The sequence below is a fragment of the Medicago truncatula genome, chromosome 5 (assembly GCF_003473485.1).
Source record: "Medicago truncatula cultivar Jemalong A17 chromosome 5, MtrunA17r5.0-ANR, whole genome shotgun sequence".
NCBI classification, from domain to species: domain Eukaryota; kingdom Viridiplantae; phylum Streptophyta; class Magnoliopsida; order Fabales; family Fabaceae; genus Medicago; species Medicago truncatula.
Window position 1 is genome coordinate 43,888,958 of NC_053046.1, and position 66,887 is coordinate 43,955,844.

Here is a 66,887-nt window from a genome sequence, read left to right on the forward strand (position 1 = left end):
CATGTTATTAGCTGAAGTGTAAGGCACTACTTGTTACATCATTGGTTCCTTGCCTTTATTGTAAGGTTAACTCACTCTTCTAGGTTATGACTCAACCGTGTGGGTCATTATCTTGTACCCTTTCCTGATGGCTGATATAGAATTAAATTACTATACGGGGATTAGTAAATTATTCATGGGTTTAATACAGATCTTTTATAATAAGTAGTATTAATTAGAATTATAAAGAGAAAAAAAATAATTGAAAAGTAAAATGTCTCAGTTATTTTGTGACATTTTTATTTTTTTGTAAATGCTCGATTATTGTAAAACGGAAGGAGTATTACAGAATTCAATTTTGGGATGAAATAATCATTATTAATCATATTTACTTATATTTTTGTCGAATACAAGATTTTCTTCTCATAAAAATAGGAGGGTTAACAAGAATAAAAATAAAAATAAATAATAATTATAAGATACACATTGGATTACAAAACAAACCTAGCTTGCTCCCTCGGTTATAAATCGTTTAGTAGCTTTGGACCTAATTGCATAATATTTTCAATTTCAGGGACTTCGTTAAAATATTTAGTTAAAAGACCTAATTAAAAATTATTGAGGACTTCATTATAAGATCTGATTATATTATTTGTTAAATGTTTTCACACATAATCATTAAAAATTAACATGTACAGCTTGAGCTTAGAAGAATTAAGAAACATCCATTACTGCAAGCTTTGTTTTTCATAATCTTCAAAACAAAAGTTCTCATAACACATGTTACCACAAATTTGCAATCTTTTTTATAACTATGATATCGTAACAAACTTTGATCATGTCATTTCCCTTACGTCATTGGATATCGGTCCACTTAAATTAACCAACCAGGTCCCATGATGGATTCACATACAAATTTAATCAATGTGGTATTATAATATTTCTGTACAATATACAATTATACACACATAACCAATTTAACACGTATATCAGAATTTTATGGTTGGGTTGTTACTTTGAATAAGATTAATTGGTTGGCAATGTTTTTATTTTTGCTAATTGAATAACATAAACACTTATTTTAGCCGCGACTAACTTCTTGATTGTAAACTAATAATGTATGCATTTCAATTTTCATGAGTGTGACTTAGGCATTACATGCTAATTGGAGGGTAGTTAAGTGGTTTAAATATGATTAAGACCATCCGCAATGATGGGTGTTTCACCTATTAAGCATCGGGTTAAATAGACACATCCATTGTGGAGTGATATTTGTTGGTGCTTATAGAGAAGAGTGACTATATAAACACTTTCTCTCTCTTCATTTTATGTGTGCATTTCAATTAATATTTTTCAATGAAATAAATGAGTATTTTAGAAATGTAATAATATAGAGTTATTAGTGGGATCTATTAATAAATTTTGTTGTGGTGTTGGGTTGGAGGAATTGAGTGCTTATTAGGTATTGACATGTGTGACTCACTTAAGCACCCAGATAGAGGAGCTCCATTGTGGATGGTCTAAGACACAAAGTGAAGATTAGTTTCATAATAGTTCAAAGAGTAGCTACGAATGGTGAAAATACTTTGAGAAGCCATTAAAGGCCACATACTTTGTTGGGTCTTAATGGAAGTACAGGGATCATTGTATCGGATTTTGAGCAATCATACAGGTGGGATTAGACATCATATATTAACCTAAAAATATAAAATAGTATACCTATAGATTATCTCACTTATATGATGTTCAACTTTCATTATTTCATTTTTCTGTGGTGGTCAGAGTTTGAACCCCGAAATTTGCATATATTAATGCATTGTTCTTACCAATTGAGCTAAATTCACGATAACCTTTATTATTACATTTAATACAAAGACTTATTCACATTTGATGTACACAATATATTAATTATAATTGTTTACCAATAAAAATAAAAGAAACAATAAATTATTTATTAAAAGTACATCTTCAAAATTATTTACGAAAAGTATATAAATAACAAAGTGGATCGATATATAAATAATCTCTCTCTGGTCATATTTATAAGTAAAAAACAATTATTTAGATTTATTGAATGACTAATATATTCGGTCTTCTCTCAAAATATATATATATATATATATATATTCGGTCTATATAAAGGTCCAATAAAATTGTTTAAATAAAAAATAATTTTTAATCATATTTTACTTACCTTCCAATTGAACTACCGATTATTATAAGGTTTTTTTCCCTAATAACCCGAGGTTCAACACACACAAAAGAAAACGTTTCAAGGTATACGATTGTGCTTATGTATGTTGATGTCTTCAGCCACCAAATCGGCATAAGGTTGTTAAATCATCAATGTGATCCTTCTAGGAGTGGTGAGGTTTAAGATTGAAATCTTGAAGGATGAATTTCAACTAAGAGATGATGGTAAAAATGAGAAATGATATTTGTACAACCATTTTGTGACAACTTTTTGATAACTTTCTCTCTATTTATATTATGTTTTTATTCTCTCTTTCTTTTTCTCTCTATTATTTTTTATCAATGAAAAGAGAGAAAAAAAAATTATTATAAAAGTTGTATGAAATAGTTGTTCAAATATCATTACTCGGTAAAAATAGACTAATAAAGACGGTAAGAAAAAGTCGATTGATAAGAAGAAAGACATATAAAGGAAATTGAAGTCAGACTTAAATATGAAAATCAACATGCCACGTGTGATTATTTGTGATGCACATTTATAAGAGTAGTTCTTAACTAATGTATTGTTCTCCATATTTTTTGGGTGAATAATGATGTATTTTTTGGATGGATGTATTTGACCAAACATATAACTGATAGGGATACTTATGTCATTACAATAAACTAATATTGTCCCTTAGCATAACATCATCATAATCATAATATTCAACTATAGTATCATTTTACAATGGTTGTTGTGTAGTTTCTATAACAATATAAGGGCTATTTCTCATTCATTATTCTATATGCTACTGTCAGATTTTTTTTCTCATCATAATAGCTTTCTCTTCCTATACTATGCTCTCTTAGATTCTACTCCACTATTCTTTCCTTCCTCAAAAACATGTAAGAAATTTGTTTCTTGTCTCAAAAACTTAATATTCTCAAACTGAAAAGCCATGAATGGCTTTATATATACATATATATTTTCCTTGTAAATTTTGTTGCATTTTTTGTTCTTCTATATGTTTAAAAATGTTTGTCCAAATGGTTTCATAGTCTGTGATCTTCTTTGAATTCTAGTTTTTGCATTTCAGTTTGTCATGTAAATTTTGTTTTCTTTAATCTTTATGTATTCTTAAATAATTCATTGAATGAGATGATGAGAGATTTTATTTTGATTTGTTTTATTTTTAGTAATAGGGTGATGTACATTTTTGTGTGAACCTATCTTTTTATTTAAAATTTTGTTGGGATAATATAAATATTTTAGTACTATGTTAGAGGTAATTTGATTAACCATATTGTTGGCTTAAAATATCTATGTAATTTTATTATGCTGTTTCTACTTTTTTGGTTTGTGAATCTGTTCTTTCTAACACTCAAAGCTTTCTTCTTTTCAGCTTAGTAGATTTGGAAATTGAAATGAGTTAATAAAGTAAAATTGAAAATTTTCTAATATTTTGTAATCTGTTTTATTTTACTTTTTTTGGTAATTAATCTGTGTTTTATAAACATTATATTTTGTGGAATATTTGATTGAGGAATTTTCCATATACAGATGTAAATTCTTCATTTCTTTGAAATAATTAATTTTATATAAATGAAATCTAGACATCTGGTTCAATATCATGTACATTTTTGTGTCTTATCTTTTGAATTTTGTTTAATGGAGACTATTTATGTTTGGATTATTCCTTCTCCTTCATTTTTTGTTTAATTATGAAAAATTCTAGATATTTTTCTTTATTTTTCCATTTTTTGCTCAAGAAAAATCAGTGACAGATAGAAAGGGTCTTTTGTTCAGCTTCTTGGAAATTTTCACTAATTGAACAGAGAGAATTCAATGTTTGACTTGCCATGTTTTTCTTTTTGACTTGCTATGTGATTCCAATTTTGAAGGAAAAGTTGACTAATGGTCAACTGCACAGTGAATCTAAAAGAATGCTTAATTTCTTCAAGACCTGAAAATAAACTGTCCTTTTATTTATATGTATTTTATGATGTATGAGCATGAGAGTTGTTAATTTTAGCACTGATTCTTTGATTCTTCAATGCAGAATACAGATAATGTGAGACGCGGTACGACGCTTCATTATTGATTCTACAATGCAGGCATCAGAGCAGCATAGAAGTTCAAGTATGTACTATCAACCATTGCAGCAAATCGAAGCCTATTGCTTGCCACAATATCGAAATCTAAATCATCAGCTATACAACAATGATGGAGGCCAAGCAACTCAATTCTCGGCTCCAACTTCTTCTGACCTTTATTACTGCACTTTGGAGTCGTCCTCTGCAGCTGGAAGTTTCGCCGTTTACAACTCTCCTTCAACTGTTAGTTTCTCGCCTAACGATAGTCCAATGTCGCAGCAAGAATCTCAGTCTTATCCATCTGATAAGTATCATTCCCCTGACAATACCTATGGCTCGCCAATGAGTGGATCATGCATAACCGAAGATTTAAGTAGCTTCAAACACAAGCTTAGAGAGTTGGAAAGTGTAATGCTTGGTCCTGACTCTGATAATCTTGATAGTTACGACAGTGCTATCAGCAACGGAACCAATTTTGCTTCGCTTGAAATGGACAGTTGGAGACAAACTATGGTAGCAATTTCGAGCAAAAATCTAAAGCACATCCTTACTGCATGTGCCAAAGCAATAGCAGACAATGATTTGCTAATGGCGCAATGGTTGATGGACGAATTACGGCAGATGGTGTCGGTTTCTGGTGAACCGATTCAAAGATTGGGAGCATACATGTTGGAAGGACTCGTTGCACGGTTGTCTGCATCCGGGAGTTCAATCTACAAATCTTTAAGATGCAAAGAACCAGAAAGTGCCGAGCTTCTTTCTTACATGAACATACTTTACGAGGTTTGCCCTTACTTCAAATTTGGTTACATGTCTGCAAATGGAGCCATTGCAGAAGCCATGAAAAATGAAGCCAGAGTTCATATAATCGATTTCCAAATTGCTCAAGGAAGCCAATGGATTTCGTTGATTCAGGCTTTTGCAGCTAGGCCCGGGGGACCACCACACATCCGGATTACAGGTATTGATGATCCGACATCAGCTTATGCCCGTGGAGGTGGACTACATATAGTTGAAAAGAGGTTATCAAAGCTTGCTCGGCACTTCAAGGTGCCATTTGAGTTTCACGCTGCAGCTATCTCTGGTTGTGATGTTCAACTGCATAACCTTGCAGTTCGGCCAGGGGAAGCTCTGGCCGTAAATTTTGCATTCATGCTACATCACATGCCTGATGAGAGTGTCAGCACTCAGAATCATAGGGATAGGCTTTTAAGGTTGGTTAAGAGCCTATCCCCGAAAGTCGTGACACTTGTTGAGCAAGAATCTAACACAAACACTGCGGCATTCTTTCCACGTTTTCTCGAAACTATGGACTATTACACAGCAATGTTCGAGTCAATAGATGTGACTCTTCCGAGAGAGCATAAAGAGAGGATCAATGTTGAGCAGCATTGTTTGGCAAGAGATTTAGTTAACATCATAGCTTGTGAAGGGGTCGAGAGAGTGGAACGACACGAGCTGCTAGGGAAGTGGAGGTCAAGATTTGCAATGGCTGGTTTCACTCCTTACCCTCTGAGTTCTTTGGTGAATGGTACAATAAAGAAATTGCTTGAAAACTACAGTGATAGATATAGACTTCAAGAAAGAGATGGAGCTCTATATCTTGGTTGGATGAATAGAGATTTGGTTGCTTCTTGTGCTTGGAAATGAGAACTGAAAATTATGTAACTCCTGAATGTTTGAGGAATTTGGATTTGCTGCAGTTAATAATTCTACGCATTCACATAATCAGCTCGTCGGTGGCCGTTGGATCGAGATTGGATGATCCAAATTTCAAAATTAGTATTTCGTTTTTTAATAAAAATATGCCGTGAAATTTGGACCGTCCGGTCACTATCCAACAGTCACCAACGTGCTGACTGTGGATTGTTAACTGCAGCAAATCCAAGTTTGAGTGGGAATGAAGCAGAACATGTCCTTGTTCTTGTTCTGTTCCATTTTCTGTGTTTCAAAAAGTTTCTGTGGAAAATGTAGCTAGCAATAGCATTTTTCTTTATGAGTAATGTTAAATTTTCATATCATTATCTTTTTCTGAGAATAAGAGGAGAGTTGCATTTCAGTTGTGCTATACTTTCATCAAGCATTTCATTCTCTACGGCATATAAGACACATTATTTTCGAGGGTGGCTGTACCTGATACATGTATTTTCTCCATCTTGGACATGATCAATTTCATAGATACAAATCTTCAACTCCTTAGGAAAGAATATGATGTATAATTCTAGTAAAAGTAAAATATAATATTTATCCAAAAAAAAGGGAAGTAAAATATAATATTTTGGTGAAGATAAAAGGGATTCATTTGAAGGGGTTACATTAATATATTTATTTACAATGGACATAACATTGTTAGAGTGTGATATTCATACTTAAATCTTATATTGCTAACTGTTTATTTCCGTATGATAGTTTAATGAATTTATATGTATAAAAAAAAATTGAACTGTCACTGTTAATATTGTGAGGATATTAAACTCTCGACCTCTTTATCACTTCACGTTTTAACTCCCCGACTTCAACCACCAAACCAACCTTATATTCATCAAGCTGACTAGGTAGAACATGACTTGAAAAGGTGGACTTGATAATATGCATACAGGCGACATAAGTAGGAAGGATTGAATACATTAGAAGGGAAATTCTCGACTATCTTAAAATGTTTTGGGACTTTGATATAAAAAGTCTTCCTTTCTCTAGAAGCAAAACTCCTTAACAGACAAAATAACAGAGAAATATGTCTCATATTATATACACTCCCACGATGTCTCTCTGAAGTACCGATTGCACCATTAATGTAAACCAGTGTTTTCAGAACCAGGCCGGTCGGTTCAATGAACCAGAAACTGGTTCAACCATGGTCGGTTTAAAGTTTGTCAGAACCATATTGAACTGTAATTCTTTTTTTTTCTTTTCAAAAAGAATAAAAAGTAGTTTTTATATACTTATTCATTTATTTGCCATTTGGTTCAACTAATTGAACCTTGACCCGGAGGTCTCACTCTCATCAGATTTTTAAAACATTGGTGTGAATTTAATGGACCCCAGAATTTCTGTTAACCTCCAAGTACACACCAATGCATTTTTCAATGTACTAGAAGTCTAGAACAGTGTATGCCAGTATCAGCTTAGCAGCAATATAAACCACCTAAACTCAAGGTTCAATATACACAAAATAGCAGTTTCTTTTTCTTACATTAGTTTCTATATCATGTCTTTTTCATTATCATGTTGGGCATAGAAAATAACCTCACAGAATGAAGCAAAACAAGAATCAGAGATAACTTAAAAGCATCACCAGCCACAAAACAAAAATCACAGATGAATCACAATATTTTAGATACATGTGTACGAAAATTTGCATCCAATATAGTAAATAATTGTGATTTGCATATTTAGTCAACCTGTAACAGACAACTAAAAATGAGCTAGAAAAAGGGAAAAGAGAAGGTTAGAATAGGAATGGGAACAGCAATCTTGATACCATAATATATAAGTATAACCTACGTCACTTGCAACTACTTATAATCTTCGATAACTAGCTGCATCGTTAGAAAGCATTGCAATTCAACTTTGGGCAGGTTCTGCAACAGATGTTGTACTAGGAGTGTCATGTTCACTTAATCTGCATGGAACTTTCAAACTTGAATCACGTATCATGGCATCGCTGATAGAATCTTCTTTGGTACTAGGATCTTCATTTCGTTGCTCTTCCTCGTTTAATTCACTTTCAAGACTCTGGTTAGGAAGGATGGTCGCTCGAATTGGAGTCAATTTTACAGCTGTATTATCAAGGACACCTCTTCCCGTGGGAGGTGCATGATCATGTTGACCCTCATAGGTAGTTATGACAGTTGTTGTGTTTTGAGAGGACTTCTCAACATGCTTTTTTACGGGGCATCCGGGACTTGAGCATCGATAGTAATTTCTGGAAGATTGGAGAGAAAATGCAATCAATTAAATTAAATCATTTCACGAATTCGCGAGCACATAGAGAAAGAAAGATAAAATAATGCTTCTTGAAAGGCTCCACGATGTACCAGTTCATAACAAAAGCTAAGCATGTACCTTGGATTTGTGTTGCCTTTAACCATTTTCTGACCATATTTGCGCCAGCGATACCCATCATTCACAATTCCAGACTCACTTGTAGTTCGAACAATAACGCGAGATTCACCAGTTAACACATCAGCTCCAGTCGCATCGGTGTTACTATTGTCTTTCTTCCTGTTTGATATCATATTGTAAAGTAAATTAAATGTTAAATATTGCATATATCAACTCGAACATTCTAGAAAATGGTCAAATAACATACAGCCGCTTTGACTCATCAGTTCGCGAAACTTTTGAAGGTGGATGGAAACGCAAAGGCGTGACCTGTCGAGGCATAGATTCATACTCAACAGATGAATTTTCTGCATGCACCATACAGTAAAATATATGAAGGGTCTTTCCATGTAAGGAAGAAAACTAAAATACTAACAAAGTTTACTTCTCACCTTGACCTTCCACATCAGCAAAAGAGGATTGGGGTGGTCCCTTTTCAACAACAGGAAGAACACGATCAACCGGTGATACGGTGTCCGGTGGTACAGTGTTCGATTCAGGTTTGGGATGATTATGCTGACCGATGTAACTGCAATCTTCGTAGTTTCCATCATGTGATAGCTGAAATTGCTTCCTTGCAGGGCAGTCTGAATAAGTACATTTGTAATAACTCCTTTTAAATTCACTCCCCTTAACGTTTTTCTGGCCATACTTTCGCCATTTATAGCCATCTTTTGTGACCTTATCACGTATTATGGAGGGTCTGTCTTGACCAGATTGCATCGGAGGCAATTCATGTGAAGGAGTCTTGGGGCTCTGTGAATGTTGCTCGGGCGGTGAAGAGTATGACGATACCAAGTCACAAGCCATAGCATCAGAATCCGACACTTCATTTTTAGCTACATCATCAATCCCTTGTGACAATGCAATCTCCCTCTGTGGACTCACTTGCTGCTGTACTTTATCAGAAGAAACGTTGTGATCGGCACTTTCTTGTGACAAAACCATGTTAACTGCTTACTTATATATCAAAAGGAAACAGGTCTACTTTCATTGACTGCTTTGATGAATACATAGAATCGAAAGACTTGAACAAACCTGACAACGTTTAAAAAGCTTATTAGCAAAAACGCAATTGTCTGTGCCGTTATCAGAAATCATCAATACAAATGATATTATATGAACAGTATGATTGAAAAAGAATTTCATTTTATAAACTTCGGAAACTTGATCACTCATCAATAGCAGCAGGATCATTAAAAGTACTGCGACATGTATGAATTGAAGAGTGATAAAAAATTCTTACACTAAATGGCAGTGTATCTTATGTGTCAGTGTTACATTAGTCATGCTGTCATGGGCATATGGGAACTTCTCAATTAGAATAAGATTATGATAATTTACTTACCAAACTATGAAGCACGGATACCGATAATAATTTGAGAAAATAATATATTTCAACGTAAGCATATGTGTCGGCGACGTGTGTCCGACCTAATCCGAAGAGTGTCCATGCTTCATAGCTTACAAATAGTTCTTATAAGTTCATAGCTGTATATGAAAAAGATAAATAAGAGGGTTTCTGAAACGAAACAGAAAAGAAAAATTAAATGCAGAAGCTAATTTCAACTAAACCTGCTTATTAAAGATATTAATTGAACTTTAGTAACATAACATTGTTGGGATCACCAATTCTATATTAAGAGAACCACCATTTTAGTGAGTAAATAGACATTTTTATCTTTGAAATTGTAAGAATCGGTCGATTTGGTCCTTCAACTTTACAAAATAGCAAATTAGTCCCTGAAATTAAACATACATATTGACATAGGGCCCGTTTGGATTGGCTTATTTTTGAGCTTATGCAAATAAATAAGCTTTTAAGTATTATTCATAAGCTTGTCAAGGTAGTTTATAAAAAAAAACAGCTTATGAAGATACAATTTTCGTCAGTGAAAAGTGAAAACTTATGAATTAACATTAAAACTTATTTATTTTCATAAGCTCGTAAATAAGTCGATCCAGACATGCCCTTAAAGAGTCTTTAAAATTGTGGTACAAAGATTGAAAAGGAGCCTAAATTGATTGATATTTGTAATTTAAGGGACTATAATACTATTTTACAAATCTGTAAGAATAAATTGACTAATCTTTACAATTTAGATGACTAAAATGAATATCTACACCCATTTTAGTCTTGAAATTGTATGAGTCAAACAGTTTGATCATTAAATACACAAAATTCCAAAATGATAATTAAAATTGAAAATATTTGATCACATTAATCCTTATAGTTCAGTCAATTTTGTCCCAAAATCATAAAAAAACATTCAATTTCACAGATCATTCTAAAATTTCAAAAATTATTAAATTTCAAAGACCAAATTGCCTAATCCCAACAAATTCATAAACTAAATTAGGGATTAAAAAACTAAATTGACGAAATTAATCAAGTGGAAAGGAAGGGGAAAAGGGTTTCAATTTTTAGGTATCACACAGTGAAAAATTCTGAATTTACAACATATAAGAAGCTGAAAATCAAAACCCACAATTCATACCTCAATTTCCAATAAAAATGACAAACTTTACTATAATAAGAGTAAAATTGAAAGAAAAAAAAAAAAACTGAGAAATTGAGAAAAAGCATTACCACGAAGAAATTAAGGTTGAAATTGAAGAGGAGCATAGTTGAGTAAACAATTGAACTGATCAAAGGAACTGAAGTGAAACTGTGTTGTGTTGTGTTTTGTTTGTGAGTTTATGTTGTGTTTGGATGGAAGCAATAAGAAAGAGAAAAAGTATTTCTTAATTAATTTGACCCAAAAGAAAGAATAATAACACACCAAATAAATAAAAATAAAGAGGAACAAAAGTCCACTCTTTCTCTCTCCAAACAGACACCAAGAATATGCTATATTTTTTATTTTTTTTTATGTTAAATTAAATTGGAGTAAATGGGCTTGATAATTCGAAATTAGTCAAAAATAAATTAAAAATTGTTAAATCAAAGTTCTTTTGAGTAATTCATCTTTAATGAGTCCTCGTTTAGCTCAGTTTGACAATGCATAATATATGCAAGGTCTGGGATTCGAATCCCGGCCACCAAAAAAAAAAATCATCTTTAATAAAATTTATTAACTATTTAATTTCAATTGATTGGTTATTTTTATATTATTTTATGGATTATATCTTTTTTTATATAAAGCGTCATTGATCATTTCTTTGTGATAACTATTTCATTTCATTTCTTCTTAAAAAAAGAAAAAATAAAAACTATTTCATTTCATTTGATAATATTAAATGCATATTTATTTTTTTGAAAGAAATATTAAATGCTTATTTTTATTATTAACTTTTTTTTTTGTGGTAGCCGGGGTTTGAAACCCGGACCTTGCATATTTTTATGCATTGACCATAACAACTGAGCTTTAACTTTTTGACAAAGGTTATTTATTTTTTAGGAAAAATAAAATGCAATAAAATATATTTTTTGTTTTGAAATATTAATATTTTGAGAATTGAGAGTTTGTAAAATAATTATATGAAAGAAAAAAAAAATGTGATGCACGATATACTACAATTCGAAGTTATTTTTATTTTTTAACAGTATAGGGATTTTTTTAATAATGAAATATTTCTTCCGTCCTAAAATATACGCAAAAATTAATCAACAAAAGTTAATGTATTTAGTTGAAAATTTATACCAAACTAGTTAATGATGTGTGTGCGTGTATCTAGCATCAGTGTTGTGAGTTCGAAGCATAAAAAAATCCATTTATTCAATTTTAAAAAGTGAATTTTTAATCGTTAAATCACTATGCAATAAACTTCGTTTTTGAAGGCAAAATTTTTTTGTCAAAAAATAAATAAATAAACTCCATTGTATCTTCTTTTTCCTTTTTTTTTTTTTTTGTTTATGTTGTTTCTAGTTGGTTCTAGGTGTTGTTGTGATGTTTTTAGTTAGTTTTGGGTGTTTTTTTGACGAGAAATGATATATTTGTACAATCATTTTTTAACAACTTTTATGATAAATATTGTTTTAGATTTTATGTCAATATTTTTTTTTTGTAAATCTATAGTTGTCTAATAAGTTACCATAAAAATAATTGTTCATATCTACCCAAAAAATAAATAAATAAATAAATAATTGTTCAAATAACACAACTTTTTTGTGACTTTGTTGTTTCTTTTGTTCCTGGTTTGGAGTATTTCTTGCGTATGTGCTCTTTTCCAGCGACTTTTGATGTGGCTACTCCCTAACTTTTATGATCGGTTTGTATTATATCAGGTGAGAGGAGTAGTGATTTGGAAGATGAAATGAATAAATATAGCCTTTGGATTAAAATAAATAAATGGTACAAACTAAGGCTGTGTTTGGTAACACAAAAAAGCTAGCTTATAGCTTGTTGGATTAGCTTATAAGCTCGTTAGAAGAAAACGTGACGTGTTTGGTAACAAGCTTTTTTCATGAGCTTATAGCGTTTTTTGAAAAGCTATTTCAAGTAGCTTTTTAGCTTATAGCTGGTAGCTTTTTATATTTTCTTCCAACTTTAACCCTATTAATTTAATTATTTATTTTTTTAATTAAACAAGTACCCATGTTCATCTTTATAACCGCCCCATTTTTTCCCTTAAATAAAATGCCGTTTTTTTAAGGAGCACTTTATATATATATATATATATATAATATTTTTTTTATGGAAATGCTTTATATTTTGTTATAACTAACCTGTCGTACACCACACAAAAAATAACTAGCCTATTTTTTTTAAAAGGAAAAAATAACTAGTCTATTGTACGTTGTAAAATTTTATATATTCTACCTCACATTTTGTTTCCACATTTCTCTTATTTTTGGGACTTATTAAGCAGAGATCAAAATTGTTAGTGAATTTTTTTTTAGGATTAAAGGTCGAAGAATTTTTTTATGGAGACTAAGACCAAAAGTTTGAATATTTATAGGGACCAAAAACATATTTAACTATAATTAAAAATATTAAAAAATAAATACATTACAAAAAAATGTGTCTGTCTATATGTATATTAAAAAAAAAAACATGTCCTTTTATGTCATTTTATACTTATCAGCCACTTCAACAGCTAATTTTACCAAACACATTATTTTTAATAAGCAAGTTTTTCAGCTATAAGCTATAAGCTATCAGCTACCAGCTATCAGCTAGCTTATAGCTTCTTTTTACCAAACAGAGCCTAAGAGATCACTTAAAAAAATTCACGTGGCTATTTTGCTTTCTCTCTCAAAGGTGATTCTTCCTTGTACTTCCACATAACAAAATGGGATAATCAACAAAACATTACTAGTCTATGTCACTTGAAGAACACCTATTTTTTCAATTTTAGATTGAATTAAACGTAACTCAACAATTAGAAAGACATGGATTTTTTAAAGCTAAATTGCATTTTTAGTCATTTAACTATTTCGGTAGTATCGCTTTAGTTCTTTAATTAAAATTCGATTTATTTTGGTCCATTAACTTCTCTATGTTACACATTTTGGTCCTTTATGTTAGTTTTAATTCAAAAATATTTGATTTTTTTCATTTTCTTCTCCTCTTTTTCATCTTCATATCATCTCCTTCAACCTTCAATAACAAGAATCCCATAAAAATTCCAGAAGAAAATGTAGAAAATCTAACGTTTTTGAATTAAAACTAACGGAAATGACCAAAATTTATAACAAAGAGAAGTTAAGGGATCAAAATAAATCAAATTTTAATTAAGGGACCAAAGCGATACTACCTAAATAGTTAAGGGACCAAAAATACAATTTAGCCATTTTTTAATCAGTTGAAACTCAGGTATTATCCCATTATTTTTAAACTAATTCTAATTTTTAGCTTCTTTTTTCTGTAAGACCGAGAAAAAAGTAAAGAAAAAGGAAGATACGTCAATGGAGTTTGTTTACTTATTAAGGTTTTTTCTGTAAGTGGATATACATCTCATGTTTTTTTTTTTAAGATGTTTGATTTCTTTCATAAATCTTTTAATAATTATTTCAGTAAGTATTTTTGAGTTATTTTTGTTGTTTCTCAATCTGTATAATGGCACCTAACATTAGTAGGGAGAAGAAATGAAAGAGATATCACATTGTTGTCTCATCACGTCAAGAAAGGTAATTAAGGATGACCTTAAAAAATACTAGGCAAGCTTGTTGATATGGATAAGAAGATGAATGTCATTTCTTCTGCGTTATAGGAAAAATGGTTGCACCAAGATTGAAAGTATGAAATGAATAATCATGATATGGCGATGAAAAGAACAATGGAGTTTGTTGTAGGTTCTCTAGAGTTTATTTTCCCTAACTTTGATGTATCATTTTGAGGTTAAGGACGCTTTTGAGATGAAGGATGGTTCTGAGATGAATACCGATATTGAGGGTCAATGACGATGTTTTTTGCTTGTATTTGTATTTGGTTTGTGCATTTGGCCATCACCTAATACAATTCGGTATTTCCTATGTTTCATGTGTATTTCCTCTCTTATAAGAATCTCAGATGTTCTGATGTGTGGATCTCAGCTTCATCTTTTACTCCAAGCCTTGTCCACACTCTAGATTATGTACGTTAAGGAAGATATATGATTCTTCTTTGTTTCTGTTTAATGATACATCTTCGTCTGGATAATATAGGATTTGTATTTCTATATTGTAGTTATTCATGTAATCATCCGATGTTATTTACACTAAAAACATAAAAGGAGTTCATTGGCAAGATTGTGTTACCAATGTAATCGTATTTGTAATTTTATGTCGAGTTCAAGTTCGGGCTTATATTGTATATTGAATTTAAATGAATCGACCCACTGATGGATTGTCACATTGATGTGCCAACGCAAGACATCAAGCTTATGTAGTGAAGTGCCAATGCAATGAATCATGTTTATCTAATTGACACACAAACATATTGCCTCACCAAGGTGTCGATTTAAGGCGTCAATCCTATGTAGTTAAACCATTGACATGTTGCTACATCATGGTGCCGACATATGGCACTAGGATTTACGCATTCCTTTTAATGGATTGTATTGTTTGTGTGTCAACGTGTGACATTGAGACTATGTACTTGTCTTAAGATAGAGAACATAGTATGCTTGACAAAGAATTTATTGATAAAATGGAAAAAAGGATGTATCTCGTTAAAACCACCAAGGACCAAAACCCTTTTGGAGAAAAATGTCCGAGTTGAAAAAAGAGTGCACCATCCCATTACAAAAAATTAATTTAAGTAAAATTTGAGGTGCGTGGTATTCCACGACCTCCGATAAATGTTTTTGACTAGGTCTTCCTATCGATATACCATTTTGCCAAGTGCAGAGTTGAACTAATATGGTCCTTCCCCTGTAGCTACTCTTCCTTCCTTATCTCATCAATCCTTTGTAAGACTATATCTCCTTCCTTGAAACTCCTAGGTTTGATGTAGTGTTGAACCTATTCAATTCTTTGAGTCTTGCAGCATACTTTGATCTCCTATTTAAGTCTGATGTGGCCAAGTTTTGCATCAGACTTTTCACTGGGAGTATCATGCTCATTTAATCTACATGGAAGTACAGAACTTGAACCACAAATCATGGCATCACCGACAATATCTTCGTTTTATTGCTCTTCCTCATTTAATTCACTTTCAAAACCCTGATTAGGAAGGATAATCGCTCGAATTGGAGTCATATCATCACAAATAACGTTAGCTTAAGATATCTGTTATGGCTTGCCATTAATACACATTATTTGAGTATTGGTATCAGAGTCATGACGGACACCTCTACCAGTCGGTGGTTCATGATCATGTTGTCCCTTATAGGTAGTTGTTACATTAGTCGCATTTAGAGGGGACTTTTCAACATACTTTTTCACCGTGCATCCTGGATAGGCGCATCGAAAGTAATTTCTAGAAGATTGGAGAGAAAATGCAATCAATTAGATAAAATCATTTCATGAATTTGTGTATTTGCAAAAGCTTAAAGCACATAGATAAAAAGCAATAAAAAAAATGCATCTTGAAACGATCTACAATGTACGAGTTCAAAACAAAAGCTAGGATGTACCTTTGAATTGTTTTTCCATTAACCATTTTTCTTCCGTATTTGCGCCAGCGATATGCATCATTTACAACTTCATTTGCACTTGAAGTCTGAACAACAAGGTGAGGTTCACCAGTTAACACGCTAGCTCTAGTAGCATTAGTATTGTTGTCTGCATGCACAACAATGTACAATATATTAAGAGGTTTTTCATGTAATATTGAAACTAAAATACTGGCAAAGAGTGAGTACTTATCACCTTGAACTTCCACACCGGCCAAATAGGGTAGATGTGGTCCGTGTTCAACAATAGGAAGAACATGATCAATTGGTGGTACAATGCTTGATTGAGGATTAGGATGATTGTGCGGATTGGTGTAACTGAAATATTCGACGGTCCCATCATTTGACCAATGAAATTTCTTTTTTGCCTGACAATCTGAATGTGTGCATTTGTAATAGGCTCTTTTATGTTCATTCTTCTTAATGTTTTTCTCACCATATTTTTTCCACTTATATCCATCTTTTCTTACCATTTCACGTATGATTGAGCGAGTGTATTGATTAGATTGTATCAGAGGTAACTCACGTGAAGGAGTATTAGGGCTCTGCGAGTGTTGCATGAGTGGTGAAGAATGTGATAATACCAACTCACAAGCCATAGCTACATCATTAGTCTCTCGTGACAATATGATCTCCCTCTGATGATTCACTCGATGTTGTACTTCAGAAGGAGAATCATTGTGATCAACATTTTGTTGCGACAAAACCATGTTAACTTCTATCTTATCTTATATTTAAAAAGGAGACAAATCTACTTTACAGTGTGCGCTGAAACATCATCAATAAAAATGTTAATATGTGAACAATACTATTTGAGAGAGAAGCAAATTGATTTACGAACTTTAAAAACTTCAGCACTAGTATTGCATCAAAATCATTAAAGTGTATTGTGACATGTATATTGAGTGCTACAAAAAAATCTTAACAAAAATAACAACATATCTTATGTAAGATTCGATTTGGTGCATCAATTGCCTGATGCGGTTACTGATATAAACCATATGATCTCAATGTATAATTGAGATTGTTTAAAGCTAATTTTATTTTATTGTGTAATATGAATTGTTCGATCTCGGATTAACGACCGAGATCATTTTATTTGGTATCATCTTATTTAAGAGGGTTGCATTAGCTTTGGGCCTATTGAAACTTCTATGTTAAAAATAAGGTTATGATTATTCACTTACTACAAAGTTTTTGTAAGTTCATAGCTGTTTATCTACAAGATAGAAAAGAGATCTTTCAAACCAAATAAAAAACCTAATTTCTAGCTGATAGTAATTAACATTGCATAATGTATGTAGACATTGAACCCCCAACACCCAATATAATTACTCACAAACAAAAAATTAAAGAACTTAAAACTAAGTAAAAAAATCTTTTAATATTTTTCTATGTACAAAAGAGGACAAAGGCCCGTCTTTTAATATTATTTTATATGATGTATATCATATATGTTAACATAAAGATGTCATCAAAGAGAATGGACTAGACCACTAAAAAAAGGGAATGCACGAGATTATTTTGGGAAGGCATTAATTGTGTTGCAAAAATATAACATTTTGGGATCACAAAATTTATTAAGAGAACCACCATTTTAGTGACTAAATAACTATATGGATTAAATACATTTCATGCCTTCATAGAAAATTAGAGGGGCTAAATTACATATTAAGGGTATTCGTGGTGTGATTTGAATCGATTTTTAGGTAAAAAAAACATCATATTTAAACTAAAAAATCATGTATGGATGATACTTTAAACAAACATGATGGGATCCAATTAAATGTGATTTATTTGAATAATATTTTTGGACATCCAAATTAATAGGTTTCATAGACAATGTAAAATAAAATATATTGAAAATAAATATTATGAAATGAAAATATGATTCATTATGATTGAAACATATGAAGTAGTAAAAATATAAAATCAATTAAACTAATATATTAATACAATTTATTATACCTATAAAAAAATGATTAAAACTTGCTTATGCATTTGGTTTCATTTTGAAAAGGAGATCTGAAATCCACTTTAAACTTAACAGTTTTTACAAAACATCCAATTTTTTGAATTTGTGCAATTTTCATTTTTTCAGATCAGTTTGAATTAGAACACCTCTAATTCATACCTCAATTTCCAAAAACAAAACAAAACTCAAATTTCACTACTATAATAAGGGGAAAAAAAACCAAAGAGAAATTGAATGGTTAATAAAGAGAAAAGAAATTACCACAAAGAAATTGAGGTGTAAATCGAAGAATGTAATTGAATAATCAATCGAAACGAATGTGAGTGAAATGTATTATGTATGTGAGTTTGTGTTGTGTTTGGATGGAAGCAATAAGAAAGAGTGAAATTGATTTTTCTTATTTGACTCAAGAAAGAATAATATGCTTTTCTATGTGTGTTGTGTTGTGATCTCTTGTATTGTGATGTGTGTGCATTTATAGTATCTCATTTAATATTTTTTTTTATAATAATTTTATTTCATTGACTTTATTAAATAGTTGGTCATTTTATATTTGAAAAAATAAATGCAATATAATATACATTGCATTTGGTCAAAATAGAAATCAATATATATAGAGAGACATTTCATCTGGTCAAAACAGAAATCAATATATATATATAGTCTCTCTTGTTAATTGGGAAGTTTTTTTTTTCAACTATACCTTAACCTATGGGAGTTTGCGGTCCGGTTTGGATCGGTTTTGAGGCAAAATGTCAACCGATCTAAAATAAAATTCACATGCGGTTCGGTTTTGTTTGGATGATTATTTTTAAAAAAATCCGACCCAATCCCAATATATGAGGTTTAATTTGGGTCTATGTTTGGATATCCAAAGTGCAACATGTAATTTTTTTAATTAATATTGATATTACAAAAACGCAATAGAATAATAGGTTTTATGCAAAATATAACACAAATATATTAAAAAAAAAATAACATTACATAATAAAAATGATCAATTTTATATGAAATATACGATTAAATTAATGGAATATATAAGATTAAATACAAACAAACAATATATTAACGCAATATATAACACTAATAAAATAATAAGTATTAAAATATATTTTTGCGGTTTGGTTCAGTTTTGAAAAAGTAATCCGAAATCTAAATCGATCCTAGCTTTTTTTACAAAACAACATCCAAACGCATTCAAAAATATTCGGTTTTATGTGGTTTTTGTTTTTTTTGGATTAGTTTACGGTTTTATTTTGGATTAGTTTAGATTTGAGTAGCTCTGGCTCAACCTATGCAATATTCAATGTTGAATAGAAAAATGTAAATTCATGTTTAATATTTAAAAATGTTGACTTTATCATACATATGATACCGATAAAAAAATTATATTTGACAATTGAGAGCTTTTCAAATAATATAATATCATTCTTAATATTATAATACAATTTTGTCTTTTGAAAAATAAAGTTGTCAAAGGCGGTGTCGGATGTTTGACTTCTATTGTCGTCTTATCCATTTTTTTCCCTCTGTTTGACGATGAACAATTTGGTTCAAACACGTTTATGGTTGTTTCTCTTTTTTCGTCCACTTTATTTTGGCATTGTAAGTATCACGCATTAGGGTTTAATTATGTGGTGATACTAGGTCAAGTTCTTTGCCTTTCAGTTTTGCTTTTGAGTCAATTCATGTATATCTTTCAAAACATAGAATTATTTTTTACAGTGATGTTTGATACATTATAGAAATATCTTTTGCAAAAGCTTAGAATATTTTAACAAGAGATTAATTAAATATGATTCTTTTAAAAGTTTTTGGTGCTTAAAAACTCATATTTAATTTAACCATTGTTAAAAAAAACTAATTTTTTATGGAAGAGAGTTTTATAATATTCTAAGCATGCGTACAAAAGTTAATTAAAACATAAGAATGATACTCATGAATTAACATGAATCAAGAACAAAAAATGTTTGATAGAAAAATATTTGAGGGACCATATAGTTTAAAGAAATATTTTAGACAACTAAAAATAAAATTTGATATATTTATAGAGACTAATAATTTATTTGAACTTTATTCATAATTATTTAAAGATTATAACCATTTTTTTTATTAAATTCTTTTACAAAAAATAGTTTAAAGAAATATTTTAGACAACTAAAAATAAAATTTGATATATTTATAGGGAGTAAAAATTTATTTTAAATTTATTAATAATTTTTAATATATATTATTACCTTTTTTTTATTCTATTAAAATCTTTTACAGAAAAAACTAATCTTTGATAATTTTGTTGTGCAACCTTAGTAATAACTTATAATATGCTTTCATTTTTTTTGACAAATTATAAAATGCTCTCATGTTTTTAACTAATACGGTAAATATTTATAATTTTTTTGATAGATAAAAGAAATGGCGAATAACCATCAAAACTCACACATAATTGGAGGAACCGGAGTTTGAACTTTGATCAAGGCGTCCACTTAACAATTTTGATATTTTGCAAGTTGAGCCATGCCTTGTGGACTATTGGTAACAAAACTCATACCTGTGGTTACCCGTCCGAACCAAACCCAATTTGACGGGTTTTTCCCGTTTTGACTGGATTTGGGTATGGGTATGGGTTTGGGTTTTTTTTTTCCAATTTCAAAACACAGGTATGGACGGGTATATAAACATCCACCCTGAACCCATGCTCAAATCCGTCCTGAATGCAGAAAATTACTTATGTTGACATGCCATGATATTTTGTTTTGATAATTGTCGTGTTATAAAAACTATCATTGATATTTAAAGGAGAAACTAAATCAACCGGTCTAACAAATGTTAAAGTTATTGCTGGATAATGTATTACAACATTTATCTAGGGGTAGTAAAAAAACTTATATTTTTTATTAAAAAAGTTATTCAATGCGGGGATGAGGATGTGACGGGGATACCCAACCCGTCGGAGGCGGGGATGAGGTTTAATTTCTCATCCCCGTTGAATATGGGTAGGGTAACAAGTAAATATATGAGAATCATGTATGAAAATGAGAAATGTAAAACCCATCCCCACTCCACCCATTGCCATAATATAATAAATACTTAATATACTATGTTAAATAAGTCTCTTTTACAAAATCACAAGTAGTGTCAAATTATGTGTATTTTTAATTGCTTTTGAGATAGTTTATTTCACTTCATAAAAAAATATTTTAGTTTTCTTTAATGTACAATTGTTTCCAATACAAATATGTTTCCGACGACGGTTCACTTTTGTGTGTTTCTTTTGCTTTGTGTTTTTGTTGCTGTTTGATGCAAGATAGATTGAGTGATTTTAAACTTTACTTATTTTGTTGTGGTTGCATGTTTGAAAGAAAAGAAAAAAAAAAAAAATCATTTCAGCTCTTTTAAATTTTATTCGTTTAGATTGATTTATCACACGATTTATTTTATTTTGGATTATTCTTGGGTCATGTTCAATGTCCCCCGGTCTATATATCTCTTTCTATTTAGTTATTATATTTTCTATTTTGCCAAAAAAAAACTACTTTCGGCTTTTTTGGGATGACTTTTTCTTTTTAAAAAAATATCCTCAATTTTCAATACAAATAACACATGTAACAAATAGATAAGAATAAATTTAAATATTAAAAAAGTGTAACAAAAACGATATGAATATATATATATATATATATATATATATATATATATATATATATATATATATATATATATATATATATATATATGATTTTCTTTCCTTTTATAATTTAAAAAGGTGTAGCTCATACAATTTAATTGTGGAGAAATGGAGTGTCCGAGTTCGAACCCCAACTCCTGCATATAATATGCAATATCCCTACCAACTGAGCAGAGATTTTTTTTTGGTTAAGAAAACGCAATAAAAAGTTGTTAACCCGTGTTTTAGCTTGTTTATTTAAGAGAAACGCGTCGTGAGAATCAAAGTTCCAAACCAATCTCACATTCTCTCAAAAAAAATCAAATCAAAACCCTAACCCCAAAAACCAAATTCCCAATTTTCAATTTTCCCAATTCAGTTCAATCTCATCAATTCAATCAAGCCCTAACCCTAACAATGCTTCAATCACCAGGTCACTCTCCACTCCATCTCTCATCACCATCACCTTCACCTTCAATTTCTGAATTTTCAATCCAAAACCCTAAAAAATCTAATTCAAGTGTTCAACACCAGAAGAATCATCGCCACCCAACGGTTCTCGATGAAGATACATACGCTGAAGCTTTGGAGAAGATAATCGAGCGTGATTACTTTCCTGATATCTCAAAGCTTCGTGATCGACTTGATTGGCTTGAAGCGATAAAAACTGGTGATCCTGTTCAAATTCGTGATGCCCAGTTGAAGATTATCGAGCGTCGTCGTGTTGGCGGCGGAAAGGTAACACCTTTACATACTGTTGATTCTAGAATTTCGCGGACGCCGGGTTCGACTTTTGTTAGAAATTTTACCCCTTTAGATGAATTTGATGGTAAAACGCCTGTAGTGAATGGTTTAGGGGTTGGTGAGGGTGAGAAAGAGGATGTTGGTGGTGTGGATACGAATCTTGGGCTTGATCAGTTTTTGGGGAGGTATACAAGTGAGGATAATCAAAGTTTTTCGAAGATTTTGGAGAGAGTTAATAGGAAGAGGAAAGAGAGGTTTGGTTATTTGGAAGATAGTGTGAATTCGAATGCGAATGGGGATGCTGTTGAGGATGAAAAGAGGGATAGGATAACTGATGGGTATGGTACTTCTTATCAACCTCCTAGTACGTTGGAAGGATGGAATTATACGGCGAAGAATTTGTTGATGTATCATCCTGCTGATCGGGGTGAGGTTCCATTGACTGAGGAGGAAAGGGCTGTTAGAATTAAAGCTGCCACGAAGGAGATTGATCGGGTGAATACCAGGTTTCATGGTAAAATGATGGATTCTAGGCCGAAAGAGGATGGAACAGTTGAGATGCTTTATACTCCTGTTGCCGGTGCTACTCCGGTGCCTATGTCTTTTAGAGATGCGGATAAGTTGAAGAAGTATGATTTGGAGGATTTGAGGAAGACTCCGAATCCGTTTTATTTGGAATCTGGGAAGAAAGCTGATAATGGTTATAGCTATGTTAAGACGCCATCTCCTGCACCGGGAGCTGATGAGTCTCCGTTTATTACTTGGGGAGAAATTGAAGGGACTCCGCTGAGGTTGGATATGGAGGATACGCCGATTGATATTGGTGGTAGTGCTGATGGACCTCATTATAGGATTCCTTCTGCACCGGCTAGAGATGCCAAGGCACACTCGCTTTCTAGGGAGGCTGCGCGGAATTTGAGGGAGAGGTCGAAGAAGTTCTGTAAACCCCCTTTGGCATCACCAGCTAGAGGTGGAAGTGCTAGTCCAAGCATGCGGACGCTTTCTCCTGCAGCTCAGAAGTTCGTTCGGAATGCAATTGCAAAGTCATCGTCTTCTGTTGACGAGACACTCCGTGCAAGTTACCGTGGTTCTACTCCTGCTTTGGCTACTCCTACAAGAGTTAGAAGTGTGTCGAGGCTTGGTCGAGACGAGAGCACAGTTTCCAGGTCTCCATCTGTTAGAGACGGCTCCAATCCTCCCTGGTGAATTATTTTAACATATTTTGAAACATTGATAAGATGAATGTGCTGTAAGTTTTTTTTTTTTTTTTCTCATCTTGGATAGCATCTCAAAATCTCGTAAGACATGTAACTTTATGAAAAAAGAGAAATGTATAACAATAATTCAATCTGCATTATGAATTTTGTAACCTCGTCTCAGAATGTTAATCTTTTTACTTTTTCTTCCTTGCTGCCAGTATGCAAAATTCTTGTTGGCAAAAGATTGACAATCAATCCCCTGTATATTGAAGCATTGCTGAACATAGGATTGACTATGAAGTTACTATGTTTAATCTTTTGCTTGTTTCATAGGCCTTGTTGTTATTGCCAAATTCCTCCATGTTTCTTTTTTTGCCTAAAAATACTTGAGGCACTTTCTGGCTTCATAAATATTCTATGTAGAATATACTATGTAGGAAGTAAGTTATGTATCTAAATTCCAACATAGATGGTAGTCCAATGCTTATTTTATGGTAAGGCCTCTTATGTAATTTATGAGATGAGATGAGATGAGATGAAGTTAGGATGCACGACTTAGCAGGTTGTTGAGCCTGTATGCAATGTATCTTACTCAGTTCTTCCATTTGATGTGCCTGCCCTTAATAAAGTAAACGGTTAATATCATAAGGCAAGGTTGAAGCTGATAGATCATACTGCAGATTTTCTTCTGCATAATCTGCAGGATATGGTTTGTTGTAGATGTGCTTCCTTGTTTTGTTGTGGGTCGGGAGTGATCTTGTATTGTACAATCAATTTTTAATTTTGTTATAGGGGCTGTAAAAAACTAGGAAACTTTGTTTTAGCATGTGCAGGGATGATGTTGGACCTTAGGAAGCCTTGTGTATTTGTGGTTTAGACTGTTTTGGTGGTTGGTGATTTGCGTTGTAATGTCTCTACTGTTTCACTGTATATATTCTTTGCACACCTTGTGCCTAACGTAGATGTAATTTATATATTTTGTTTTTTGTTAAAAGAGCATAAGGCAAGGTTTCTTCCCATGGAGATGCCATTCGTTTTAAGGGGAGGATCTCCTAACTGAAGAGTATATATTTACAGTGTCCAACCTACCAAGCGCGTCTGCAAAAAAAAGTCATCAGAGCCATTGATTGTGAGAAGCCTCTGAGGTGTCAAGTCAGTTACTAGTTCATGGTTAATGTTGGTAAAAATATGAGTTCTATTGATAAACTCAGTCTGCTGGTGCATAGTCTTGGAAAAGCATTGAACATGCTCACAAGACTCTATAACAATGTTTTTCTATCAAGACAAGGTAACATCAGTTCCGGTGGCTAGACCTTTAGGATTAGTTTCAGTGTTGTGTTTTTGTAGAAAGAGGGAGTGTTAGTGTTAATACAGTAAGTTTTGCTGCAGTGTCGGTGTTTATACAGTCAGTTTCGTTCTGAATGTGGCACTGGTTCCAGACTTGTAGCCACTGCAGTGCTAGCCATAAACCGGAGGCCTGTGCTTCTATTGTAGTCAGACTTCTTGTGTGCCAAGCTATACACACTCAAATCGATTGTCCTTGTTCATCTCTCAGGCATACTCTGTAGCCAAACTGGTTTTCTTCTGGAAAAAGAGCCGCATTCTGGTGGTTTTTACCATTTAACATTGCCTAATGTGCTGCTGTCATCAGAGGTTGTATTTTGAGTTTGGTGCACCACTCTCCAGTCTTGGAGTGTATCTATAGCCCTTCTTGCCACCACAAAACCGTTCCTGCTGCAGTTTTCCCACAAAATGTCATTCCTTTTCCACCAAATGCTGTATATTGTCATGCCTATTATCACATCCTCATTTGATAAACAGGGCATCATAGAAAATATTGCCTCATCAAAACCTGCTGCTACATTCACTATAAGTTGAATTGACTTCCAAATTCCTACATCCATCCATGTTCCATGCTTCCTACGTGCCACAAACTAGTGTCTAGAATGCTTCAAGTTATGTAAAAACTAATATGTTCAAGCAAATAATGGTAGAATAGTTGGTTTAATTTTTTATTTCTTGGTGATTTGGCTTCTCAAATTAATTTCTTTTAACTACCTTTAAAATATTGACATTAAGTTCAAATGGTAAAAATCAGACTAAATAGAAAAATTCAATGGAAAACATAAATATATTAAAATCCAAAAAACTTACTCAACATTTTAGTAATAATACCATTTGCATTTTTTTAATTTAATCATCTTCATCTAAAGAAAAGTCTCCGAAGACCACCAATATTTAAGTGATATCGATCCTAACTTCCTAAGTGATACAAGTTGTACATTTTTTTATCATCTACAATTGCTTGTTAAATTTTGTAATTAAATAGCTAATTTTTTATTTTATTTTATAATATGGCATGTTTTGGCAATTGGCATGAAGGCCATTATTACATGGCCTTGCATAGCTCACAGACACTTTGATCCCTAAAAGATCATCTATAGCCACATTGCATTGTGTATTATGAAAGTGTATCCAAAGTAGAAAATAATATGATTTCAATTTTCAATCCTCTTCTCCGCAGTCTCTCATTTTCTCTCTCGTGATAGTAGAGATGGACCCTAAACCAATTATTTTTGTTAATTTGGTTTGTGTATGTATAAGATTCATCAACAATTTGTGTCAATTCTTCTCTAATTTTTTTTTTTTATTGTGTCAAACTCTCCTAATGGTGCAAGAAAATAAGATAATTCAAATCCACAATAGTAGCATTGATGTTGTGGACCGAACATATCGGCTTAGATTAAAAAAGTTATTACAAAATGGTTGTACAAATATAATTTTCTCAACAAAATATCACGTTCATTGATCGAATACCACATATACACATAATCATCTCGATACAACCTTACATCTCATTTCTAACATCTTTTATCCACCTCAAGCGTTTGCAGGCACACCACTCCATCCCGGTCTCCTCACCTAATTATTAATACTTATCATTAAATTACAAGAACCCTTAAAAAAAGAAATTATTATTAGAAGAAGTGTGACAAAAAAGCCAGACAATGTTGAAAGATTGAGATAATGAGTTGGCATGGCACGGGTATTTTCTGAAACTTTTTCTCTTTCTTTTGAATGAAAATCTTTCCCCATTCTTCTCGTGAACGTAACAAATTCCGAATCCCATCAGATTCAGTGTTTTCTTTTTTTTTTTTTGGATTAAAATTAAATGTTTCAATTATTATTTGTGCTGAACATTAGGAGTATTCATTCAGTGTTTTCAATTTCGTACCCTCATGATTCCCCTTCATAGCATCAAAAATAGAAATGGTTCAAAAATCAAGAACACCGAACAAAAAAGAATGATAAAGTAAAAACACTTTCACATGATAAATTTGCCACCTCATCATCTCCCTCCAAAACGACACCGTTCAATAATTTTCCCTCCTTTTTAAGGCTGTGTTTAGTTATTTTCTCATTCGGTGAATCGGTGTTGAAGAAGTTGTTGCAGAAATTCCCAATTCACCATTCATAAAACCTAATACGTAATCATTAATCATTTCTCATTAACTTTCACATTTCAATTTCAATTTTCCTTTAGTTCAATTATTTTCTTAATTAAGCATTACTTCAATTTTTGTTTAATGTTTCTTGATAAATCACTCTCTTCATTGCATAACTAACAATTCAGTCTATTTTTTTGCTATGATTCTTGAAGTTCCATTTTTGAACAAGTAGAAATTGATCATGTAGTTGAAAAATTGATTTTGATATGTTTGAGTAGAATTGATTTTGTTTTTAAAATTGATTCTAGCTTTTACCTTGACATTGAATTGATTCTAACTTGAAGCTAGAAATTGAAGTTTTTTATTCTAGAATTGAGTAGTTGCTGTATGTGTAAAATTGATTTTGATTATGATCATTATTGATTATGTCACAAGAAATTCTGAAAATTGGAGCTTTTGATCCTAGAATTTATTGTTCAACTAATTTTTAGCATTGAAACATAAATGACTTTATCTTCAACTTACTTTTTGTTAGAATCAATTTTACAGAATAATTCACTTTTTATTTGAATCAATTTTAGAAATAATTCACTCATAGTGTGTGTTTGGTTGTACGACAACAAAAATTGATTCTCAATGAATTGATTTTGTAACCAATTTTATCTTGTTCTTCCTTGATGGTACTATTTGCATTGAAAAACTGAAGTTAATCTTGACATGCAGATTCTTTGTTTATTTATTTGTTATTAAATTATGATTATAACTGTGTTGTTTGTGTTAGTGTAGGTGAGATTAGGGTTTGAAAATGCCTGCTGAGAATTGGGATGGAGAAGTAGAACCATTTGCTGAAGTTGATCCAACAGGAAGATATGGTCGTTACAATGATTTACTTGGTAGTGGAGCTGTGAAGAGAGTATACAGAGGTTTTGATCAAGAAGAAGGAATTGAAGTTGCATGGAATCAAGTTAAACTTCGGAATTTCAGCAACGATCCTGTCCTTATCAATCGTCTTCATTCTGAGGTTGAATTGCTCAGAAATCTCAGTAACAAGTATATCATTGTTTGTTACAGTGTGTGGAAAGACGATGAACGTGGTAATATCAATTTTATTACTGAGGTTTGTACTTCCGGGAACCTTAGGGATTATAGGAAGAAACATCGACATGTTTCGATTAAGGCGTTTAAGAAATGGTCAAAACAAGTTCTTGAAGGATTGGAGTATCTTCATACACATGATCCCTGTATTATCCACAGAGATCTTAATTGCAGTAATATCTTTGTTAATGGGAACATTGGCCAGGTTAGTTAGTTTGTTTCATATTTTGTTGCTGATTGATAGATGAATATAAATTAGCTGTGTTTGATTCTGTTGGGGCTGAAATTGATTTTGACTTAATTGACTTTCTAAAATGATCTTGGATGAAAGTGAGTTCAGCATAAAATGATTTAAATATTTGGTTAGTTCACAAAAAAAAGTGATATTTATCCATCAAGTATGTTTGAATAGTTTGGATCAGAATTGTTTTTTTGTGTATATATGTTAATAAGTTTGAGCATTGATTCTATGTCTCAACAGAAGCTAGAAATAGTAGCTTTTATGTAGAACTGATTTTGGTAATGGAATCAATTCTAAAGTCACAAGTCAAACATACAATTTATGGTCAAACGATATTTGACTAACCCAAATGTGATTATGGTAGGGAGGTACAAAATGAAACCAAACATAATAGGCTTAATGTATGTATAATAATGGTTATGGTTAATTCATCTTTTTTGGATGAAAGTGAGTTTAACATGCTACAAAACAAAGTGATTTTTATTCATTTATGTTTGGATTAGATTTGTTTTTGTGTGTGTATACGTTAATATATTTGAGAATTGTCTGTACCAATGTAGAAGTTAGAAATATTAGCTTTTAGGAAGAATTGATTTTGGTACTGGAATCAATTCTAAAACTAGAAGTCAGACATAACAATATATGGTCAAATCATGTTTGACCAAGTCAAATGTGATTATGGGAGATACAAATGTAGAACCAAACATAGGTTTAATGTATGTTGTCAAATGGTTATGGTTAAATCATCTTTTTTCCATAGGTAAGTTTTTAATGACCGAGTTTTATTGTAGACCATTATAATTATAAACGATCTAATATAGCATTGAGCGCTGGTTGTGGGCTGAGACATATATGAGGACTATTGAAAGGAAACACAGTTGAATAATGATTAAATTAAGTGATTTTAACTTCCAAGGACTTACTTTATGTAGATTCTGTAATTTCCCGCCTTCTGTAATGGATGGTTTGATTTGTAGATTTGGTTCCGCTATAGTAGTAGAGAATAAAGTAAGAAAATGAAGAGATGATGTTTCAACATATCCATGATTGTTTTGCATATGCATATAAAATCAATCATTGGTTTAATCATTAATAGTCGATATTACTCACTTTATATTTTAAAGTGAAGTTGCATCCTGATTTGTGCACTTAGGTTGAAAGAAGATCTAGAACTCAATGTCAATTCTTACATTAAAACATATTTTGTGATTTGATAAGTTCTGAAAAATTAGATTTTCACTCTGGGTTTTTATAGGTAAAAATTGGTGATCTGGGATTGGCTGCAATAGTAGGAAGGACCCATGCAGCACATTCAATTTTAGGGACTCCTGAGTACATGGCACCTGAGCTGTATGAGGAAGATTACACTGAAATGGTAGACATATACTCATTTGGAATGTGTTTGCTTGAAATGGTTACAATGGAGATACCATATAGTGAATGTGACAGTGTAGCCAAGATATACAAAAAGGTTACAATGGGAATTAAGCCTCAAGCCTTGAGCAATGTCAGAGAACCAGAAGTGAAGGCATTCATTGAGAAATGCATTGCACAACCAAGGGCAAGACCTTCAGCTACTGATCTTCTTAAGGATCCTTTCTTTTTTGAACTCAACAGTGATGAAGAATCAACACTTATCACTTGATTGATTTCCTTCATTCACACAAATTCATTTGTTGTCCCTCTTTTGTCCAACTATATACTTTTTACTTGATTTGTTAGTATGTGCATTTGAACCACTATAGTTTCACTATATCAATAATGTACGTAACTTCATCATGGTAGTGTTAAAACCTACTATTGAATAATACAAAGTCAGAGTTTAAACCGACTTTGTTTATGACAAGGTGACACAACTGTTGTGGTAAATAATGTGCAGGAAAGCACCAACTGTCGAATCTATTGGCTGTCTTTGTAATTAGTGGCTGTGGAAGTTGATATTAAACCAAGAAAACTGAAAGTAGTATTACCTAATTCATTATGCTATATCACAATTTTATTGAATTCTCACATTGTCAAGATTCGTGTTATATATAAAGAAATTAATTGTTATCATGTCCTTATTTGCATCAGTTCATTTATAATAACAATATTTTGAAATGATATTTTTTTAGAGGAATATTTTGAATTTACTTCTTGATTGTAATATAGAGTAATGTTAGAAACATCTACTTTAACATTCTTTATTGAACTTTTACTTTGTTATTGAATCAAATTTTGTGGATTTCACTTTAACTTTTACTGCCGTAATTTTATACTATGAATTCATTGAATAATCAACTCAAACAATTTAACCCATATGGGTTAATTTTTTTTTTATTATTATTACTATTATTATTATTAATGGAGATTACGATATTTTATAACTTAAATAATATATCTGATAATGGGTCACAATCTATATCTTGTAGCTGTTGGTGACCACATGCTACGAAATAGTTAGTCATGTTTAAGCAATAGCGAATTTCTGCTAATTCACGATCGTTTTTTTTTACCTTTACAGACAAATATAGGTTCAACTCCATTCATTACCTCTGCTAGTTGGGTTTTGATATATTTTTTATCATATGGAATATTTCTTGATCTAAACCGGAAGCCTTTCTATGTAAATCCCATGTTGCCAAAACCTATTGTTGTCTCCATTGATTAAATCATTCTATAGCACATCCTTCACTTCTTTCGAAAAAGTATGCTGAACAAATAAAATGAAAAAAGTTAGTGAATATAAAGTTAATGGAAATAGAACAATTGTTAAGATAAAATTATCTGTTTGCGGTCTATTGCATATGATACCATATGTCGTGGAGAATAAAAAAAGCTCCTCATTGTGTATCGCACATATTCTTGGAGCCTTGCAAACCGTTGATGGCTATTGAGAAGGCCTCCAAGAGAATGTGCGAATACACAATAGGGAACTTGTACACAAAAGGGTGTCGTCTCCCCGTTGTGTGAAAGGGTGTGGGTTAGTGGTGGTTTGTAGGTTAGTGGTTGATATAAAAAAATATAAAATAAGAACTAACTTGACCCAACGTGCTATTATAGAATTTTTTTTCTTTGTTGATCAAATGTGTTAGTGGTATTTATAATCATCACTTTACCACACTTCATTTACATTTACATGTATTCATTCATGTAAATATGAAGGTTTACCTTCCACCTTCCACACTTTAATGGAAATGGTGTTGCTCATGTGTTGACAATAATCGTTGCCTCGTCATTTTTTAGAAGTAGGCACTTTCAGTGCAGAAGTTGTTAGGTGCCTAAAATCTGGATTGAGGTTAAGTGATTTTGAGATTGGAATGTCATCATTACTTTATGTTTCTTATATTATATTTTTTCTCATCTTATTTATTATTTTTATTGCAGTATTTTACATGTATTCATTCATGCAAATATGAAAGTTTATCTTCCACACTTTAATGCATTGTTCATATGTGTGACAATTATCGTTGCCTTGTCATTTTTTAGAAGTAGGCGCTTTCGGTGCAAAAGTTGTTAGGTGCCTAAAATCTGGATTGAGGTTAAGTTCTTATTTATTATTTTTATTAGAGTATTTTACATGTATTCATTCATGCAAATATTTCTTATATTATATTTTTTCTCATCTTATTTATTATTTTTATTATAGTATTTTACATGTATTCATGATGTAGTATCAAAAGTAAGTATTTTTGTTATCGTCTCCACAGGGACTGGTGCAATATTCTAAGTCATTCAACAATCAATATTGTTCTAAGTTATAGTTTGATTGGTTGTTTGTTTAAAACGATGGAAACTAAATTGCGAAGATAAATACGGAGAGTAATAAGGCATAAAAATGTTGGAATTAGAGTTCCTTGAAGTTATTCTTGCAATTTATTTCCTATCTTTGATTTATAACCCTAATCAAGGACCATTGTTTCAATAACCCTAATTTCATGACTTTATATCGAACCTATCTCTTAACAAAGGATCATTCTTATTATGATGATTCATCTGTCGTACTCTTACAAACAAAACCAAATGATCTCGATGGCTATTACCATTGTAAAAATCTATTGCATTCTCTTTCTGGTGAGAGGTGTGAGAATGTGGTTCAATTAGACTGGCCAAAGCCATTTCCATATGATGACAATCCAAATCAAGAGGATCGTACTCGTTTTGAAATATTGGGTTAGGTTAGTATTAATGGCACTCTTTGTCTTAAACGTGAGTGGCGTGGTGAAAAGCAACTTGCATTGTGGAATCCAACTTCAAGGGAATTCAAGTTCATTCCTTTCAGCCCTATTGAATCTAAACCTTATTGGTTTATTTTACCCGATAAGTATCAAGTACGAGTTGGTTATGACCGTGTTACACATGACTATAAGTTGATTCGATTAATAAGTTATATTCCAAGTCTTGGTTTGCCATCCGTTTCTTTTGGGAGATGTATATACCAAATAGTAACACTTGGAGGACAATTGATGTTGATATGTTTCGTTCTTATGACAATGTAGTCGTGTACATGGATGGAGTGTGTAATTGGTGGGCTAAAATAGAAGCACATGCATATTTGGTGTCATTTGACTTCAACAATGAATCTTGCATTACAACACTCATACCCTCGCACGTTGATGAGTTTTATTCGGTATGGAGACACTGCTTGGTGTTGTTGAATGGATCTATTGCTTTCATCTTACATTATATAGAGACATCTATACTTCACATTTTAATTTTGGGTGACCTCGGTATAAAGGATTCATGGACCAAACTCTTCGTAGTTGAATTTTTGCCTTGCCTTGCATATCCAATTGGAGCGGGCAAAAAAGGCCGAATATTGTTCAGAAAAAAGACGGTGAACTAGCGTGGTTTGATTTAAGTAACAAGACGATTGGTGTTGCAACAAGGTTTTCTTTTTGTAAAACATTATTCCATAAAAAAGCATTCTTCCAATTGGAGGAATAAATAGTTGAATTATTTTGTTTCTTCTTGTTTTCACTCATGAGTTATGCCTTCATGTTATCGACTATAACAAATTAAGAAACCATTTAATAGTATGAGCTATATATGCTTTATGATTTTAGTTTGAAAGTTTACTACTCTTTTTTTATTATGTTTCTATTTCAATTGTATGAACGCTCTTTTGCCAATTTTAGGTAGGAATGGCTTATATTTGAGAAGCTTGATTGTCTAATTAAATAGCAATAAATCTTTGTTTAAATTTGGATTTAACAGTTAACAATACTCCATCAATGACATTGGTTCAATTTCTGATGTTTAGTGTGAATTGATATTGCTAATCAGATTTCTTTTACTGCTGTTGAATCATTTTATATCCATATTTGGATGAGAAAAATATGTGATTTGATGGGACATCTTAAGGCATACTCAGAGTAATATGGTTGGTATAGGCTGCTCAAAGAGGATGGCTCACCTGATAAAAATGCTATTAGAATTTCAGCAACGATCATGTTCTTATTAATCGTCTACATTCTGAGGTTGAATTGCTCAGAAATCTCAGTAACAAGTATGTCATTATTTGTTATAGTGTTTGGAAAGACGATGATCATAGTAATATCAATTTTATTACTCATGAGGTTTGAACATCTGAGAATCTTAGGGATTATAGGAAGAAACATCGATATATTTTGATTAAGGTGTTTAAGAAATAGTGGAAACAAGTTCTTGAGGGATTGGAGTATCTTCATACACATGATCCCTGAATTATTCACAGAGATCTTAATGAGAACATTGGCCAGGTCAGTTTGTTGGTTTCTTATTTTGCTTTTTGATGAATAGAACTTAACATGTGTTTGATTTTGGAATAATAAATATTAATTTTTACTGAATTGAACTAATCAAATTGATTTTGATTGAGAGTAATCCTTTAGGAAAAAATGATTTTTATCACAATTTATGGTCAAATCACATTTGACTAACACAAACCTGATTATGAATGGAACAAATGAATATGGAACCAAAAATAGGCTTTAATGAATGTATAATGGTTATGGTTAAATCATCTTATGTAGATAATTTTCCACCTTAATTTAATGGCTGGTTTGATTTTTAGATTGGGTTCCTCAAAAGCAAGTAGAGAGTAAATTGAGAAAATGAAGAGTTGATATAACTTATTGTACACTCTAAAGCAATTTTCTTACTTTAGAAGGTTGGATCCTGATTTTCCCGTTTTAAAAAGGTATGAGAATGATTTACCTCCTCTAAAATGAGTAGTTAGTAGATTGAGAAAATAAAGTGTTATATTATAAACCACAATAATTTGTTATGCATGTGCATATAATATCAACCCTTATTCTTTACTTTTAAGATGTCTTAACAGTCAAGGCATCTTAAAAGTAATTTCGAACGACATATAGACACCTATCATTTCCTTCATTCACACGTATTCATTTGTTACCACTCTTGTCCAACTATATACTTTCTTACTTGATTTGTTAGCATGTGCACATAACTTCATCAATAGACTTAACATTGTAAAAGACTACTGGAGTTTCACTACATCAGTAATGTACATAACTTCATAAGTAACATTTTTGAAGTGAAAGAAATAGTCACAAGAAAGGGGGGGTTTGAATTGTGACCCTTTTAAAATTTAGTCCTGCAACTTAAATAAGTATATATACTCAAGAAAATTCTTGGTAAATGTTAGTCTAACAAGATTAGAATATTTGATTTATACACGACCAAAATGTTCTGGATTAAATATACCTTAAATGATTAAATAGTTTTGACAAGGACCAGAATGTTCTGGATGAATTAAAGATTAATTGTTTTAATTTGTTTTAACAAGGACCAAAATATTATGGAGAATGATTAATATAAACAGAATGAGAAAACAATATTAAGTTAAAATATAAAGTTATTTTAACATGGACCATAATGTTTTAAAGAATGATTTATATAAGACAGAATGATAAAACAATATTAAAAGCTGAATTTAAACTTTAGTTAAATATTTATGCAGTTGTTTTTATCTTGGACTAGAATGCTCTAGAGGCAGTTAATATTGAATAAAATAACACAACAATATTAATGATTAATTTGGGACCAGAGAACTCTGGATTAATTTGGTTGTGATTAATTAGGACCAGAATATTCTGGAGATTAATAAATATTAATATGAGTGTGATAGTGTGTGTATATTATGTAAAAATAAAAGAGAGATAGAGAGAGAAAGAAGAATAACACAAGAGAGTTATCCTGGTTCACCAAACCCGGCTACTTCCAGTCCCCACACTTCGTGTGAGATTATCCACTATAGTATTCAGCTAGTAGAAACTTCTAACTAGCACTATAAGGTCTTGATCACACCAGATCAGTCCAGAACCCCTGTATTATCAACCTCAACAGGCTTCTACAATTCTTGATCACACAAGAAAGGTTGAAACTCTTCTATCTCAAACTATTAAGCCCAATAGACTTGAGATCTAGTTTACACTTTGTATGATGATGGATTTTGGTAGAAAATGGAATCTCAAACAAAAGAGATTTTAAATGATATCTCAAACAAAAGAGATATTTTACAAACACAAACTCAAGATGTTATCTCAAACAAAAGAGATAAGGAAAATAAATATAGTGAAAGATTATGGAGTTTGCTTTGTGATTGTAGAAGAGATTGATAGCCTTTTGCTTTGTGTTTCAAACTCTTGCTTTTAACCTTCATAGACGTCCTCTATTTATAGAAGATGTATGTCTTGGAGATCAAGCTAAAAAAGAGCTGTTGGAACTCATTTCAAACTGAAAAATTGGCTCCACTTGATGCTTGGAGAGAAAACATGAAATTTTGCACTTGCAGAACGTTCTCCAGAACATTCTCTGCATACAGCTAGACTTGAGAAATATTTGACACGCTTTTACTAGCTGTAATGAGCTGTAAAAGTGCAACTAGTTGTTCTCTTGATTGTAGAAGCTTGGAGGCCACTTATGATGATGTAATCTTGATGTCATTGCATGATGTCATAAGATGATGTCTTTGATGATGTCATATGATAGTAACTTTGGAGACATATTCCTTAATGAGCTTTGCTTCAAATGGATCAAAAATCATTTAAGCCCAAGACAAATTCTTGTATTGGATTTATGTCATGCTTTCCATTTTGATGATTTGTCTTTTGATGAAAATTATTTATTTGCTTTGTGAACAGTGACCAAAACGTTCTCCAGAACATTCTCACTGAAACATTCTCACAAAACACATTAGTGAATAACAAAATAATAATTGTAATATTTTTGTTATCTTTTAAAACATCATATGAGGATGCTTTCTTCACTTTGTATGACAAGAATGATATTTGTAGGAAGATGATAAACCTTTTTCAAAGTCAAAATTCCTTTGATTGATTTCTATTCTCCAAATCATATCTTGAATAGTGATGTAAGATTATTGGACTATCATAAGTCTTTTATGATATAATCTCCAAGCATATGATCATGAATTTTCTTCTTTGATATCAATATCATTAATGAATGACTTGATAAATAATTTATTCATGAATTGGTTTCTCTTCAAAGTTGATTCTAATCATTTTGATGAAATGATGATAATAATTTCGAGTGTAATATGCATCCTCATCATGAGACCATTCTTTCATCGGAGTTGATAATGTTTTCTTCTATATGAGATGACAATACATTCTCGGTTAATTAACCTTGAATTATTTTGTTGATGATGCAATTTATCACATAATTTCTCTTGTGATTGCACACAATGTTTCTTGTCCATTGAGTATCCTTGAGATGTTTTAGCTTAGGCATGCATGTAAACATAAAGGTACATTCATTCTCTTGAATGAAACTTTTGTGCCTTTTGCTTAAACTCTTTTAGAAACTATTTGAAGATCATTTCTTTCAAATATTAACCCTTTATTGCTCGAATCTTTAAGACTTTATTGAAAACCAAGCCGTTATGAGGATGAGTCAATTGCTCATAAAATATATCTTCTTGTTGAATCTTCAATAAACACTCATTTGATTCAAACAATATTCTTTTGATATCTTCTTTGAGCTTGTGATGCGATTGTTTTGGTGTTCTTCTACTGAGTATTTATATGCACTTGTTAGAGACTTCTTTCTTGTCTACTTCTGTGAAAACACTTAAGTGCAACCATCAGTAGATCACCATTCATAAAACTTAGTCTTTATTCCATAAGGTTTGTTATCAAAACATTCATCAAAAAGATTTTTGTTTCAACAATTTTAATCATACATAGTCAGATTCTAAACCGACTCAAAACTGTCCTATTTATGACAAGATGACACAATTGTTGTGGCAAATAATATGCTGGAAAGCACCAGCTGTCGAATCTATTGGCTGTCTTGTAGGTATACTTTTTTTAATTAGTAGCCGTGGAAGTTGATATTAAAGCAAGAGAACTGAAAAGTAGTGTTACCTAATTCATTACATTAAGAGAATATTGAAATTGTATTGAAGATATGAAGTCTCTTCTTGTCTAGATTTTCGATTTTCTATACTTTGTTATGTATAGTTAAATATATATTCACATTTTTAATTTACTGCCTCATAGTTTGTCACTCTATGGTCGTTTTCATACACATATCATTGTTCAATTATTTTCACAAAGCTTACATATGACACTTCAAGTTATTTAACAGAAAGTTATACGTATATCCTATTAGTATTACTACCATCCATGTCTAATTCTAAATACTTCATATTTTCTAGTCCAAGGCAAAATTTCATGAACTCCAAACAAACCAAAAATAATAAAACACAAGCAACCAAGACAAAATCTTATGAACTCAGAGAAGCCAAAAATGATAAAATTTTATGAACTCCAAACAGGCCAAAAATGATAAAAACCAAGACAAAATTTTATGAATTCCAAACAAGCCAAAAATGATAAAAACGTAACCAAGACAATTTTATGAACTCCAAACAAGCCGAAAATGCTAAAAACACAAGTAAGTTGATACTTGTTTAATATGATTTTCACATGATCCGGCAACTCTGGACGTTCTCATCATTGAACTTGTCTGTAAGATCAGCCATACAGCGAGACTGAATTGGCGGTGGTTGCATGTAATTCATGGATGGATACATGTTCATATGCTGCTGTTGTTGGTTCATCATCATCATGTGATGAAGTTGTTCATATGAATAAGGTTGCATTTGCATTGGCATCCCTTGATGATAATATCCTCCACAACCTATTGGAACCATTTGTGCCATATTTCCATTTCCATTATTCCCACCCCCACTTGCATTTCCATTTCCATTTCCATTATTCTCACCACCATTGACATTGTCATTCCCATTCTTCTTACCCCCACTTGCATTTCCATTATTCCCACCCCCACTTGCATTTCCATTTCCATTTCTATTTCCATTATTCTCACCACCTTTGGCATTTCCATTTCCATTCTTCTTACCCCCATTAGCATTTCCATTGTTCTCACCACTATTGGCATTGGCATTACCATTTCCATTCTTCTTACCCCCATTTCCATTTCCATTTCCATTACATATCTCAGCATGCTTCCCAGACTTCTTTAGCTCTTTTATGAGTTCGTTTGGATCCAGCTTATTACCAAGTATTGTTACTTTCTCTTGCTCTGCATCTATACTCACAGCATCCACCACTAGACAACGTAACACATAAATACATTTAAATTAACAACAAATTAAAAAAAAAATCAAAAAACTAAGTAAAAAGAAAAATAAAATTGGAACAACATACTTCCTCGTATCTTGAATATTTATTAAAACATATTCATGTCTAATGATATTAAATATTATCGAATTTAACTATTTTTACTATGTAATTACATCCTTTTAAAAAAAGTTCTAAAATTTATTTTCTAATAACTTCTAATAACACCCTACGGCAAGAAAATACTAGTGGTTTTATCATAACAAAAAAAAACTTTATAGAATTCTTATATTTTTTTAGGCCAACAAAATTAATTACACTTAATCAAATTCAAGAGTTTAATTTTGATAATCACAACTATTCATATGTACGATTTTATACATAGCTACGATTAAAGTCAAGTCAAACTTTTTAAGTGATCCAATAACTACTATTCAAACAACTATGATTGATTAATAGTATAAAAAATATCTACTTTAACAATATATATTTGAATTGAATCCTAAATTTAATATGAAATTGGTTGCGTTCACTTATAATTGAAACTGGATATATATACCTAATAACATAATCTTGAAAAACTTGAAATGCATGGTATATATTAAGTCATTGATATTTGATACATAATATGGAGAACTCTAAGATAAAAAGTATGGCATGTTATTATTAATTTACAAGATGAAATGAAAGGTATTGACATATATTATAAAAAAATATAAATTTTTTTTGATAAAATAAAGAGATCAAGGATGTACCATGAATTTTCAGCAGAAGTTTCCTTACTTTCTTCTCACAAGCCTTACAATTGATATTAACCTTCAGAATACAATGCTACAAAGAAAAGCCAACAACACATATTAATGACTTTCTCACTAGTCAGTCATACTCAGGATGTCCCGACAAATTTAGAGGCCTGAGACCTCTTTAAAAAAAGAAAAAAGGTAATCTTACATTCACGGTCCTTTAACTTAATTTTAGCTAATAATTTTTTGCCATTTATCTTTTTTATTTTTCAAGTTATTTATATCATTTCAGTTTGTATGCATATGGATTCTCAAATATCGGATCTAAAATTCATATAAAAACATGAGTGAAAGGCCATAAATTTAAACATAAGAGTAAGTATCGAAATAAAAAAAAAATATATTTAAATTTTAAAAATCCATATGCAAATTGATCCAAAGAACAAAAATGATGTAAATGAAAAGATACATGACAAAATCGTTACATGAATTGAAGAACAAGAGTAATTTTATTAAAAGTTAACAACAATTAAATTTGAGTAGTTTTTAGGTCTAATTAATTTTTCCATTATTTAAACAACTCAAAAATAAAATATAAATAATCAATATAAAATACATTCACATGATTGAGTAATATTTTTCGTAAATCAATTAGATTTCTCAAAAGAAAAAAAAGAAGTAAATATGAGATGTGGTAATAGTAGTAGGATGTGTTTACCGGATTTTGCGTTCTCACTTTGTCAATATTGACCTTCATAGTTAAATATCCCTACAAGAAAACAAGTCAACAACACATATCAATGACTACCTGATAAGTCATTAAATATCCCGAAAATTATTAACGAATGTCGGCATGTCAGTGTCTGTGTCGTATCCGATATATTTCTGTGTCGTGTCCAATATCTTTAATATCTTTGTTTATATCCGTGCTTCACAAGTTAATAGCACAACATGAACAAAAAAATCAAAACACAAAAGAAATATGAACAAGAGATGGGTAATAGTAAAAAGTGTGTACCGAATTTTTCCTCAAATCATCGATACAATCAACCTTTAGATTAAAACCCTACAGAAAAAACATAGCCAACACATTATTCTACTACAACATGAAGAAGAAAAAAAACTAAACACAAATAAATTCAGTAATAGTAGAAAGTGTTTACGTCTTTAAACCAAATTGTGTGATTGCTCATCTTTAGTTAATGGAGAAAAAAGTTTCGGTATAAAAAATAGGCTTGAAGGATGAGAATTACTCAACAAGAGTTTTTATTTATAGGGGAGAATCAGTGAAAAATAGTATATATAAATCTAGGATCCAGTATAAAATAAAATAAAATCTTGTTAGTAATTTAATAAAAATAAAAAATCTAACTAATTATTTCATATTTAATTATACTATTTTCTAGAATATTACTTCCTTGATTTTTCTTTGAAATAAATTTGCTAACTTTATTGATATATTTTCTAGAATTATTTCTTATGAAAATATACACCAAATCCAGTTTAATTTTCAATTTGTTTTTGAAATTTTTGGTCACAACGTTTTCCAAAATACCTGATCATGCTAACATTTTAGGTCTCCATTCTGACTAGGACAATCGACATATTAACATTTTTCGTTAAAAAAAAAAAAAAAAAAAAACCTAGTAGATGCTAGACAAAGAAAGCAAGTCAGCTTGAAAGAGAAAGAGAAATTTGTTGTCCAAGTCAATGTATACAGTGTATCTACTATTAAAATGTTATTTTTTATGGGACTATTTTTTTTTTTTTTTTTGAAGGAGGGACTATTTTTTTTTGTTGTCCAAGTCAATGTATATAGTGTATTTACTATTAATATGTTCTTTTTTATGGGACTATTTTTTTTTGTTTGTACTTTGGAAATTATATGAGATATATTTTTTATGGAGAAGTCTCACTAAACATTTATTATTGGTTTCATATATAGTGAAAAATTGTAATACAAAATATATTTCTAAAAAATATATATAGTTAAAAAAAAATCAAATTTTAAAAAAATATTCTAAATAGAAATATAAATTATAAATCTTGTAATACAAAATATATTTCTGAAACATATATTTAGATAAAAAAAATCAAATGTTTTAAAATTATTCTAAATAGAAATATAAATTATAAATCTTAATGATATCTTATTATATATCTAAATCTAAAATATAATTATATCTAAAATCTTAGAAAAAAATATATTTAAACATTTTATTCTCAACACTTTTTTTATGCAATGGCCAATATTAGTTGTTAGACTAGTATTTTGTCCTTCATTGGAGTTTGATTTCAGATCATTCAACTCTTTTAACTCTTAGTTTAAACTTGTTGATCTATCCTACCACATCTCCTTGTATTAACATGTAAGAAAAATTATGAATCGAAAATAAGAAAGAAGGAAAAAGAACTAAACAAAAAAAACATGCTGCTACGACTAGGCATTTTATAGGCTGGCAATCTGGCATGCTTTCTTAACATGCATTCCCATCAAAACTATAAATAAGACAAAGTTATCTAACTTGGAAGATCGGAAATTCTGTATAATTAAAAGAGTGTTGCTAGAAAATGCATAATTATCAAGTATTGCAGGGGCTCGGAGAACAATTATCGAATTAAAAACATGGTAATAGTCACTTTAATCCCAAAATGTATAATGAGTTTGCTAAGAGTTAATTAAAAATCCAAATTATGCATTAACATGTGAAATATTCAATAAGTCAATCATTTTATGACAGAGAGAGTAGTTACGATTGCATTGAAAATTAAAGGCTTAATTGTACTTTTGAACCCCTATCTTTTCAAAAGTTGTGGTTATGGACCCCTAACTAATTTAAATACAAAACAGCCCCCTATGTTTTGATTCTTTGACAGTTTTGGACCCCTAACTAATTTAAATACAAAACAGCCCCCTATGTTTTGATTCTTTGACAGTTTTGGACCCCCAAGGCAAAAAATAAAAATAAAATTGACACGTGGCACCTCACTTAGGGTGCCACGTCAGCGTTGACCGAGTCAACAATGGACTGGGGGTCCAAAACTGCCAAAGATTCAAAACATAGGGGGTTGTTTTGTATTTAAATTAGTTAGGGGTTCATAACCGCAACTTTTAAAAAGATAGGGGTCCAAAAGTGCAATTAAGCCAAAATTAAAATCATTATTCAACTTAGAACAAAATTGTATTACAAATAAATCATTCATTAAAAGATGAAGAAATATATTTGAGTAATTGACCAATTTATCAAGTAATGTGGGCACTTAGTTTGCATAATGTACACCGTTACTACTAAAATGGAATTTTTAGTGCAGGCACATGCCTACACAATGATGGTTGTAGCTCCGCCACGGTATTCCGATCCACGACCGAACCAAACCCCATAGAGGAGCAAAGCAAGGGCAAGAAAGAATCAAATGTTGGATAGATTCGACACCTCCACATCAGTGGAGCTAGACAAAAAAGTTTGGGGTGACCGTCATAACAAAAAAAAAAAACTAAAATATATAAATCATATTGCATACAACACATTAAGTCATAATAAACAAAAAATCGATCATTCAAAATTTAAACTACATATATACCAATGTTTTTAAAGCCGGACCAAAGATTGAACCGATGAGACCTTCGGTTCATGGTTCAATCGGTTCAACCGATTAAACCGTTATGAACCATTATTGAACCGGTTAATGAATAAATAAATATGAAGATAAATCAAGAAAAACCTCTAAAGATTTTATTAATTTTCATATTTTAATGCAACCCTAGATATTAATCCATTTAATTGACTCATTGGGCCCAAGTCCAAATCAAAGTATCCAACCCTAGATATAAATTAGTTGTTGTATGACTTGTATCACATTTGTTAGTAATATTTCCTAAGTCGCCGCTAACAAACTTTCTCTTTCGTTCTACTGTAGTTCATGTTTCTTTTTTCCTTTCCTTATTCCTTCTCCTTATTTCTTCCTCATGCTTAGAGACCACAATTTCTACAAAAGCAAACTAAAAGCTTAACATCACACTCATTCCACTCGGTATCCAGCATAAAGCAAGTTCATTTTCAAGTACTTTAAACTGGTTCAGTAGGACAGAAAAAACACCAGAAGCAGTATATAACTTTTTTTTCTTTTTTTAGGATGGGGTGGCGGTGGCTCCCCCTTGCCACCCCCCAGTTCCGCCACTGCTCCACATCTGGACATGCAAAGTTGTGACTCATGAAACATAATGCTGCACGCCATTAAATTATCCTTTGACAGCAACCTATTTCGAAGAAGTCTTCAAGCTAGCATAGAAACTTTCTTGAAAACATGTTTGTGCCAAATTAAATCTGAAATAGCATTAAAGTTATGCTCCTCTTGGGTAAACATCAACTGATTACCCGAGCCGAATAACCACCGATAGAATTAAGCCTTCACTGCCAATAATCTTTACAATTATTATGCTGCAGAAGTAAAATCCTACCAAAATGTTGTATTTCCTTTATAGATCAGTATTGAAGATTTTTATTAACGGCATATTTTTATTTGAAGGAATTTTTAACGTTACAGTGCTTAAATATAGGTAAGTAATATTGAATATGGGTAAGTAATAATCTTTACGATTGTTTTTCTTCATCCAAGACCACATCTCGGTGAACTATAATCTTATGTTTGTTTAAGTTGTACAATTTGAACCATAACCGAGAACGTATGATTCAATATTCTTTACTTATTTCTTGAAACTATTTAGAAGTGAATTCACCTCCTCGACCAGTCCTCGTAACTTTTATATGCTGACCACTTCCTTTCGTGACAACATCTTTGAACTTCCTTGAAGGTAGTAAAGGCATTTGGATTAAGATATTACATACTTTTTTCTTTCATGAGAATTTTTACATCACCACCAAATGAGACATTAATTGTCACTTACTGATTCATCAAGATCCAAGAATATATATGCTCATTTGTTCGCACATATGGTTGCTTGCACCATTGTTAAGGTACCATGAATTTCCTTTAACTTCATTACTTCCACATGCTAGCAACATTGTTTCAAAACTTCTCATCATTTTCTTCTGCATAGTTAGTCTCCTCCCCAAGCCTATTCTTGTCAAACCTAACTTCTAATAATTGTAGCTTTGAGTGTTAGATTTGGCATACCTTGAGGTTGAGTATCCTTTTCCACGTCATGTTATTGAAGTTTCTCCTTTCTCATTACTGCTGCTAGTGAAATCCGAACCTCTCCACCATTGACTGACACTCCCAAATTGTCTTCAACCGCATTCTTGTCCTCTATTGGCTTATTGAATTTCTTTTGATTTTCTCAATCTCCTTTAATTTCATTTTTTTTTAATGGCAAAATATATATTATATATATATATATATAAGGGAATTAAATCCCAAGTATTACACCAAAAAAGAAAATAAAAACATCAAAAACCCCCAACGAAAAACCACCAGCACCCTCAAAATGCTGAAACCCCTAACAACAGCTCCTCAAAGAACCAACACCGTGAACAGTGACAATTAGGCACCTGAAGTGATTTTCCTTCAAACGTACAACTTTGACCACCACTCAAGTTCCAGTCTATCGGAGGAGACATCACAACAGCCTAAAAGGACATGAGTCACAAACTTGCTCCCGACCTCGAATCAAAAGCGATCGCCCACAAGACTCCCGACACAAGTCAAAAAGGCACCCCACAACCCACGAACCACCAGAGCAGACACCTAAACCTGTTCAAAAACTTGACCCACCAATAACCCGATGCCAAAATCCAAAAACAGAGAAAAGTTGAAACAGTAGCGCAAAGCCAACTAACTCAAACACAACCTTTAATTTCATTTGAAAGAGTTTCCCTTATCTCTTTTTTTTGCTTTCTATTTATCATTATAATGAGCTTTATAAATGATCCTCAAAGTTGGTATACTGTCATGGCCTCTATATCTTTACTTTACTTTTTATTCTTGTTTTCAAGATGTTTGAAGTTTCCTCCATGCCTCTATAGTGGATATTAATTTTTTTCGAAGTGATTCACCCCATGCTTGATAAATGTGAAACTTGAAAGGGTGTTACTCCATTACTAGACATGACTATAGAAAGATTTATTATCAGAAATCTAAGCTTTGATGCCCTTTGTTGAAAAATTAGAAGGTTATAGTAAGCTTTTGGGAGAAATTGAGGAAGATAGAATACTTTGTTTTATTGCTTACTTGTTTCTTTTACTTTCTTAATTACTTATACTAGCTTAGTTTACAAATGACAACATCTCTCTCTTTTATAGTATCCAAGGGAGAGTACTATACAGACCAAGGTATAATTCTACACACTTTTAAGAGAGAATTATACTGTTTTGTCTCAACTACATACATTTAATATTATGTCTTCGTACTACTTATCTACTTTTACATATCTTTAGAACTTTCTTTGAACTAACTACTAAGATAAGATACTCTCACTCTCACTCTCTCTCTCTCTAAATTAACCTTCTTAAAGACTACAAACATTATTTTTCAAAAATTCCATTCCGAGATCAAACAAAGTTTTTATATATTCCTTCTTAAAGTTTGAATATATAGAGCAAGACAAAGTGATAGAATACCCTCTATTGAACCTTTGCAATTTCCTTCAAGAAGAATTATCTATCTAAGTTGGTGTAGACACTTTTCTCGCGATCCATCAATTATTAAGGTGGGTTGAAAGTCTTTACTCACCAAAATCTAGAGTGAAGCCTATATGTAAGATGCGTGAATTGCTTTAGCATTGTCACAATCATTGTGCGTGTAATTTTCATTTTGTATTCTTGAAAGAACACTCCATTGACTTTTATTTATTTGATATGAATAGCATTAAAATCTTTATTTTTAGAATTTATATTGGATTCTTTATGATTAGAAAACCTGAATTTGAGACCTTGCTCTAATGGAAACAAACATTCGTTACTTATATATCAACATACATTAGAGTAGATACACACGTCTCCTTGAGTTTAGCTCAGTTGGTAAGAACATTGCATAATATATTCAAGTTCAAGAGTTCGGACCGCAGACACACAAAAAAGAGAGTAAATATACACCCAACTCATTTTCTTTATATAAATATAATATAAGGTTCTTACTTTATTTTAAACAATACCCTTTATTTAGAGAATATATTCCTAAATGATGAGTAGTAGTAAAAATTTACATCTTAGTGAGTATAAGGATTATGCCAATAAATACATTGAAAAAGAAATGGGAAAATTACTTTAAAAAAATATGTGATAAAATGTAGTAACTTGAAACTTTGATAACATGTAGCTTAATTGAAAGGTAAGTAAATTGTTTTTTTTGAAAGGTAAGAAAATTGTGATTAGAGAATTGATTTAGTCATGACTCGTGATATTAATACTATAATGAAATTTGTTAACTACTTAATTTCAATCATTTCGTTGAAAATGCAATAATTTAGATTTTTTTCCAAATATTTTTTCTTGTCTTAAAAATGTTATTTGATGCAAAAATCAACTAGAAAGCAATCTAAACTTCCATTTTTTTCATTATTAATCACTTTCAAATCAAACTAAAAAAAAAAAAAGAATTTTACAACCGATAAAATCAATCATCTTCCATTTGAACAGTCAGTCCCAATATAACACTCATCTCACATTCTCTCTCCATATCTTTATAACCATAGGCATGTTATTTTTCTCTACCTCTCCATATATTTCTTTGTAATTTAACAATTGAGCTGGCGGGCAAACCCGAATAATGAATCCATCCTTATCTTATTCTACTTTTGTAATAACACACATAAGGTAAAGTCTTAAATTTTATTTGACTTAAATACAATTTTGACCTCTTAATTTTATAAAACATTGCAAAAAGAAAGAAAGAAAAAAAGCAATTGTGAACCTCTATATTTAAAATAGATGTGTTTTTGTCTCCTAATCTTAAGAAAATAGCAATTTAGGCTACTTGTTTTTGGACATGTGGCCTCTTCTCGACACTTTTGTAATGTTTTTATAAAGTTAGGAGGGCAAAGTTGCTGCTTTTTATTCATGAGGCAAAATCATAAATTTTTAAAAGTGAGGGGACAAATGTACATTTAAGTCTCCTTCAAAAAAAAATGTACATTTAAGTCATATTCTTTTTCTTTTCTTTTTGAGAGTACACTTCATTTTTTAAAGGCAAAATAGTTTTGAAAAACAAAAGAAAGGTAAAGAGATAAAGATAAGAAAATCACGCGAAAGTTTTCACATGTTTAACTGCATTTTGACCTCTTACATTAATTTTAGGTTTTCAGTTTGTCCCATATGTTTAATAACTTTTAAGTTGGTTCCTTACATTTATTTTAGGTTTTAAGAGTGTCCCATACGTTTAACAAGTTTTAAATTGGTACCTTACGTTACTAACATTGCAGTAAGTTTACCATTTTAGTCAAATTAAGTTTACTATTTTAGTCAAATTTTTGTTTAAAATGACCACATGGCTAACTAAGATGCACATATGAACAACTTTGGTGGTATACCATGTTGAAGTTTTAAACGTAGTTAACTCAACATTTGACAGAAATGACAAACTTATTCTTACATCACTAACATAATGGACCAACTTGAATATCTTGTTTCTATGTCTAGTCCCCTCACAACCGAAATATTTACCATCAAATGTTAAAGGACTTTTACCCTATAGCCAAAAACTAATTACAAAAAGTTGTACTAGGGTATCTCCAGTTAAACTTGACTATACCACTAGTTGTCTCAAAACAAGTCAAAACCTTTAATCCATTGAGAAAACAACAACCACTATAAGCCTTCCAACAAGACTGAACTATGATATTTTTACTGATCCAACTTAGTAAGGGAATTACAATCTACCACTAATGAGAGAAAATACAAGTTAAAGTTATGTTTGTATAACAAAGTTTTATTTCAAAAATAACTCTCAAAAAGATAGGATAAGTAAATTAAGCATACAAAACAACAGACAAAATAACTCTCGAAAGGAGGATGTAAAGTTATTATGATTTTTTAATGGCTTTTAGAATAATGCTTTGCTTGATTGTTCACATCTTGATGTCAACATTGCCTCAAAAATCATTTGTCACTTTGTCAACTTCAATTGTTAGGGAGAGATTTATTTTAGAAAGCTTGAACAATATAGATGTTGAAGAGCCATCACGAGCATATGAAAGAACTATTATCACTATAAGCATCTTTGGGCAAAACCTTAATTTGAGGTGTAGAGTATGATGAAAATTACTTCACATCATGTCATGTATAGATTTATGTGATTCAAAAGTCAATTCTTCTAGGCAATTGACTTTGGTGCTCAAAAACCGACTCTTTAACTGTCTTCCATCTGGTTGTATATAAGAAATACTAATATGCATTTAACATAATCAAATGAAGTAATGATTGAATGATTGCTTCATTACGTACCAAATGCACTTCATGAGAGATGGTGGCAACTCCTGGTGCCAATTCTATTATGTGCTTTACATTTCTCAATACAGGTCGAGCATCAAACGATATATGTGCTTTTTGGTAAGAAAACACTATGCATTGCACAATGAAGACTTTAGACCGCCACATATTAAATGCATATTAGTACCCACCAATGCATTCTTGAATACTTCAGACATTCTTGAACTCTGTTCCACACGCATCTAGCTTACACTATCGCATATAGCAAACTGCTTTCTTTATGCAAGGTAATGTAAGAATCATTCTATTTGAACCACAATGTTCTTGACAATTTTAGCATTGTCGTCCACTAAGAAGACATTAGTCACCTTCACGTCGAGTGCGGTTATGGTGCATAAGGAAATCCTTATGAATCCTGCATAAATCCAGAAATGGTTTTGGAGTACAACTCACATAAACTATTTCCACAGCAAAATGGTTTTGGCATAATTTTATGTAGGGTGCTGGAAATCCTTATGTAGGGTGCTGGAAACCATTAAGTACATCCAGACATGGTTTTGGAGTACAACTCACATAAACTATTTCCACAGCAAAATGGTTTTAGCATAATTTTATGTAGAGTGCTGGTAATCCTTATGTAGGATGCTGGAAACCATTAAGTACATCCAGACATGGTTTTGGAGTACAACTCACATAAACCATTTCTGAATTTATGCAGGGTGCATAAAGATTTCCTTATACATCATAACCGCGCGCCTTCACGTCAATGAAAGTTGGTAACTTATGTTCCAACTGAACTAGGAACATTCAGGTGCCGCCCATTAGACACATGAGCCAAATGTTGTACACACAAAAGGATTTGCACATACAAAAACAATTATCAGAGTTCAGGTGAACACAACAAAGCACCATTGATGTAGTAATTTACTATATATTAAAAGTAAGTATTTTTAATATCGTTTTCACACGGACTAGTGCGATATCATAAACCGTTCAACATCAATTGTCATCTTAAGTTAAGGTTTGGTTAATTGTTTGTTGATTGAAAACTATTTGAACTAAAATGCGGTAATGAAAACGGAGATTCGATAAGGCGTAAAATTGTTAGGATTAGAGTTCGTCGACCAAGCTTCACATATATTCTAATGACCACATATACGGATTCTAGCCTTTAATCGATATTATCATGTATCACCCGACAACATCATTCACGTCTAAATGATATTGTGATTACGATCGTATTGTTTAATCGACGATTTCTCAATCTATTAAATGATCCGATAACATTAAGTTTCGATACTTAAAAGATTATCAAAACACAAACCCTATGTCTAGAATTCAAGTTTTGATAGATGATTATTCTAACCCTAGATTCAAAAGTATTTTTCAATAACATTTTAAATCAAACATAAACATGAATCGCAAGAATAATCTCAATATCAAATAAAGAGCTAGAATCATATATTCAAAGATCAAAAGATTACATACTAGGCTTGATCAAGTACGTCTAATCCCAACAAAGGAGATTTAGCTACTCATTCTCATGGTAGCTTTACAAAAATGGAAGAAATGATGAAGATTCATGCTAAGATCTTGATTTCTCAAACATTCTTGATGACTCAACACTCTAACACCCTTGCTTTATAGTGCTCTCTCAAATTCACCCTATCTCTCTCTAAAAAGTAACAACATGATATCTGAAATAATGAAAGAAAAAGGCTTATATACTTATGTTAAAAGTGACATCTCGCTTCGCGAGGTGCAGCTCGCCATGGCGAGCTGGGCTTTCTTTGCCATTGGGTTTCTGCCACATTATCAATTGTCCTGAAACCACCTGAGCTCGATGTGGCGAGCCCCTGTCTCTCAAAAATCAGGCCTCTCTGGACTTTTCTCGCTCTGCACTCGCTTCAAGCTCGCCATGGCCTCGCTGTGTCGTGCTACTGGCATCCAAAAATGGGGTCTTTCTGGAGTTTTCTCGCTGCAGGCTCGCTTTAGCTCGCTGTGGCAAGTGAACTTTTGTACTTTGATGTTTTCTTTGCTAATTTCAGGTTGTGGCTTGCAATTTCCTACACAATGGGGGGTGAAGTAAGGCACACAAAGCATAAATGTCATTTATTCATCAAATTGTAGCTTTTCCTTAAATAACTTGCAAAACAAGTAACTAAAGTGCCTAAAACATGACATAAAATAACTCACTTTCTAACACTTATCAGCCACCATAAGCAGCCTTTCGATCTCATGTGCATCAACCTTGGATATACCCCCTTGAAACAACATCCACATAAGCGAAACATATAATTGTATTAACTTAGAAGATCAACATTTTATCCAAGAAGCCAACCAAAAAAGAGAGAAAGATTAGTCAAGAATCGGTGATTAGAATTAAGAACTCATTTATTCCTAAAATCCGTGGAAGTTGCAAAAAACATGGGTCAAAAAATATAGTTAATTTGATTTTTTTAGTTAATTGTGCCTAAATTCCACCAGCCTAAAAGGCTATGTCTGGTTGTGCACTTTCAGCCTTGAAATAATGTCTTTCGTATATCACATCGGCTCGGACATCTCCTAAATACGAAGCAATACAAAGGGATAAAAGATCCAATGAGAACATATACAACTTTAAGTCGTTATTATCATAGAAGGGATCCAACATGTCATTCCTCGACGAAACCTTCGTAATTTCCTTCGAGATGAACACTCTATGTTGGTTATAATGTCTTTCGCGATGATCCATCATTTCTTAAGATCAGTTGAAGAAGTCTTTCCGCACCAAATTCGTAGGGTGATGCCTATATGACAAATGCATAAGTTGTTTTTACCATTCATGTGTGCTATTCTCGTTCTATATTCTTTTTCTTTAAACAAAACTCTTTAAAACTTTATTTATTTTACATTTTTAGCCTTGAGTTCTTTATATTTAGGATTCACATCAAATTTCACAATTTAATTATTCTATTTATTAAATTCGAATTTGAAACCTTACTAAAAAGGAAAAGAGAACACTCTTTACTTAGATCAAACATGTGTTACATTCGAGTAGAGATCCTCACGAACGAACAAACCAACTTTTCATATATAAATATATTTAATTCATTAGAAGGTTAGTATATTTATTCATAACAAAATTCGAACTTTAGACATTATTTAAAAAGAAACACACTCATTACTTACATCAACACGCGTTACATTCAAATAGTTTTCCTTACAAACAAACAAACCCGTTTTCTTTATATATATATATATATATATATATTATTAAAAGGCTATTATATTTATAATAAAATACGATTTAAGACAGTACGGTAAAGGAAAAAAGTACTTGTTACTTAGACCAAAACACGTTACATTCGAGTACACGTCCTCAAATTACTTTCTTTTCAAAAAATACTTTTTATCCGTATATAATATAATATAAATATCATACCAATAAAAAAGCACAACTAAATACATTGTTTTGTAAAATGATTTTTGACCAAGTATACTTCTTTTACGATTAGAGAAACTAATCATTCAAATCAAGTAACATTTAAATGGTCGCTAAACTTTTTCTAACTGCTTTAAAACTTTATTTTTATCAATGTGATCCTGATATAATTTTCGCGCGATTAATCTCTGGAGTCACGCGATTAATCTCTCGAGTCAGATCGCGCGAAAATTATGATGGTCTTGGCACAAAGTATTTTCAAATGAACCAAGAAAAAAAATGAAAAAATTTATACTGAGGTAAGAAAAACCATCATCTTCCAAATGCATCGCCTCTCACACTATATAATCCTCACCTCACATCTCGCAGCCTCTCTCTCTCTTTGTCTTCTCTCTCTATAAGAGTTTTCTTCAATCTCTCTCTATACCTCTCTTCATAGTTTTTTGCTTTTGTACATAATCGATTTTGATAATCTGAATTTGCATTTTGATAATCTAAAATTAAGCAATTGGAAAAAAGAAGAAGAAAAGGGTGGGGAGGCATACCCAGATAATGAACCTACCCTCTGTTCTTAATCTCATTGTGCCTCCCCTCAGATCTTAAGATTTCTTCATCTGGGTCGTCTTCAATTGGTTTGTTTCTTTCAAATCTAGATTCAAATTTTCATTTTTATTCATTTTGTTATGTTTTTTTTTTTTGGATCTCTGATTGTTATTATTCAACAATTTTTGTTTTTTCAGGATTGTGTTTTGTTCTGCCTTGATTCATTGCTTGTTTTAAGGATCCGACAATCCTTAACTGAATCCGACAATATCTATATTGTCATCTTTTTACACTTTTTGAGGTTGTCTCGCAATTTAAGGTATTGGATTGTTTGTTGGATGTTTTGTATTTGAACAATTTGATTAATGATAATGCTACCATGTTGTTTTGATTTATCTTAAACTAGGATTTTGTTTTTTAGTTTTGTTTTATGTTGGTGTTATTGTTTTTGTAAGGAATTTGATTGGATCCGATAGAATTTGTGTTATGTTTTATTGATGTTTTATAAGTTTGGTTTTTTTCCATCTGTAGTGATGCTGATGCTACTTGCATTTTGTATTGGTTTTAGTTTTGATGGATGAATGAAGTGTTTCTTTTGATTGTGTGTAGATAAAATGCAATCAGATAGTGGCAAGCTATTTATCGGTGGAATATCGTGGGACACAAATGAAGAGCGACTCAGGGAGTATTTCAGTACTTATGGAGAGGTTAAGGAAGCAGTGATAATGAAGGATCGGACAACTGGTAGAGCTCGTGGATTTGGTTTCGTTGTTTTCATTGATCCAGCTGTTGCAGATATTGTCGTGCAAGAGAAGCACAACATTGATGGAAGGATGGTAATTTCTCGTCATGTCCCCTCTTTTAAGTCCATGGCTTGCATTTTGACATGATATTAATGTTCTCTTTTCGAATTATATGGCATTAGAATTAGCATTCTCACTTTACATATAGTTTATGATATTGAATTGTTCCATCCAAGATTTGAATTCAGGTTCTACTGAAGGATCCGTCCTTAACAGGAGCTCATCAACCACTTGAGCCCAATCATATAGCTATTTATGATATTGAACTGTACTTTGATTTGCACAATTCATTTGTTTTAATTATTTCCTTAGCTACATTTTAAGATGGACCAAGACGAAGTATATTTCCCTATATACTTCATTCTCGAATGTTATCTCCTTTTATTTTCATTATTATTTTCTCTTCTTGTCATCTGTTATAAAGATCTGTACGTCGTTGACACCTTTTTTTCCCCCATGTGATTTATAGTTAATACTTTTACATCTTTCACTAGGTTGAGGCGAAGAAAGCTGTTCCTAGGGACGATCAGAACGTATTGAGTAGAACCAGTGGCAGCATCCATGGTTCTCCTGGTCCAGGTCGCACTCGTAAGATATTTGTTGGAGGTTTAGCTTCTACAGTGACAGAGAGTGACTTCAAGAAGTACTTTGACCAGTTTGGGACCATAACAGATGTTGTAGTAATGTATGATCACAACACTCAGAGGCCAAGAGGCTTTGGATTTATCACATATGATTCTGAAGAGGCTGTTGACCAGGTCTTACTTAAGACGTTTCATGAATTGAACGGTAAAATGGTTGAGGTCAAGCGAGCAGTTCCTAAGGAGTTATCCCCAGGACCTGCCCGCTCTCCTCTCAGTGGATACAACTATGGTCTGAGTAGGGTCAATAGTTTCTTGAATGGCTTCAATCAAAGTTACAGTCCAAGTACTGTCGGTGGCTATGGACTTCGGGTGGATGGTAGGTTCAGTCCGGTTGCTGGTGGCCGAAATGCATATGCACCATTTGGATCTGGTTATGGAATGGGTATGAATTTTGAGCCTGGTTTGAGTCCTGGTTTTGGAGGGAATGCAAGTTTCAATGGCAATCTTAGCTATGGACGGGGATTAAATCCTTATTTCATCGGCGGCTCCAATAGGTTTGGCAGTCCTGTTGGATATGAAAGTGGTAACGGAGGTAGCAATTCTTTCTTCAGTTCAGTGACTCGAAACTTGTGGGGGAATGGAAGCCTCAACTATGGAACAAGTTCTGCAAATTCCAATGCATACATTGGATCAGGAAGTGGGAATGTTGGAGGAAATGCATTTGGCAATACTGGTGTCAACTGGAGTTCTTCGCCGATTTCTGGACATGGTGGCGGGAACAATGTGTCACAGGGTAGTGGCAATCTTGGATATGGAGGTGGCAACAACGGTTATGGATTGGGGACTGAAGGGTATGGAAGAAGCAGTGGTTCCACTCTCGCACCAACATCTTCATACTCTACATCAAATGGTGGTGGTGTAGATGGGGCTTTTGCTGATTTTTACAACAACAATTCGGTCTACGGGGACACCACTTGGCGATCTTCAAATTCTGAGAGAGATGGATCTGGTCCCTTCGGTTACGGACTTGGTGGTGCACCTTCGGATGTTTCTGCCAAGACTTCTCCCGGTTATGTTGGTGGTTATACTGTTAATAAAAGGCAGCCAAATAGGGGTAAGAGCGACATTTCATACTCATACTTATACCAACTTCTCAGTCAATCAGCATAACTATTACTACAATACAAAGTTTGGACTTTTGTGCAATAATCTAGGCAAATGTCTTCTTTTAGTTGCTTGACAATGCGAGTATATGCCAGAATCATTGAATTTCTGTTTTTTTTTTCTCTTTGGTAAATTGGTTATTATGGTGGAAAACTTTTTGTTGGTATTTTGCCTTGTGTTCAACTCATTGGTTCTATTGGTTTGCTTCTAAGTGACATATAACAAAGATACTGTCTTGTGCTCAATCCATTTGCTTTATTGTCTTGTGCTCAAAATTGAAAGATGGCTTCAAACAAGTAAATATAATCTTCATAGAAAATCATTATGCTGATTGTATAGAATGTGATGCAAGTTTTGTACCAAATTTTGAACCAATTTTTCTTGATGCATCATTACCCTACTCCAGGGTATTTTGTTTTGGATGTCATTGAATTTGTCACACAGCCTTAATTTCTTTTTGCATGGTTTGGGCCAGTAGTGTTAGGTTGTAGATAGAGTGTGATGGTAGGAAAAAACATTCCAAGTTTGACGGATGAAAAATGTAAAGAAAGTGACTGTTAATTTAGATATTAGATAAAAGAATAAGGAGTAATATAAGCTTTTATAAAGTATGAAATTGCAATTAATGATCTAGATATGTATTGTTGTAAGTTGAAGGGGAAATTGCACTCATCTTCCCTATGGTATGCTTAAATCACGCACATTTCTATCTTTTAGTCACTCACTTGCAACCTTTATTTGTTGGAGACACCTTCTCTCAGATATGTTTAAATGTCACACACACCCCTCGATTTTGACAAAATTGAAGGAAGTTGAGCGTCATCGAGGGGAGGGTCAATGTCTTTTATAAAATATAGTGTGTGTGTCATTTAAACATATCTTAGGGGATGTGAGTGCAATTTCCTCTAAGTTGAATTAATAACCTTATATATACATTTGCACAGTTCACGTACGCAAGTATTATAATACTATTATATTCCCAAACTAAAGTATTGCTTCATCATTCATGATCAGAAGTTGTAACTAAATGAAATTCAATGCTGTAATAGCTTATTAAAAATGAGGGTTGTAATGGAGATGATTACAATGACTCATGTCTGTCTATTTAGTATTTACATCTTCCCCCGTCAAAGCAACATTTGGTTATGGACTTAAAATTCAAATCCACATAGTCGGCAGGTTGATTTGGCTGACGTAGGTAGTTAGTTTGTACTTCGTAATTGTGTTAAATTGTTAGAAATTATCATTTTCATATTTTATTTTAAATTTAGTTTACTTTGGGATCGGTTCAGCAGTATATCCCCATTCTTCATGTCGGCCTGTCCTAATACTCGAAACTCGAAATCACGGGGAGAAAAAAACTTTGGAAACGATCCACAAAAAGTTTTGGATAGTGATCAGGGATGTAAACTTTAGAAGTTAAGATTGATGCATTCTTGTAATATGCTTTTGTTTTATTCGAATTTAGTTGTCCTTTTTTGCCAACACTGATAAACTTCTATATTTGTTTCAGGAATTACTACATAGGAAGATCGTTTTGTTGACACGAACTTGTAGGCGAAGATAATCCAGTGAAGCAGGTGAATTGTGAATTTTGCACACCACTGTTGTTACTATATTTCAAGTTTAAGACATAAGATGTTTGGTTATCTAGGGCTAACTGAAGTGCCTGTTTTGAGGATTCAGATATAGAGATAGAAGTTACAAGGGAATGTTACGGCTTGAGTTTTTGATTTATTACTATTTAGGTTTTTGGGTTTTTGGGATTTGAGTGAGATGTAAAATCTGATTGCGGGATATAGCGGAAGTGTATCATGCATCACATGTGAGAAGCGATATAAAAACATTGAAAAACATTTCTTTTTATTTTCTTTTCTTTTTGGGGTAGCTTTTTGCTTGTAATGTCATGCAAAATTGTGGGTTCTACTCAGGAATTGTTTGTTCCTTCAATCATTTTGGTTTGATTTTAGCATATTGTAATCTGAGGATTTTGTTGATTATTAGTGTGATACATTGAAGGGATACCCTTCTAGGGTCTCCGTGAATAAGTTACATTACATTTTGATAATTTTTTTTTATAAGGAGAATATTTTAGGCTACATTTGTTTTCCAAATTCTACCAACCATTTAATATTTATTATGTGTTCAATAATTATGCATTGACAATGTACAAACATTTTATACATACGTTTAATCAAATCTTAACCTTTGATGTTAACTACAAAGTTGGACAGCATTAGCTGGATATTTGTATTGCTATGATAGGTTTTGTTGGCAGTTTGGTAGTGTTAGTCATCTAATCATGGATCAAAGTGTATTTTCTTAATATATCTTTTTATTACCATCATGATAGTGTTGTTTTTAAGGCATCATATGAACCATGTACAATATTTTCATAGCAAAGTCATAGGACTTAGATGCCTGTAGCTGACATCTTGAACTGAATTTCTTTTTATTTTACTAATTTTTTTTTACATAGATTTGAAGCAACCTATTCTTAGAAGTCAACTTGTTTGGTGGCTTTTTGTGTTTTGGTTTGAAGATTTGTTGAGTTGCTTTTCTTTTCAAAATGCTTGAAAAATTGGACATTATTCTTATGTCTGATTTTTTTATTACCTTTCTGATAGATATCCTTAACATTTCAAGTATCTTACAATATTTTACTAATTTGAGATTAACATGCATGGTTATTAGATTAGATTCTATTTGCTTTAAGTATTTGTCAAACAATTTTTTATCAAAGCATCATTCAAATCAATACAAGTATCCGATACTTTGATTTTATTTTTTGGGTACAATATCCGATGCTTTATTTTTAGGGGAAAACAAGAAAGATTCTTACTGTCATTTGCATTAGCTGGTTTTGGAAAGTACAATAGTACGACCAGAAGGCAAATGGGACAAACATTCTATTTTAGTAGAAAACATAGCGAGATAAATTTTGCATCATGCACAAGTTGTTTCCACCGTTTGATTAATATATTCTACTATTGGATAAAATGAATGAGATATGACGAGAGTTATTGATTAAATGGTGGAAAACAGATTTATGCATGGTGTAAGACTAATTTCAAACCGTTGGTAAAGTTACACACTTGATGAAGTCACCCATCCTTTCTTGATCGAATTTGCATCTAAATATTTGGACTTTTTAGAGTCATTTGTTTCAATAATTCTATTCTATTTGTGAGTGGTTTATTGACGTGCAACCTATTTCTCTACCATAGATTTAATATCTATAGTTTATTTTTTTATTATTATTTTTATAATAAAAATAGATGGCAGATATTTTATATTGGTATATAATTGATTATTTACGATTAGTCCGTATTCACCTTTCTTTACCTCTTCCTCGCTTGTAAGTATGATACCTTATGGATTCTACGAGTCTAATGTTGCTTGAGTCATATTATAATGACCCACCTTCCACCGTATAGCACAATCCTTTATTATAAAGAATTGCGTTGTATGTGGCGGAAGGTGTTCATTGTATACAACAACCTAACACTCCCTGCTCTCATTGTTAAGCACCACCCTTATGCACTCATCGCTCACCCACTAAACCTTGCAATTAACTTCGATAGGAGGAGCACCACACATCTTAGTTCCTAGTTCTTGCACTTTCTCTGTGTTTGTAAAACCTAGTATTCTTTGAGCGCGTGCTTTTTACACTCTTGGTCCTCACTCATTACTTTGTCATCTCAATAAGCATAAAATCCTTTTTGGTGATTCATCTTCTCGGTTTAAGAGTCTCTGAGATCTACACATTCTCTACAATCATGTCAATATCAATATTCTTATTCCACAAAATTTGACAACTTGGAGTCATTTTGATGCATCCTTATCTGGTATCAAATGTAATGCAATAACCACAATGTTCTTCAACTCACCTATTTCTTCCCTTACTTTAACCAATTTTTTTTTGTTTTTTTTTGTTTTTTTTTGTTTCTTTACCACATTCAAACTACCCGAACTAGAATCTCCTCGCTCAAAATGAAAATGACATCAACATTCAAGCTACCTCCTCTTTGCAGCCCAAAACCCAAGATGATGGAATTTTTGTTGAAGAAATGAACATCCTAACATAATTCAAGTAATTGAGGTACAACATTTCAGGTTCAGAGACTCAATTAGGTTGGTTTAGTGGTATTGGCTTAGGATCTGGAAGTGTGCTCATCCGGTTTGATTATCCCCGATGTCATTTGAATGGACTAATAGAAGTTTATAGAGAAGTTGATCTTTCATTATGCAAATTTACGTGGACAAAATTTTACATCAAATTTAATTTTTTTTTTTATGATATATATTAATGTCTATGTTCATAAAATTGAATTAGTGATAAAAATAGTCATAAATTTGAAATTAATAATTAAGTAAGAATTCATTTTCCCTAAAAAAAAAAAAAGAAGTTAGAATTCATTTAGACAATGTCATGTCACCAGTTGAGTTGCCGCACAAGTATCCCACTTGTCATTTCATCAAAATTTACCCTCAAAATTCATTTTGAAACTCATATGAGTGGGAATAAGGCTTCTTAAATTGCTCAGTGTTGCATAATTAAGAGATATTAGAAACTATCCAGTAGTACACAATAATTAATTGAGTTTGAGAGCTTCGAAGCTGCACTAACAAATTAATATGTATCAATACACTTATTTCATAAATTAACGATAATTTTTATGAAATAAAGAACTATTTATCAATTTTTATAATTTAAAAATAATCATTTAATAAAAAAATATCATTCTAATATTTATAAGAATCATATTGAAATCTTTATATTGAGATTGTAAATGATAAAAAAAAAACATCCTTTTTCATTAACAAACAATTCATTTGACTATTAATTTAAAAATGGCTTGAACGCAATTTTGACCTCCTAACAAAAAAATAATGCAATTTTAACCCCCTAATTTTGCCATGTTTAGGAAAATTTGTTCTTTTGACCCTTTATCTTTACAAAAAGTTACGATTTTGACCCCATTTTTTTTGGACACGTGGCGGTTTCTCAGCATAGTTGAGAAAACTTCGGGGTCAAAATTGCGTTTTTTTTTTTGTTAGGAGGCCAAAATTACTATGATGGCAAACATAAGAGGTCAGAAGTGCGTTTAAGCCTTTAAAAATCTAGTACATCGATGCACTTAAAATTGTACTCCCTCCATTCCTTTTCTTTTGATGTTTTAGCTCTTGACACAAGTTTTAAGGAGTAATTAAAGTATATAAACGTTGTGTGTTTTTACTTAAATGTTTTTATTTATCATTAAATTCACATGTGATAAACCAAATGTCATAACTCATAACTACTTTAATAGTTTATCGTGTTTTCCAACAAGGATAAACTTGAGAAAACAATAATAAATTCACTAAAACATCAAAAGTTTTGAAAAATAGTTGAAGTTCTAAAACATAAAAAAAAAAATGAATGGAAGGAGTAAAAATCTATATCTATATTTATCTAATCTTTACTTGGTCAAAGGCGGAATTTATCAACAACATTAATTTTGTCAACAACAACATTTTCAAATTTTTTTTTTGTCAAAAAAAAAAAAAACATTTTCAATATTTTTCCTATAATGATGCTTAAATCATCATCAAAGTTTTTTTTCTTTCTTTCCTTCCTCTATTTTTGGGCTGCCGATAAAAAGAGCAATGATAGGTTGACCACTTCATATGATATACATCCCTTTAATCTTCATACACAAAAGTGACATGTGGTGACGTGGCTCCCACACATTCATTAACTTTGTCTATCATTCTCTCTTCTCTCTTCCGTCACATGGGGTGTACAAGAATGGTACAAAAAAAGGTGTCTAACATATGATTATTCTATAAAAATAAGTGTGTTTATAATCTTTCCCTAGTAAAGACATTTTTTTAGCACACAATCTTTACATAGTGAAATTGATTACACGCAGAAAACAGTACACACAACAACAAATCAGACCGTCTCTATCTGATTCAAGCCGTTCTGTTACCTCCATGATGATTCATACGGGAGAATGACCTGAATTTGTAGGTTTTGTTTGAGCTAGTTTTGAAAGATATTGATCCAGTGGTATCTACAACCAAATTTGACAATGATAAGTTTCTTATGCGCTATTTTTACTTTACCATGAGTCATTGTAAAAATCTTTCTCTTCATTATGTCAATTTAGATAATTCTATGTCGAGTTGATGAATGCATGTTTTTCTCTCCTAAGGTCCCTTTCTCTCTGATCTGTCCTTTGTGAGATTCTGTTGTCGATTGATTACCCTTAATCTAATCGCTTGGTGGATTCTTTGTCTCCTTCTATTAGCCTTCATTACGTCCAGATCTGGTGAGGCGTGGTGGTAATATGTCAACGATCTGCGCCTTTAATTTGTTTTTGGTTAATCTTCCCTTTGAATGTGCGAATCTGCTTCTGATTTGGTCTTTAAGGAAGAATCCGGCGAATCATATGTCGAGTTCTTTGCCTCTCCTGATTGTTTTTTCGGAAACTTACTACCCAGAATCAAAGGTAATAATAGATTTGCATCTGGGTATTTATGGCGCTCAATCAATCCTTTTGATTGTAATGATTCATGAGTTATTGGCTCAGATTTACCGTCACGATGCACTGTGTTTCAAATTGTCCTATAAATCTGTCATATTAGTGGTTGCTGGTGTTCATTACCCCCTTCTCTCAATTCACTATTCTATGAGATACAACCTTACCCTTTTGTCATACATCACGTTCCTGAGTCTTAACTTCATCATCCAAATGGAAAATCTTAACCTTAATAGTGACAGCAGCGCTGCAACTCAGCGACCAAATCTTACCCAAGCCGAACTGCTTGATTTGTGTTTAATTGGTCGGGTAATGGTGAACAAGCCTATTCATATTTCCACACTTGAGACACGACTCGGTCCTATCTGGGAACCAAAATACCAGATGACACTAATTCAGATGGAGGGCAACAAATTCATGGTCCAACTATACTCAAAAGCAGATCTCACCAGAATCCTGGATAGAAGCCCGTGGCTGATCGACAACAACATGCTGATTTTGAAAAAGGTTGCTATTGGAGAAGATCCTCTGATGGTAGCACTGGACACCACTGAGATTTGGGTGCAGATACATCAATTGCCTTTTGGCTTCATGGACGAGAAGGTGGGCGCACTTGTCGGAAGCCATATTGGTAAAATGATAAGGTTCGACGAAGAAAACAATTATGGGCCTTGGCGCAAGTTTATGAGGGTTCGGGTTGAAATTTCGATGGATACCCCACTACAACAAGAGCTGGTCATCGAGCGGGAGAAAGGAGACAATATCAAACTTGTCTTTAAGTTTGAAAAACTAGGTAAATTTTGCTTTGTCTGCGGTGTCATAGGTCACTCTGAAAATTTTTGCAGTGACAAATTCGAGTCAAGCTCAACAGATAATGAGAAGAGGTGGGGCACTCACCTAAGAGCTGAGAATAATGCGGTGGGAAATGGAAGCAAGGAGGCCAACAGGTGGATTGTTGGTGGTCGGAGCAAGGTAACCGGCAACCGGAATGGTGGTGGTGCGGCCAACATTGATTGCCATTCAAAAGCAATTACTAGCCAAGGCGTTTCAAACCACAGAATATTCGGTCGCATTAAAGTTGGTATTAATTCGGAGACAAGAGCATTAACTTTTTTTAAGTACACTGAATGCGAACGGTCGGATGGAACTGGTTTAGTGCGATGGTGGACAGAGATCGACCCTACCAAAGTCATCATTGATGTAGATACTTCCAAGGAAGTCAGAAATACTACAGCTTTATTTGTCCCAAATCTTACCAAGTCGGATAAAGTTAACAAAGTTTTAGCGGAAGGGATGACGGAGAAGGATGAATTCTTGTATGCTAATGGTGGGGGTGCAGAAGCACTCTGAAAGTTAGTTGATTTGGAAGCCCAGCATAGGGCAAGCCCACAATTGTCACGAGCTGGAAGCAAAGAAGCGCGTACAGGAGCTGAAAAGAAAGGGGCGCGTGATGCAGGCGCTGAGGTGCTGCCACTAGCCGACAGCTGGGTCCCTCAAAGGACCAGTCAACAAGGTCAAGTTGTGCCTTTTAATGATATTCAACAGCAAGGGGCCCCACGGTTGAGTCAACCAAACCAGCAATTACTACAGCAATCATTACCTCTTAAGACAATGTCTGCACATGTTTATAGACAACTGTTTGCAAAGGAGACAACACCTATAAATGTCTCTTTTAATACTAATAATGCTGTCTTTCAGGTCCAAAAAGTGGACAAAGTTCATCAATTAATGTCTGCAGGGCAAACATCAGTGCTGGTCCCTACTCCTAACAACACAGAAAACTGTGCGGAATTTGCTGCTACAAGGGAGAAGACAAGCCAGCCGAGCCAGCACAGCCGAGCTAGAGCCGCAAGACTTGGCAAAGGACCGGCTGCGGTTCAAACCCATGGAAAGCCAAAGAAGCCGGCTATTGCACGCAACCCGGTGCAGCCAGATTCCTTTATGGCTTCTGCACGTGGGGCCAATAGAGCTGGTGGGCCTCAAGATGATTCTGGGCCTAAAAAAAGGTCTAGAACAGATACTGCTAAAGAAGGTGATCGTGGTCAAGAGGTGCGAAAAGAAATGTCTGTTGTTAACAACCCGGTGTATGAAAAAGATGAAACGGCGGGACCTGCTAAGCAGGCCTGCCGAGAACAATGAGTATTATAGTATGGAATTGCCGAGGACTGGGAAACCTGCGAGTGATTCCTAAAATCAAATTCCTTGTCCGGTACTATAAACCGGATATCCTTTTTCTTTGTGAAACAATGGTTGATAATAATAAAATAGAGGAATTTCGCTATCTTTTGGGTTTTGATTTTTCTATTGCACCTACCAGAAATAATAGAGGTGGAGGTATTGCTTTATTTTGGCGGAATACGGTTAATTGTAGCATCATTAATTACTCAACTAACCATATTAGCGCTAAAATTGAAGAAGTTAATCAAAGCAAGTGGGTATTTACTGGCTTTTATGGGTACCCAGATATTGCTAGAAGAAGAGACTCTTGGAATTTTATTCGGAGTCTTGCTAACCAGATTAGTCTACCTTGGTGTATCATGGGAGATTTTAACGATATCCTTCACTCAGATGAAAAAAAAGGAAGAGCCACTAGACCAAACTGGCTTATCAAGGGCTTCCGACAAGCTATACAAGAGGTAGAGCTCATTGATATTCATATGGAAGGTTATCCGTTCACCTGGTTTAAAAGTTTGGGTACAACACGCGCAGTGGAAGAAAAGCTCGACCGTGCGTTAGCAACTAATCCTTGGATGCAGCTCTTTCCAAATGCAAGACTAGAAAACCTGGTTGCTCCTTCATCAGATCACTTCCCTATCTTGCTAGATAGAACTCCAGTAATTAGAAGCCACAGAGTCGAAAGGTCCTTCAAGTTTGAAAACGCATGGAGAATTGAGGATGGAGTTAATGATGTTGTTCAGGGTAGTTGGCTTGGTAGTACAGGGCATAATGTTATGGAAAAATTAGCAAGTTGTGCAGAAGACCTCACGCACTGGAGTAAAACTCATTGTCACAAAATACAAACAGACATTGAACATTGCAGAAAGCAACTCCATAGATGTCGTACTACCCATGGTATCCAGGATGAAACGTATTTTGATAATATGAGGAAGAAACTTGATCATCTGCTAGTCCAAGAGGATATGTTCTGGCGACAAAGAGCCAAAAAGCATTGGTACCGAGATGGAGACCTGAATACAAAATTCTTTCATGCAGCAGCAACTTCCAGGAAAAAAGTTAATAAAATCCTCTCTCTCGAAAATAATGAAGGAGTCCGTACTTCTGATGAGGGTGGAATGCGAGTGATAGCAAAAGAATACTTCGAGGAACTGTTTGAAAGCTATGAAAGCACATGTTCTCCGGTCACCAATATGCTCAATCAAGTAGTTGATCATGAGGACAATGTGCAATTGACAGCCCCGTTTTGTAGAGAAGAGTTTAGAGACGCAATGTTCTCTATGCACCCTGATAAATGCCCAGGCCCTGATGGTTTTAACCCAGGCTTTTATCAACACTTCTGGTCTATCTGTAGTGATGACATCTTCAACGAGTGTTGTCAGTGGATGAATGAAGGACAATTCCCGTCATCTCTAAACTCCACGAACATAGCTTTAATACCAAAAGGAGTGGAACAGAAAACTATGAAGGATTGGCGACCTATAGCTCTGTGTAATGTACTTTATAAACTCTTGTCAAAAGTCCTCGCTAATCGGTTGAAGAAGATCCTACACAAGTGTATAGCGGATTCACAGTCTGCTTTTGTGCCTGATAGATCCATCTTAGATAATGCATTAGTTGCTATTGAATTAGTGCATTATATGAAGACTAAGACAAAAGGCAAAGAAAAAAGTGTGGCACTGAAATTGGACATAGTAAAGCATATGATAGAATTGATTGGGCATACCTCAGAGATGTTATGAGTAAGTTGGGATTCTCGGCTAAATGGATCCAGTGGATCATGATGTGTGTGGAAACAGTGGATTACTCTGTTATTCTAAACAAAGAGAAAGTTGGGCCTATTATTCCAGGACGTGGTTTAAGACAAGGCGATCCATTATCTCCCTATCTTTTCATCCTCTGCGCCGAAGGACTCTCGGCGTTAATCAGAAATGCTGAAAGTAAGGGAGACCTTCAAGGCGTTCGTATTTGCCGCACCGCTCCAAGGGTTTCCCATCTTTTATTCGCTGATGACTGTTTTCTTTTCTTCCAAGCGAATTTGAATCAGGCGAATGTCATGAAGCAAATTTTATTGCAATATGAGGAAGTATCGGGCCAAGCAATCAGTCTCCCAAAGTCTGAGATTTTTTACAGCAGGAATATGGATGACCAACTCAAGCAATCTATCACCAACATTCTGGGAGTTCGCGC

The 66,887-nt window shown here is 32.6% G+C and overlaps 7 protein-coding genes across 11 annotated transcripts; 4 read left to right on the top strand and 3 right to left on the bottom strand.

Moving 5' to 3' along the window:
• Positions 1-2,899: 2,899 nt before the first annotated feature.
• On the top strand, positions 2,900-6,304 carry LOC11418702 (scarecrow-like transcription factor PAT1). The gene is made up of 2 exons (XM_003617918.4): positions 2,900-3,057; positions 4,212-6,304. The coding sequence occupies exon 2, from the start codon at positions 4,261-4,263 to the stop codon at positions 5,893-5,895; it is 1,635 nt and encodes a 544-aa protein (XP_003617966.1). The 5' UTR covers positions 2,900-3,057; positions 4,212-4,260; the 3' UTR covers positions 5,896-6,304.
• A 1,219-nt stretch (positions 6,305-7,523) lies between these two features.
• Positions 7,524-11,095, bottom strand: LOC11423747 (WRKY transcription factor SUSIBA2). 2 transcript variants are annotated; one of them, XM_003617919.3, is made up of 6 exons: positions 10,940-11,095; positions 9,698-9,840; positions 8,742-9,387; positions 8,558-8,657; positions 8,311-8,469; positions 7,524-8,170 (listed from the first exon to the last, which is right to left on the bottom strand). In XM_003617919.3, the coding sequence occupies exons 3-6, from the start codon at positions 9,295-9,297 to the stop codon at positions 7,810-7,812; spliced, it is 1,176 nt and encodes a 391-aa protein (XP_003617967.1). In that variant the 5' UTR covers positions 9,298-9,387; positions 9,698-9,840; positions 10,940-11,095; the 3' UTR covers positions 7,524-7,809. The 2 variants fall into 2 exon arrangements, with proteins under 2 accessions (XP_003617967.1, XP_024640265.1); XM_024784497.1 differs by lacking the exon at positions 9,698-9,840.
• Positions 11,096-15,775: 4,680 nt separating this feature from the next.
• LOC11419644 (probable WRKY transcription factor 20) lies at positions 15,776-17,099 on the bottom strand. Its single transcript, XM_024785063.1, has 3 exons — positions 16,586-17,099; positions 16,351-16,498; positions 15,776-15,842 (listed from the first exon to the last, which is right to left on the bottom strand). Exons 1-3 carry the CDS (start codon positions 17,097-17,099, stop codon positions 15,776-15,778), a joined length of 729 nt encoding a protein of 242 aa, XP_024640831.1.
• Positions 17,100-22,289: 5,190 nt separating this feature from the next.
• LOC11423041 (splicing factor ESS-2 homolog) lies at positions 22,290-24,301 on the top strand. Its single transcript, XM_003617921.4, has one exon. The coding sequence runs from the start codon at positions 22,446-22,448 to the stop codon at positions 23,976-23,978; it is 1,533 nt and encodes a 510-aa protein (XP_003617969.1). The 5' UTR covers positions 22,290-22,445; the 3' UTR covers positions 23,979-24,301.
• A 2,554-nt stretch (positions 24,302-26,855) lies between these two features.
• LOC11424782 (probable serine/threonine-protein kinase WNK11) lies at positions 26,856-30,775 on the top strand. Of its 4 annotated transcripts, none has more exons than XM_024783591.2 (3): positions 26,856-27,017; positions 28,202-28,720; positions 30,012-30,775. In XM_024783591.2, exons 2-3 carry the CDS (start codon positions 28,226-28,228, stop codon positions 30,399-30,401), a joined length of 885 nt encoding a protein of 294 aa, XP_024639359.1. In that variant the 5' UTR covers positions 26,856-27,017; positions 28,202-28,225; the 3' UTR covers positions 30,402-30,775. The 4 variants fall into 4 exon arrangements, with proteins under 4 accessions (XP_024639359.1, XP_024639358.1, XP_024639357.1 ...); XM_024783590.2 differs by having other exon boundaries at positions 28,207-28,720; XM_024783589.2 differs by lacking the exon at positions 26,856-27,017 and adding an exon at positions 27,038-27,459.
• Positions 30,776-38,690: 7,915 nt separating this feature from the next.
• LOC11430925 (heavy metal-associated isoprenylated plant protein 32) lies at positions 38,691-44,920 on the bottom strand. The gene is made up of 2 exons (XM_024785065.1): positions 44,833-44,920; positions 38,691-39,340 (listed from the first exon to the last, which is right to left on the bottom strand). Exons 1-2 carry the CDS (start codon positions 44,918-44,920, stop codon positions 38,691-38,693), a joined length of 738 nt encoding a protein of 245 aa, XP_024640833.1.
• Positions 44,921-53,249: 8,329 nt separating this feature from the next.
• Positions 53,250-58,096, top strand: LOC11424064 (heterogeneous nuclear ribonucleoprotein 1). Its single transcript, XM_003617928.4, has 5 exons — positions 53,250-53,533; positions 53,642-53,763; positions 54,054-54,280; positions 54,742-55,945; positions 57,509-58,096. The coding sequence occupies exons 3-5, from the start codon at positions 54,059-54,061 to the stop codon at positions 57,520-57,522; spliced, it is 1,440 nt and encodes a 479-aa protein (XP_003617976.1). The 5' UTR covers positions 53,250-53,533; positions 53,642-53,763; positions 54,054-54,058; the 3' UTR covers positions 57,523-58,096.
• Positions 58,097-66,887: the final 8,791 nt, after the last annotated feature.

Coding starts and splice junctions, on each gene's coding strand:
- LOC11424064 (XM_003617928.4), top strand. CDS start 54,059: ATGCAATCAGATAGTGGCAAGCTATTTATCGGTGGAATATCGTGGGAC. Junction 54,281..54,741: donor ACAACATTGATGGAAGGATG/GTAATTTCTCGT, acceptor ATCTTTCACTAG/GTTGAGGCGAAGAAAGCTGT.
- LOC11424782 (XM_024783591.2), top strand. CDS start 28,226: ATGCCTGCTGAGAATTGGGATGGAGAAGTAGAACCATTTGCTGAAGTT. Junction 28,721..30,011: donor TTAATGGGAACATTGGCCAG/GTTAGTTAGTTT, acceptor GGGTTTTTATAG/GTAAAAATTGGTGATCTGGG.
- LOC11430925 (XM_024785065.1), bottom strand. CDS start 44,920: ATGCCTTTACTACCTTCAAGGAAGTTCAAAGATGTTGTCACGAAAGGA. Junction 39,341..44,832: donor TACGAGGACTGGTCGAGGAG/GTGAATTCACTT, acceptor TACGTTGTCTAG/TGGTGGATGCTGTGAGTATA.
- LOC11419644 (XM_024785063.1), bottom strand. CDS start 17,099: ATGGTTTTGTCGCAACAAAATGTTGATCACAATGATTCTCCTTCTGAA. Junction 16,499..16,585: donor GGCCGGTGTGGAAGTTCAAG/GTGATAAGTACT, acceptor TTGTGCATGCAG/ACAACAATACTAATGCTACT. Junction 15,843..16,350: donor AATGGAAAAACAATTCAAAG/GTACATCCTAGC, acceptor ACTTCCATGTAG/ATTAAATGAGCATGATACTC.
- LOC11423747 (XM_024784497.1), bottom strand. CDS start 9,297: ATGGTTTTGTCACAAGAAAGTGCCGATCACAACGTTTCTTCTGATAAA. Junction 8,658..8,741: donor TGCTGATGTGGAAGGTCAAG/GTGAGAAGTAAA, acceptor TGGTGCATGCAG/AAAATTCATCTGTTGAGTAT. Junction 8,470..8,557: donor ACTGATGAGTCAAAGCGGCT/GTATGTTATTTG, acceptor GATATCAAACAG/GAAGAAAGACAATAGTAACA.
- LOC11423041 (XM_003617921.4), top strand. CDS start 22,446: ATGCTTCAATCACCAGGTCACTCTCCACTCCATCTCTCATCACCATCA.
- LOC11418702 (XM_003617918.4), top strand. CDS start 4,261: ATGCAGGCATCAGAGCAGCATAGAAGTTCAAGTATGTACTATCAACCA.